The 72089-nt window shown below is 40.6% G+C and overlaps 2 protein-coding genes across 2 annotated transcripts in view; both read left to right on the top strand.

Annotated features, from left to right (window-relative positions):
- LOC118206296 (zinc finger BED domain-containing protein 1-like) overlaps positions 1-179 on the top strand; it is a 9646-nt gene extending 9467 nt beyond the window's left edge. Inside the window, exon 2 of the mRNA XM_035378799.1 lies at positions 1-179. This exon is cut by the window's left edge and continues 7645 nt beyond it. The gene's annotated coding sequence lies outside the window, so the exon portion shown is untranslated.
- Positions 180-30546: 30367 nt separating this feature from the next.
- On the top strand, positions 30547-32355 carry LOC118206534 (protein ZBED8-like). The gene has a single exon (XM_035379335.1). It carries the CDS (start codon positions 30547-30549, stop codon positions 32353-32355), a length of 1809 nt encoding a protein of 602 aa, XP_035235226.1.
- The last annotated feature ends 39734 nt before the right edge of the window (positions 32356-72089 follow it).

The following is a 72089-nucleotide window of genomic DNA, read 5'->3' as shown; positions in this document are numbered from 1 at the left end:
GTTACGATAATGGTGCCAACATGAAGGGAGTCCATCATGGGGTTCAATCGAGAATCCGTGAGATCAACAAGCGAGCGTTATACAGTGAGCACCATAATTCATTGGACAGTGAAACATTTTTAGTTATTTTGGTTCTGTACTCTAGCACTTTGCGTTTGAAATGATACAATGACCATGAAGTGCAGACTGCCAGCTTTAATTTGTAGGTATTTTCATACATATCGGATGAACCATTTAGAAATTATAGAACCTTTTGTACATAGTCCCCCCCATTTTCGGGCATCAAAAATATTGGACAGTTTAACATAATGTAGAATAAAGTAATCATTTTTAATATTTGGTCGCATATCCTTTGCATGCAATGACTGCTTGAAGTCTGCGATGCCTAGACATCACCAGACGCTGGGTATCTTCCCTGGTGATGCTCTGCCAGGCCTATACTGCAGCCATCTTCAGTTCCTGCTTGTTTCAGGGACTTTTTGCCTTCAGTCTCCTCTTCAGCATGTAAAATGCATGTTCAGTTGGATTCAAATCCGGTGATTGACTCGGCCAGTCAAGGATTTTCCACTTATTGGTCATCAAAAACCCCTTTGTTGCTCTAGCAGTATGTTTCGGGTCATTGTCTTGTTGCATGATGAAGTGCCGTCCAATGAGTTTGGAGGCATTTGGTTTTATCTGAGCAGATAAAATATTTCTGTAGACTTCAGAATTCATTGTTCTACTTCTGTCTGCAGTCACATCATCGATGAAGACAAGTGAGTCCGTTCCACTGGCAGCCATACAGGACCAAGCCACAACACCCCCTCCACCATGTCTCACGGATGAGGTGGTATGCTTTGGATCATGGGAATTTCCTTTTTTTCTCCACACTTTCCTCTTTCCATCACTCTGGTACATGTTAATCTTTGTTTCATCTGTCCACAAGACTTTGTTCCAGAACTCTTGGGGCTCTTATAGGTGCTTTTTAGCAAACTGTAATCTCGCCTTTCTGTTCTTCAGGCTTATCAGTGGTTTGCATCTTGTAGTGTAGTCCTGCTGGTGTAGTCTTGTATGCATGGTAGACTTTGACACATCTACACCTGCATCCAGGAGAGTGTTTTTGATCTGTTGGGCTGTTGTCAGGGGGGTTTTCTTCACCATAGAGAGTATTCTCCGGTCATCCACTACAGTGGTCTTCTTCGGTCTACCGGGTCTTTTGAAATAATTGAGTTCACCAGTTGTTTTTTTCTTGTTAATGATGAACCAAACTAGTGACTTGGGCATGCCCAGGGTTTTTGCAATGTTCCTGATCGATTGATTTTCATTTCTGAGCCTTATGACGGTCAGCTTAATTTGCATCGACACTGCTGTCTTCCTCATGTTGTCACACCCCAACAACAATCTCCAAAGGCAATTTCAAAGTCTAGAATCAAGACTAGACATGAACAGCTCTCTTATGCATTCACTAACGACACAAATGAATACACCTGCCTAATGAAACACATCTGTGAAGCCAATTCAACAAATACTTGTAGTACCTTAAAATGGGGGGACCATGTACAAAAAGTGCTGTCATTTCTAAACGGTTCATCCGATATGGATGAAAATACCCTCAAATTAAAGCTGAAAGTCTGCACTTCAACCTCATCGTCATTGTATCCTTTAAAACTCAAAGTGCTAGAGTACAGAACCAAAATAACAAAAAATGTGTCACTGTCCAATTTATTATGGTGCTCACTGTATATATATATATATATATATATATATATATAGTGTGGCTATTAAATAATGAGACTAATGCTGTAATTCAATTTTAATGAAAAAAACTTCATTAAGTTTCAGTTCCTTTTCCTTTCAATATATTCCCCTTCTGCAACTACACACCTCTGCATTCTGGTCTTCCACTGATCAAAGCAGTGCAGTAGGTCTTCTTCTGTTCGTTGTCTCAGAAGCTCCGTCGTTTTCTTCTTCACTTCTGGAGCAGACTTCAAACAGGTTCCCTTGAGTGCAGACTTGATTTTAAGGAAAAGTACTTGACCACCCTCCCTATTCACCTGATCTAGCACCATGCAACTTTTTTGTTTTCCCTAAAATCAAGTCTGCACTCAAGGGAACCCGTTTCGAGTCTGTTCCAGAAGTGAAGAAGAAAACGACGGAGCTTCTGAGACAACTAAAAGAAGACCTACTGCACTGCTTTGATCAGTGGATGACCAGAATGCAGCGGTGTTCAATTAAAATTGAATTACAGCATTAGTCTCATTATTTAATAGCCACACCTCGTATATATATAATACTATATATATATATATATATATATATGCTGTATAGGCATATCTTAAGGCTATTGTCGGGTTTATCTTGTTGCTATGATGGAATACGATTTTTTAGTGGTGAAAGAATATTTTTATGAATGACAAGATAGACAATATTGTCCATTATGTCAAGGGTGGGGGGTGTTTTGTAGATGAGACTGCAGGGAGGGGGTGCGTGTTAAATGAACGACCAGAGCGAATATGGTGGCACTGCGAAACGCTGTATTCGGCATAGTTGTCGTGTATCGTTTACTAATGAAACTAAAACAATGTGTTTCTGTTTTTAACTCACACTTTGGTTGCAGTAGCACCGAATGAGTTTAGTAATCTCGGCACGCCACTAGGGGCTTTGCGCTAAGAGGTTAATATGGAGTTGAACCCCCCTTTGCTGCTGTAACAGCCTCCACTCTTCATGTTAAAACAGGAAAGGGCCTTCCCCAAACTGTTGCCACAAAGTTGGAAGTGCACTATTCTCTAGAATTTTATGCTGTAGCATTAATATTTCCATTCACTAGAACTAAGGGGCCTAGCCCAAACCATGAAAAACAACCCCAGACCATTATTACTCCTCCACCAACCTTCATAGTTGGCAACCGATTTTTTATGTGCTACGTGCTTCAACAATTGCCGATCTTGTTCTGTGAGCTTGTGTGGCCTACTTTTTTTGCAGCCAAGCTGTTGTCGCTCCTTGACATTTCCACTTCACAATAACAGCACTTACAGCTGATTGGGGCAGCTGTAGCAGGGCAGAAATTTGATGAACTGACTTGTTGGAAAGGTGGCATTCTATGACAATGCCACGTTGAAAGTCGCTGAGCTCTTCACTATGACCTGTTCTACTGCCAATGTTTGTCAATGGAGATTGCATGGCTGTGTGCTTGATTTTATGCACCTGTTAACAATGGGTGTGGCTGAAGTAGCCAAACCCATTCATTAGAAGGGGTGTCCACGTACTATTGAGTATGTAGAGTATGTATATGTGTAGTAAAATTGAAAATCATTTATAGTAATGGTGGGATTATAATTTATAAATGTTCTCAACTAATTGATGTTTTACAGATTATCAGTGGTGCGACTAATTCTGCAGATTTCTCTCTTCTTCTGGTGCATAGATGTACTCCTGTTTCCCTGACTGCGGATCAGGAAGCCAGCCAACCTAAAGCAAGAGGATGGTGCGTTTGGGTTACTTTCGCTTGTTTTTCTAATTGTTTTGTGGAAAATTGGAGAGATGAAGGAATGGAAAATAGAGCTGAGGAATTTGAGAGAGGGCGGAAGGTGGACGGTGCCTCGTGGGGTTTCTGTGAAAGGACAACCACAATTCCAATCCCAGAATTTTAACAAGCTGTTGATTTAATTCCTTTAAACACAAAAATCAGCTAATTGTTTACCCTCTTAAAACAAATTAAGTCAGAAATAGCTGTGTATGCCGTGAAGAATTAAATTCTCTTGTGCTTATTGTGCTATATTGGGCAAACGGTTACATACAGTTTAGACCAAAAGTTTAAATACACCAAGGCTAAAGATATTCAAACACAGTTTTTCACAACTCCGCACATTTCATGTTACCATACATTTCTTTTGGCAAGTCAATTTGGGCATCTACTTTGTTTCCATCAGAGGTAATTTTAAAACAATCAATTAGAGACAGATTTATTTCAGCTTTAATTCACTATCAGAATTCCGGTGGGTCAAAAGCTTACATATACCAAGTTGACTGTCTCTTTAAATAGTCTGGAAGATATCAGAAATTGATGCAATGACTTTTTAGAAGCTTCTGATTGGTCAACTGTCATAAATAGGAGTTAATTGGCACCTGTGGCTGTATTCAAGGCCATACCTTTAGAGCCACTGCCTTTTTGCTCTTGATACTATGGGAATATCCAAGCAACTCAGCTAAGACCTTAGAAAAAAAAAAACAGTGGACCTTCACAAGCCTTCACAGTTCCTCCTTAGGAGGAATTTCCAAACAACTGAAGTTACCACGAGGATCAGTACAAACAATTGTATGCAAATATAAAAATATTGGGACCACACAGGCACTGCATCATTCAGCAAGGAGGCAAAAATTAACTCCCAGGGCTGAACAAACTTTGGTCCGAAAGGTTCAACTGAACCCCAAGACAACAACAAAGGAACTGGTGAAGGAGTTGGAGGCATCAGTTATTAAAGTATCTACATCTCCCATTAAGAGAATCCTACATTGCCATGGCGGAAAGGCTGTCACGCAAGGAAGAAGCCCCTACTCCAAGACTGACATAAAAACCCACAATGAAGTTTGCAGATGATCACCAGGACGAAGACCTAGCCTTTTGGAGGAGTGTTCTCTTGTCAGATGAAACAAAAACTGTTTGGCCATCATGTATGTATGGAGGAAAAAGGGTGAGGCTTTTAATCCGAAGAGCTCCATGCCAGCCGTGAAACATGGGGGTGGCAGCATCATGTTGTGGGGGTATTTTGCTGGAAAAGGTACTGGTTTTTTAAAACTTTGTTGCAACTGGGTCTTCCAGCAGGACAGTGATCCCTAAGCATACCTCCAGTTGTAACAAAATGGCTTAAAGACAACAAAGTGAAAGTATTGGAGTAGCCATCACAAAGCCCTGACCTGAATCCCACAGAAAATTTGTGGACTGAACTGAAAAAGCGTGTCCGAGCAAGGAGGCCCACAAACCTGACTGACTTACACCAGTTTCTGTCAGGACCACTGTCATCAAAGTAGAACTTTATTGACAATAAAGGCAATACAGTTATGTTTGGCGGTATGGCTCTGTTCTGGAGCTCTCCCGCCAACCACGCAGCCCGCGTGGATAAGGCCGGGAGGCCAGCAGCCAAACCCCCCTAGAGGGGTACACACAGAACAGATCCAGCAGCAAAGCAAGTTCTTAACACATAGGGATGGAGCAATACAAATTCTTAACACATAGGAATGGAGAAATGCAAATTCTTGACGCATGGGGATGGAGCTGGGGTGGTGGAGGGGATTTACGAAGCAATGTGCAGCGCTTGCATGCAGGAGGAGCAGCCGAATGAGTAGAGGGAGGCTGTTTAAGTAGACCGCCCTGTTAGTGAATGTACTGTGATAGGCGAACATCACTCAGCTGAGCCATCAGCTGATTCAGCCGGAGCGTTTGACTCTCGTGGCCTGCCAGAACTACGCGATGCTCCATTTCTGTCAGGACCATTGTCATCAAAGTAGAACTTTATTGACAATAAAGGCAATACAGTTATGTTTGGCGGTATGGCTCTGTTCTGGAGCTTTCCCGCCAACCACGCAGCCTGCGTGGATAAGGCCGGGAGGCCAGCAGCCAAACCCCAAAACAACCATATGCCAACATGCTATTAATAAGTGTCTCCGGCTGATGTGATTACTATGTGTACGACCACCTGGAGGAAGCCCTTCGTCCAGTCGAGCCTTTCGGCTTGAGGCCGTCTATTTTTTATGTGGATCAGTGGTTATGTGTACCAATAGCATGGTGGACGTTTCCCTGAGGCCAATACTTAGATGTATTATTAATTAATAAACCAGAGGAACATACTATGTGTGGTATGATGTTAGGCTATGTGTACCGACAGCTTGTCGGTATTTCCCCTCAAGCACCGAGATTTGAACTAACCGGGGGAATTATGCTACCGACTACGTCAGTGTAAATGAATCCTCACTCATTGCATAGGCCTACCGGAGGAGCCAGTAGTAGCAGCAGCAGGAGCGCAGTGGCAGTACGCAGCAGCGCAGGAGCCGTAGCGCAGCAGCAGTAAGAGCAGTGATGTGAAGCACGTGTTCAACGATGACGTGATGACTATGTGTACGACAACCTGGAGGAAGCCCTTCGTCCAGTCAAGCCCTTCGGCTTGAGGCCGTCTATTTTTTACGTGGATCAGTGGTTATGTGTACCAACAGCATGTTGGATGTTCCCCTGAGGCCATAGTTAGATGAATTATTAATTAATAAACCAGAGGAACATACAATGTGAGATGTTATATTAGGCTATGTGTACCGACAGCTTGTCGGTATTTCCCCTCGAATGCCGAGATTTAAACTAAACCGGGGGAAATATACTACTACCTGCGTCAGTGTAAATGAATCCTCACTCATTGCCATCCATACAAGCATGCATGGACAAGAACGGGAGGGGGCAGCAGCAAAAACCCCCAAAACAACCATACGCCAACATGTTGTTAGTACTTAGTCTCCTGGCTGAAGTGATGACTATGTGAAATGCCATTCGGCTACCGGAAGGGCCCTTCATCCGGTCAGCTCGAGACCGTTGTGGGTCAGTGGCTATGTGTACCAGCTTTTTTGGCCTTTCCCCTGAAGCAAGAGTAAAATTAAACCAACATTACAAATAGTATTTTCCCCTGAAGGCTATGCCTACGTGTATGGCCTTGGCTTCTATCAATCAAATTTATTTGTATAGTGTATTTTACGGCAGTTGTCACAATGCACTTTACAGAAAACCCTGGCCTGAACCCCCACAGGAGCAAGCCTAAGGCGACAGTGGCAAGGAAAAACTCCCTGTGGCAGATAGGAAGAAACCTGGGAAGGAACCAGGCTCAAGGGGGAAACCCATCCTCCTCTGGTCGGCTCAGGTTGTTGATTGTGACAAGCATGTCAGTCAGTGGCTTAGCTACCTCGTAAGCCCAAGGCCATTCAAACTAGTCGCCAGATATTATTAGGCTATGTGTACCAACAGCTGTTGGTATTTCCCCCCAGCACAGAGATTTAAACCAATTAGAGGGAAATATACTACTCATATTAGTGTAATGATCCTCGTTTGGTAGTAGTAGCAGCAGCAGCAGCAATAAACAGCAGGAGCAGTCGGAGCAGTAGCATCAGCACCAGCAACAGCAGTTAGCAGTAACATGAGCAGTAGTGGCAGCAGTAACGCAGCAGTAGCACCCAGCAGCAGTAACAGCAGCAACAGCAGAAACAGATTATAGAGGAAACATTGGCGGCTGCGACACCGGTACTTGCCAGTAGACAGTAGCAGCCGTGCTCCTATACTGCAAAGCTCATAGCTTTTGAACGGAAATTATTTCAATGCCAACGGATGAAAGAAGCACATGTCCAAAGCCCCGTAGCTTCACTGAGAATGCCGGGAACCATCACTGCTGTCGTTGCCGCACTGGAGCAGGAGTGGTGGTGTAGAACTCCGGAATGGGGACCACATTGCCAATGAGACGGAGGCGGACGGCAACCAGATTTCATCATGGCATTTCCCAATAAAGGCTCCTCAGGGCTCGCATGGGGGTGCCACCACAGGTACCGGGTCATGGAGGAGAGGATGGAAAACAGCGCTAGTATGCAATAATGACACGAGTTCCTTCATTTTCTCAGATTAAAAGCTTGAGGTGTATACAAAATATAGCTAATTTAAGCATATTTGCCGCAATGGATGACGCGCAACGCCATTCGCGTGAGCATGCAATTGTAGAGACAGCGAGGCCAATACCTAGGCTATGCGGAGCATGTCCATAGCAGGGGGTATACTTTTTTTTTTTTTTCTTCTTCTTCTCGACATATGTGCTCAGTCGTGTGGTCACATACCTGATCACATGCACGGTGAAGAGGTCAGAGCAGTGCCTTGGAGAAGGCTACATAAAATCCCTTCTCCGCTGTGATAAGCCTAAACGCCCGTTTAAGTGTCATGGAATACAACGATACATTTGCGAACGTACGCACTCGCGTCTTGCAACAGCATGATATTGAGAGAACCAGTTGGGCGAGACAACGTTAAGCCTAATTTGTCTCATTAAAATGGACATTAGCATTCCCTAAACATTCAGCATTGTGATATGACAGCTAAATTAGATAGCCAACCATTTGTATTCTCGCAGATTTAACACCAATATGATTTTAATGTTTTCATTTTTCTGTCGCGATGATTGGGTCCCGATAAGGAACCGGCTTTTTAAGCGCAAATTGTGAATCAGTGGAGAAAGACCCCGCTCTGATCAACTAGGGGATGTAGCGTACGACCCGATTCTGCTGCGTTCCGGAAGGTAGCCGAAAGCATTCACGCCAGGGATTCTTTAGCAGTGACAGCATCTAGCGTTGACTCTGGTGGTGAGAACTCGACAATAAGCATGCTGTTAACTTGTGCCCGCATATGTTGAAACATTTCCGCTTTTAGCGAAATACTTGCGGTATTCGTGAAGCCAGCCCCTCTGTGAGACGTCCCCGTAATCGAATGTATTTATTCGGTGTTGTCAATTTAGCGACTTTTAGAGGAGGCCATAGCTACTTTCCATAGAAATAGTTGGCAACACTGTGTAGCCTATATTATGAGTTTACCGCTAGACTCAGAGCTCAGCAGAATTTAAATAAGGTTGATGACATTACCCGGCAAGCATCTGCAGCTAGCAGATATGGACGTGGCAGCAGCTCCCAGGCTTGAACATGGAGTCCTCCATGGAGGGGCCGCCGCAAGCAGCGCTACTTGAATGAAGCTCCCTGGCCAGTTAGCAGTGAAGACAGTGCACCGGTATCCTCAATGTCTGGAATATGCCGCTTAAACAACGCTTTGCGTGGCTGGCCCCAAATGGATCGCCTGCCTGCTGCAGCTATAGAGCTTAGAGGTAAGGAGCAATGCAAATAAATAGCAAGACTTCCTCATATTGCATAGGCTGTGATCTTAGACTAGCAGCTAACGTGTAGCAAGCAGACATGGTTTAGACTGGCAGCATGCCGTAGCTAGATTGCAGGAAGAAACGCCGATTTACGAAGGAACGTGCAGCGCTTGCATGCAGGAGGAGCAGCCGAATTAGTAGAGGGAGGCTGTTTAAGTAGACCTCCCTGTTAGTGAATGTACTGTGATAGGCGAACATCACTTAGCTGAGCCATCAGCTGATTCAGCCGGAGCGTTTGACTCTCGTGGCCTGCCAGAACTACGCGATGCTCCATTTTGTCAGGAGAAATAGGCAAAAATTCCGGCAAAGTATTGTGAGAAGCTTGTGGAAGGCTACCCCAAGCATTTGATTCAAGTTAAGCAATTAAAAGGCAATACCACCAAATACTAACAAAGTGTATGTAAGCTTTTAACCCACTGAAAATCTGATATAGTGCATAAAAGCTTAAATAAATCTGTCTCTTAGCTATTATTTTGAAATGACCTCTTATGGAAATAAAGTAGATACCCTAATTGACTTAACACAGGAAATGTATGGTAACATGAAATGTGTGGAGTTTAGTTTTTTAGCCTAGGTGTATGTAAAAAGTAACTGTAAAAAGAGCTCATTTTTATTTGGATCAAATCAAAAACTGAGGTTAATAAATAGGCTCCTAATTAGGTCGTTGAACACACGTGTTAGTCCTTTCATAATTTTCTCTTTAAACTTAACACAATCCATGTTTGACTCGTTATTGTTTTGTTTTGTCTTTGAATTCTTTATTATCTTCCAGATGGTTATTTTTTAGTTGCCAGGTGTCTACACATTCACCCCAGTATTTAATTTGATCAGTTAAAAATAATTTACCTCTTTTTTATGCAATTTTTTGCAATGTAGCACAACATGAACATGGAAATTTCATTCTTCGTTGCATGCATCACTATATCTGATATAATGTGGTTTAAATAGATAAATAATCCCTCTAAATATGGAAAGCACCTAATTAAGAAAAATTAACTGCTTGGTAACATTGTGGGATTGCAACTCTGAAACTAAAACCTGCATACACAGGGGGGGCCCACGACCGAGTTTGGGAATCAGTCCTTTTGAAAGTGTCCTTTTATTGAGACGGATTGAGAGGAATTCACTGTGTCACATGTCCAGGCCACGTGGAGCCCGCCCCTGTCCCTGTCCCTGCCACTGTTCCCATCAGAGTCAAGGATGACACCAGCGATGACGAGTCCAGTGATAGCCATTCCAGCAACACTGAAACGGAGGCAAGCGATTCATGGGATACTGAGGACAAAGTGGGTGATGATGGTGATGAAGGTGACCTTTTGAGTGCGCTCTCGTATTTTCACACTGTTCCAACTTTTCTCCGCTCCACCAAATTTCTGTTAAGCGGTGATAAAAAGTGATAAAAAGACTAACTTTTCTATTGGCTACACATTTTAGTGACTTGTGTTATGCATAGTATTTTATTGTGTTTTTTTGCCCTTTTCCTCTGTAGGTCTGTTCACATGCTTCTCTGGGAAGCCGTACAAGTACAAATCCTTGTATGACAGACATCAGAGGAAAAGGTGTGGAAAACACGTGGGCGGAGTCTCAAGCAGTAGGCCAGTTCCCACGTGTTTTCATCTTGGCATGGAAGCGAAGGGCACGGCGAGGCAGCCCTCTCTGGACAAATATCGCGACGGTGAATATTTTCCCTCCATCCTTGGTCGCCATTTGGACACACTCCCGGAGCCCGGTGTCGGTGAGACGACAAAGACGACCATCAGATACATAAGGAGACAGCTTTAGGGCCTAATTTTCTCCCCCTTTCTTTAGCCTTCGCAGGTCCCTGCCTGGTTGGTATGGATCCTGTCCTGCAGGTCCAACAGTGGGTGGTTGACAGCGTCCCAACAGGTGGGAGAATGAAGCTGCTTTGCTGGGCTTTCGGCAGCGCCTCGAGGAAGGGGCCATGTCAGTGCTCATAGCTTTGATTAAAAGCCTTGTGCTGCATTGCCGCTTAACTGACTGACTTCATTCTCCTTTGGTTTTGGTAACAGATCAGCTGGTGTACTGCTGTAGAGTCCCCTACTGCGGTCAGTTACAATCACTTGGCAGACACTCTTATCCGGAGCGACATACAGTAGTTGAGAACATCAGTGTTCTTCTCAGGAATACAGAAATGTGACATCACCACGAAGACACAGAGGCCCATTTTAACCAATAAGTGTAATGCTTACATAAAAAGCAACAGTTTGTACAGTAACAAATGAAAGCAACACTTGTACTGGAGTTTGTAACCAGTCTAATGTGTAAAAGAGTTTTGAGCAGCATAAACACTGCACTTGTATTTTCTTTCCTCAGAGGAAGCGGCTACATCCGTAGGGAAGGGGAGGGAACCAGAGGGTGGTGAGCTGTCTGCAGGCAAGGATTCGGCTGGTAAATATGTTGTTCTGCTCCAGTATTCAGTGTTATGTCATACACAGCGCCCTCTTCTGGGGGCCTGACAATTGACTGAATTTTGGTTTCCACTTCTTTTTCACTCCACAGACAAACTAAGCTGGTGGTCTTGGGTCCAGAGATGCATACGAAACCGCATGTGTGCAACACAGAAACGGCTAATCTCAAGTAATCCTTGTGTGGCTGTTCATGAAGGCAGAGGCAGTTGCAGATCTTGGAGGGATTTGGACGGAATCTGACAAAAAATCCTGCTTTCATTCTTAAAGTCTGTTTATTAGGCTTGGCATCGTTGCCTTTCAGGCATCAATAATTGTGAAAATTTTTACTGTATGTATAAGACATTGATGCCTCAGATTTCTTGATACAGCAATGTGGCGATCAATATTCAATATATAGATATTTTATGATTTCCCTACTGTTTGTATAATGATCTTCAACACAGGGATCACAACATTGACGAGTCAGAGCAGACTCTTAGCCCAGCCATGGTTTTGTCTGGTAGGCATTGCCATTTCGGCATGGAATGCTATAATCTGACTGAATGTACCCAATTCAGCTGACTTACTTAGAGATCAACAATGTGGATTTTTTAAGGCTGAGATCAATGATGTGGATTTTCGCAAGCAGGAAGCCCAATCAACAGATAACTGAGGATTGTATATATATTTGTCCCTCATGAAAATAAAAAAAATGCCATGTGTAAATTTCAGGTGAGAAATGAGAATTCATACCTAATATCATGTTTAAATGGATCCTGAAAAATGTTATCCTCAGATTGAATGCTGTCTTCTCGTAGACAGACTGGTCTATTATGTTAATTACGCTAATTAATAGTGAAACAAAATTACTGCTGCAAAGCAGTGATTCCAGGGTCTAAGCAGCTAGTGCAAAATTATGCTGGTATCAGCCATGTCCATACTCATTGAACAAAGAGTTCATCTTCAAAAAATGTTGTGGTCAGACTTATGGTTCATGAGAGGAAGTATTAAGTATTACTTTTTCAATTGCGAAAATAGCCAATAATGCTGAATATTTAATTTAGTAAAGAACCCAGGTGTGTCAGGCAATCAACACCATTCAATTTTTGACTTACTGCATGTCAGCCATGTCCATCTAACAACACCATGCATTTACCATGCATACATTTATACTTTAAAGCCCAGCAAACCACAAAGCTGAATACCCCAGAGCACCAGTGAATTTGAAAACCCTATCGGCAGCCACATTATTTGTGCTATTGACATCATTCAAGTTTTGCCTTCAGTAGAATGAGCCCTTAAATTTAGAACATTTTTCTAGGATGAAGACCAAGTCTGGAATTAATCAGATCAAAAATTGGTGTTGTCACATAGCAACATATGCTAATTTTCAGATACTGAAATATGATTGCCTCACCTTCCGCCGTCTTTGAACATAGAAACTTTTTGGCCATACACCGTTCAAGTTTTGTCTTTTTCCGAACAACGTGCCATTTGATTCTGAACATGTTTCAAAGCTGATGACAATGTCTAGAATTAATTACAGTGATTTTAATGGACACACCCAAAAGAGTCAATTTGATTGGCTCGCCAGCAGCTATTACTTGGCAATTTAGTCAGGGAGTAGTTCAAAAGCGAGTCACACCAAATCTGTTCATGGCAAGAAGATTTTGTTGTTTTTCAAAAAAATTGAAAATAGTGAAGAAAATCTTTTGGGCACATATTATTGGCCCAATATAATATTTCTTACTGAAAGAGGTAGTCTAATAGTTGCATGTCTCTTAAGTCTTACGGTTCAAAAGTTATGACTTTTCAAATTCAAATGTTTGAACATGTTCTATGTTCAACTAGGTCACTTGCCTCCATATTCTAATAGATCGTAATTTCACATGTCCCTAACATGCCATAACAATAGGGTTCAAGAGTTTTCACCATACTGTCTGGGAGATTTTTTACCTGGAGAAAGATAATTAATTAATTAATTAATAAGAATAATAATAATAAACAGCACAAAAACAATAGTGTTCCAGCATCTTTGCTGCTTGGACCCCTAAATATCACTGCAAGTAACGATACATGGGCTCCATGCGCACACAGCCAATTATATGGCACTTCACAGATGGCCAATCTGTGCCGAACTCACACTATGGCAATACAGTCTCACTTGTGGTTAGGGCAAAACTGGGGACAGAGGGAAATGGCTAATAGGATTTCCAAAATTGCAGCAATCCAAGATGTTGATGACAAATAAGGTGCAGATATGCGTTCCAGATGAGGAAGTTGATCACTACAGCAAATTCTTAATCTCTAAAAGACAGCAGCAATTTTTTGTAAATATCTGATTAAAATTAAATGAAGTGCTCTATAGCATCACCATGTGTTTCAATTGGCCCAATACTTTAGGCTGGTGTTCCTGATGGGAGTGCCAATATAGCTACCAAGTTTCATCATCATTTTATGGCAAATTGCTTGGGAGTTATTAGCATTTTTGTGATAAGCCCACATGGATTTTTATTGGCTTACTGTGGTCATGTTTTTTAGAGTGCTGGCTTTCTTTGCACGCCTGCTTTAGAGCACCAAAATTACTTGGTTGCCATTGGGAGGTATGTTTCATAGGTCTCAGCCATGTGGTTAAGCTAAAGTACAGAGAGCAATGGCTAATTGCATTTTCATCATCTGTCAGGGGGAAGACGGGCAGTTTGTCTGTTGTGGGAGGCGCTTCAGTCAGAACACGGCACTGGATCAGCATATGGCGTCAGCGCACTACAAGAGGTTCTGGTATCGATGCAGCAGCTGCAACATGAGCTTCAAGGCTCAGACTTGCCTCTGCAGACATGTACTTCAAGCACACTGCGGTGAGGGATGCTGCCTGGTGGGTTTTCAAGCTGGTCAGAGCTACCATTAGCCAGCAAAGAATTTACAGAAAGTATTGAAATAACTTAAGGAAATTACTAAATAGAACACTGTACAACTGTACAAAAAAAGTCATTTACTACACTACCAGTTAACAGCTAACGGCTTGCATGTGTCAATGATAGCTGGAAATATAGCCGTGTGTGTGATGTAATTGTGTGTTTGGTTGCTAATCACTTAGCAATTAGCAATTGTTTTTTTAATTAAACAGAATTTTTTAATTATATACAATTAGTGAAAGCATTATTTTTTCATATGCAAACAAACATTCTAATGTCATTAATTATTTTGAAGGAAATAGGAAAACGCCATTCATTTATCCTATAGGTCATCTGTTTGTTTGATCCAGAAGTCTCAAAAATGCTAACAAACCTGAATGGAATGCTATTATATTCAAATAAAATTCTGTGTAATCTCTTCTGGCTGACTGGAAGCAAATCCCTGCAGCAATGCTCCAACATCTAGTATAAAGCCTTCCCAAAAGAGTGGAGGTTGTTATAGCAGCAAAGGGTGGACCAACTTCATGTTAATGCCCATAATTTTGGATGAGATGATGGATTTCAGGTGTCCACATACTTTTGGCCATGTAGTGTAGTTTTGGTACATTAAGTAAATGTACCACCCACTACATTATTTTTTTTTTTTTAACAAAGTGTTTTATGATATGGTAAAATCCATATCGTGGTACGTATCATACCGGTATTCATGTTAATAATGGTATAGCATCCACTCCAACTGTGCATATATACATATGCTTGTGTGTATGCCTACATGTGTATTTTTCATGCGTGTGTGTTTTTGCATGTTTGCATCTGTCTGTATATGTACACTACCGTTCAAAAGTTTTAGAACACTCCCATTTTTCCAGCTTTATTGAAAATTTTAAGCAGTTCAAGTCCAATGAATGACTTGAAATGCTACAGGTAAGCGGTAAACTGCCAGAGGTTAAAACAAAAGTTTAGGTTACCAAAAACTGAAGAATAATGTACATTTCAGAGTTATAAAAAGGGCCTTTTTTCAGGGAACAAGTAATGGGTTAAAAACTTACAGCTTTTCTGCAGCAATGGAAGTAAATTAAGCCTTGAAAGTTGATGCAAGCAATTCCTACAGGTGTCCCAACTTTTGTTGATTACTTACAAACCCTCTGTCTGTATAAAATCAGTGTGTTACTACAACATGTGAAACATATTTGGACAATATTGCATAATGGCAAGAAAAAGGAAATTAACAAAGGAAGAAAGACAGACCATTATAAGCCTGAAAAGTGTAGGTCTTTCCTTTAGAGAAATTGCACAGAAAATCAACGTGTCAGTGAGTACAGTTTCCTACACCATCAAAAGGCACTTGTAAACTGGAGGAAACTCTGACAGGAAGAGGTCCGGCAGACCCAAAGCCACAACAGAATCAGAAGACAAGTTTCTGAGAGTCAACAGCTTTTGTGATAGGCGGCTCACAGGACAACAGCTTCAAGCACAGCTTAACAGTGGTCGAAGTAAGCAAGTCTCAGTTTCAACTGTAAAGTAAAGACTTCAAGCTGCAGGTTTGACAGGTCGAGGGGAAGTACATAAGCCATTGCTAAAATGGCAAAATAAGAAAAAGAGGCTTGCCTGGGCCATGAAGCACCGGCAGTGAACTACTGAAGACTGGAAGAAGGTCTTATGGACTGATGAATCAAAATTTGAAATCTTTGGTTCATCACGCAGGGTTTTTGTATGCCGTCGAGTAGGCGAAAGGATGGTTTCTCAGTGTGTGACACCAACTGTCACACATGGAAGAGGAAGCATGATGGTCTGGGGCTCTTTTGCTAGATCCAGAGTCGGCCACTTGCACAGAGTGACTGGCACCCTGAACCAAAAGGGCTACCACAGCATTTTGCAGCAAGTGTGTGCATACTTCTTTATGTTTGCGTATATGTGAATGTTTTTGTTTGTGTGTGAATGTGTTTGCATGCATGTGTGCTTGTTTTTGGGGTCTTCTGCCATGACTACACTTTGGTTCTGCAGATTTGAAGAAGCTGAAATAGTGCGTGTGTAAACAGAGGTACCGGGCAGCGCATCAGCTTCAACGTCATGTCCTAAAACAGCACTCTGGCCGTAAGCTGCTTTCAGATCCCCTTTACACACAGACTCGCTCATTTTACATAGTATGTTTTACCCTAAACTTATACATTTAAATACTTTTCATGCTTATGTGGTGCTGTTAAAACCACTTTTTATGTGTTGAAGTTAACAGTTTGTGTATTTCCGTGTAGATATTCAGTCTGAAACATGCGTGTTCGCCTTTCCCACAGGGCATCAACAACCATGACCCGGCCCCACGTGCCACACCTTCCAGTACCTCACCCGCAACACCTGATGATAAGAGTACTTCCATCCTGTTCCTCTTTCTTTCACCGATAATATGCAGGGTCCTTCAGGGTAGTTGCGTTGCCCCTTCAGTTGAATACAAGACAGACTCTGAATGCCTATTCCTTTTCCTAAATTGATAACAGAATACATCACATCATTGGTATTGGCCCTCAAATTTCCAGATTTTTTAATGTTTGGATTTTCAAAGGTGTGAGTGAATACAAAACTTTCAAATCGCAGGATTCCTTAAACAGGAAGACTGCCAGCAGCGAATATACATAGTTTGAAGTAACTATTGAATAAAGATATCCAAGAGTGTAAAATATCCAGTTCTTGTTAATTCTGAAGTTGTTTAAGAGCAGAGTTCCTCTGGAAGAATAAATTTGTAGTGCATGTTGTTTTTCTCGTTGCCGTTTTTGAATTCAAAAGATTGCAGGTGATTAAGTGCTCCAGCTTCCCACTAGAGGGCACAAATGTTTGTAGAATTGCATTGTTTCTGATTTGCTTCAGAAAGCCTAAGTGTGTGTTGGGTGTTTTCTGGAAAAGTATTTCCTTTCAGAAGGGTTGGCATATAGGTTTTTATTCATTTCATTCTTGTACAGTTGATGGAACACTTACTACACATAATACGGCAATACACTTTCAGTGTGAAGATGCATTTTTCTTTTGTAGAGAACTACTCGAATATAGCCTACTGAACCACTTTTGAAGATAAATTTTGCTGAAATGTGACTGTGATCACTATGCACAATAGTAATATTGTGTAATATTTGTATTTGCTTTGTGGATGACATACACTTGTGCGTGCATATCATTTATAATACACCCCCCACCTTAGTTAAATAGGGCACCAATCACTAAGTCCCAACTGTTTTAATCGCTCCAAAGAACTGGATAGTAAAAATAAGGATGTCAGAAAATTAAATTTCCTTATTTTATGAATAAACTAAATGTGTGCCAAAACATGAACAGTGAGCATGTAATTCAGGAACATTTTTAGTCTAGTGGGTTAGTCCAGTTGGCTATCTTTAGAGTGTATATTTGTTTCAATGTTTATGTAGCCGTTATAACTGCTTCTGGGTGGAAGGCATACAACATCTACAGCTTTGAGTTAAGTATGATTGATAGGATCAACATCTGTTCAATTTGACCTTCTGGCTTGACTTCCGTCTACTCCATGGTGTGACACTTGCTACTTCATCAAGATGTTTTAAATGCAGGCAAAATTAGTGATGAAACTGCCATCAGCAGTTTTAATTTGCACTTTTTGAAGCAGAAATTAGCCATTTATTGAGGTAAAAGATATGAATATGCATTTCATGCGTCAAATGGGTTTGAAGATTACTTTGTGAATAATTTTTATATTGAGGCTTAAAGTCATCACAGGATGTTTATCATCAGAAACATACATTTTTTTTCTTACAGTTTCTTCACGAGGGATAGAGTAGGAGAGAGCACCAACTCCTTGGTGCTTTAAAAGGTAAAGAACATATTTAGCAGTTTCCTTTTGATTTCAGCAGGTGTAGTCTCTCTGGATGGTTTCGGGGTGGAAGGGGCCTCCTGACATTGGGGTGTGGGAGCTGGCTTTGAAATGGAGCTTAATGTCCTGAAAAAACAAATTTGTTGAAATTAGACGCAGCAATTGATCTGGGTGTTTTAACAACTAATATTTGTTTAAAGCAGGCCAGTGTTTTTCATGTTACCCACTTTCTGCTCAACGAAAAGCTTTGGTGGGCCAGTACAGACAAGCTGGCACCTGGGTGTTAGAGCCCAGACTTGATCCTTCAAAAAAGGCAGAGCGGAAAACTAGCTGAAAGCAAACGCTCTAAGAGGACGAAGTTTGTTATCCCGCTGTGGGAAAAGCTTTGATGGTGGCTGCTATTCATGACCCCCTTGGGTCATGAATAGCAGGACCTTACATCATAGACTGCGGTTTGAAGATGCAACTAAGGCTTTTGGATAAACACTGCGTAAATGTTGCATTTGTCCCATAGTGTGAAATAGGAGAGATGTGGGTGATAACCTTGGGCTTCAGGCATGCATTCAAACAATGATTTTGGGTGGAGTATTGGTCCTGTGCTAAACACGCTAAGCTGAACAAAAATTCAGCCATGTGAACAACCCAACAAGTAAACACCCAGAAGTATAAATAACTATAAAAACCCAGCTGTAATTATACAAAATAAACTGTACATACCCATCTGTATAAGTAACTGTGAATACCCACCTGTTTAAATGTTTGGAAATACCCAGCTGTGTAAATAACCAGAAATACCCGGCTGTATAAATAACTATACAGCGGGGTATTTATAGTTATTTATACAGCTGGGCATTTACAAGCATTTATACAGATGGGCATGTACAAATAACTGTACATACCCATCTGTACAAATAACTGAATACCAATCTGTATAAATACTTCTAGATACCCAGCTGTGTAAATAACTACATATCCAAAAATATAAGTAACTGTAAATACCCTGCTGCAGTAAGTATTTGGACCGCGTCGCAATTTATGTTGCTTTGGGTCTGTACTCTAGTTCATTGGATTTGAAAAAATGATTATGAGGGTAAAGTGCGGACTGTCAGCTTTAATTTGATATATTTGATATCATATCCATATCGATGATCAGTGTGGGAATTATAGCCATTTTTTACAAATAGTCCCCCCATTTTAAGGGAGCAAAGTGAATTGGACAATTGGCTGCTCAGCTGTTTCTTCGCCAGTTGTGCGTCTTCGCAGAATGCAAAGTTCATGCACATGAAAGCTAGCAAAAGGTCTAGTGTTGACTCTAAGTAGGGAATTTGCATTTGGAGTCTACTGTTGTCTCTCAACATGAGGAGCGAATATGTTAATACCAGTAAAGCTGGCAATATGGAGGCTTAAAATCTGAATAAATCAATCAGAAACAGCCAAAACATTGAGTGTGTCACAATCAACTGTTTGATACATTATCAGGAAGCAAGAATGCACTGGTGAGCTCAGCAATAGCACACAACCTGATAGACTAGAGAAGACCACTGTAGAAAATGACTGAAAAATACCTTAATTTATGAAGAGAAAAACCCCTTTTCTGTCATTTCTGTCGTACTGATCAAGAACACTCCAGGATGTAGGCATAGATGTGTCAACGACTCCCATAAAGAGAAGACTACATCAGCATAACCTCAAGAACGAAATGGACAGATTAGAGTTTGCTTAAAAAGCACATCATAAACAGTTCTGAAACAGAATCTTATGGACAGATGAGAGTCCATAAGTATTAATCTGTAACAATTGTAGGGTGTTTTACAGTAGTGTGCCCCTTATCAGACCCCCAAAGGAAAACAGACTCTGTTTACTGGGCTGACCAGGAGTCAGCTTACAGATTGCACAAGCAGGATCAAATGCTGTTATGATTGTGTTTTTATTTAATGACTTTAGGTTTCCTTTGATCCTTGGGTATATACAGTAAGGTGAAAAGTGGAATGGTTCAAGGAAGCCATCGGCGTGGCATTCATGTATAGCCATTCCTCAACGCACATTGTGCACCATTGTATAACAAATTGCAATCACTTTAACCTGGCATTCCTCTTTAACTCGTACCACTCCACACCTGAAAGTTTTAAGGTCCTAACAAACACATAGAACTCAGGATATCTGCACCTCGTAGTAACTCACCTGTACACTAGTGCCGTAGCAGGATACAAAATTGTTTCTGTGCAGGTTACACACAACAGAGGCACATCCACGTCTGCCAAGATAGATAGTAATCCGTATAGAGCCAAACTGTTAACACAGAAGAAAGTTTAAAACATTATTTTGCAGTCAGATAACAGATATCATTAAATTAATCTTGCTCCAGAAGTCTACATGCGTCACTACACTTCGACTACACTTTGCCGCTTAGATACTTCCGTTGTTTGGTGTATCTAAGGGGATTCTTACACAGTGATGGAAAGAGGAAAGTATGCTGAAACAGCACCTGGTGGTGGAGGTAGTGTTATGGCTTGGGAATGTATGACTGCTCACTTCTTCATGTCTTCATTAATATAACTACTGATGGCAGCAGCAGGATCAATTCTGATGTGTACTGAAGCATCTTATCTGCTTATATCCCACCAAATTCCTCAAAACTCACTGGACAGCACTTCTCCTTACAGCAGGACAATGACCACAAACATACTGCTCAAGAAACCAAGAAGTGGGCCAAAAAGTGTAATGTTTTGACTGGCCAAGTCAATCACATATCCGGAATCCAACTGAACAAGTATTTCACTTGTGGAAGACAAGACTAAATTGTTTTATTTCAAATGCAATGTGCTGGTGTACAGATCCAAAACAAAAAAATGTCACTGTCCAAATACTTATGTACTGCACTGTATATAAACTGAATATACCACTGTTTAAATAACATTGCATTCCCATCTGTATAAATAACTGTCATGAAAAAAATATTTCTCCCTTCCTAATTTCTTCTATTATTGCATATTTGTAACACTAAATTGTTTCAAATCTTTAAACAAAATGCAATATCAGACAAAGGGAAACAAAACATTTTTAAATTATTTTATTTAATAGAAAAAATTATGAGAAAAAGTTATTTCCTCCTTAGTTACTCAATCAACCAATTAACACATTTTAATTGATAAATTCAGTTGATTGAACATAGCCAGGCTTGATTGCCTCCAGCCCGGATGAGCCTCACTCATATTGAACCTTACCATCAGAATGAAGTAGTCAGCACAAAGTTTCTACAAGCACACTATGCCAGATCAAAGGAAATTCTAGAATAGATGAGAAAAAATCTGTTGAAATGTATCAGTCTGGAAAGGGTTACAAAGCCATTTTGAAGGTTCTGTGACTCTACTGGACCACATGGAATCTTCTCAGGAATGGCTGGCTTGCCAAAATTTCTCCAAGTGCACAGTGTGATCTCATCTTGTAGTCACAAAAGATCCCAAAAGAATATGCAGCAAACTGCCGTCCTTTCAGTCTTTAGCTGTGGTCAGTGTTCATGACTCCACGATAAGGAAGAAACTGGACAAATTGGAATTCATGGGAGAGTAGCAAGGTGGAAACCACTGTTAACTAAGAGAAACATCAATGTCCATCTCACATTTGCAATAAAAGTACCTGCATGATCTCCAAGCTTTTTGGGATAATGTTCTGTGGACGGGTGAGTTTTTGACTACTCTGGTCACATTACATTATGTCTAGAGAAAATATAGCATTTCATGGTAAAAACATAGTACTGTACCAACAGTCAAACATGGTGGTGGTCGTGTGATGGTATGGGGATGCTTTGCTGCCTTGTGACCTGGTCGACTTGCCATTATTGAAGGAACCATGAATTCTTGTATGTACCACAAAATTATTAAGTAGAATGTCCGGTCATCTGTCATCTGTCCATGAGCTGAAGTTGAAGCATAATTAGATTATGCAGCAAGACAATGATCCAAAATACAAGTCCAAGTCCACATTTGAATGGCTGAAAAGAAACTAAATTAAAGCTTTCAAGTGGCCTAGTCAAAGTCCTGACTTGAACCTAATTGAGATGCTGTCTCAGGACCTGAAATGAGCAGTTCATTTAGTTTGTCTGAATTATAGCAGTTCTGCAAAGTGGGCTAAAATTCCTCCTTGCAACAGTTGTTGCTGCTAAAGGTGATGCAACCAGTATGTGTTTCTGCACGTAAGTGCTTAATTTATGTCATTTATTGATGAAGTGTCAAGTTCGCTTGTACGGAGCGGACATGCTGGTTAGTAGCTTAGCCTCAAGTGTCAAGCTGGCCTTACGAAGTTGACACACTAGATAGCTGAGCATCAAGTGTCAGGCTGGCCTTAAACTGTCTTCTCTGTTTCTATTTCTATGGGGCTCTCGTCCCTTAACTTGCCCTCAAAGACCGCTCCAGTCTGTTTCCTCGGCCTGAGTCCATGGGATTGCTCCAACTCTGTCCCTCACCACCCAGGTCCTCTAAGCTGCACATCACTGAACTATACCATTTGGTCTTCAATTATTCCTGTTTGCTTTCACCTTTCATTAAATGAAATAATTTAAATACTGTGTTCTGCTTATTCAAAGGTACCCTTTGTCTAATATTACATTTTTCCTAAAGATCTGAAACCATTCAGTGTGACAAATATGCAGTAATAGAGATAGAGGAAATCCAGAAGGGGGCAAATACTTTTCCATGGAACTCTATATTCCCAGGTGTATAAATAACTATCAATACCCAGTTGCATGGATAACTATACATACTGTTTCGTAAAAACAGTAAATACCCAGAAGTTTAAATAACCAAGAGGGAAGCTGTGTAAACGAACCTAAATTTCAAGCTGTATAAATAAGTTAACAATCAGTTGTATTATACAATACAGTATGTTACGGTATGTACCGAATATATAAACTACTAAATGGACATATATAGCAGATGTAGTCGGTCACTTACCTGGATTAAGATGACTACCAAGCAAAGACACAGTTTTCTTTGTTACTCAAGGGCAGGGATCTCAAGCTCAAGTCCTGGAGGGCCACAATTTCTGCTAGTTTTCAATATATTTCTGCACTTAAGTGCTTAATTTAAGTCATGGATTGGTTAAAGTGTCTGCTCACCATGTTTCCAAGGGCTAAATTAGCTGCAGATTCAAAGGAAATCACAGAACACAGCAGACTGCATCCCTGTGGGACTGGAGTTTGAGCCCCTTGGTCTAGAGGCCTGGACAGGTTTCTGGGCTTTGAACCATTGTTGGGGCGAATCATTGTTCCTCTCCCCTGTCCAAGTGTGCTTACCAGACAAATTGTTTAAGGATGACCTGTATTGCTTATATTTAGCACAATGTTCATATATACTGCATATCTAGAGATTGACTGTAGCAATTGGTAAGGTCCACAAAAGGCTAACTCAAACCTATTCTCTTTTCACTCTGCCTCACTGCTCTCACCTGCTCCTGCTCAGAGCCCCTAATCATGTGTTCTGTGTAGACAGGCCCTCTTGCATCACTATCATTTTCTGCCTTGTGGGATTTGAATTCACATCAGTCAAATCACCTATGATTTTTAAAAAATTTTTGTAGAAGGAAAATGAATGCAATAAAACGTGATTGTATCACAGTGGAAATTTAATGGTGTCTGAAATTTAAAGTGGCTGTAGAAATACTGGTGATGGACAGCTGATATGGAGTATATTTCTGTGTATGGGTGTTGTGTGTGATGGTGGGGAGGATCATTCAGATAATTTTCTGTGGAATTTCCTGAATGATACCCGAGTCCAGAGGCGATTCTAGGATCAGACCTTTAGGGGGGCTTAGTCCCTAATGAGAATGTGACATGCATACAGTGCCTTGCAGAAGTGTTTAACCGCCCTGCTAAATCACTCATTTCATTGGATAACAATTAATACAATAATATTTTTCTATATATGATATTTTAATTTACAACAATACTTTTAATGAATTACTAGTAAGTAACATGAGTTTTACACCACAAAATATTTTTTAAGAAAATGAAAAATGGAATATGCTGTTTGCAAAAATATTCAACCCTTTTCACTTTGGCAAACCTCAATTCAATTAGAGTACACAATGTTACCTTTAGAAGCAACCTAATTAGTTGGGTGGTCTATTTATTGTAGTGTATAATAATAATGGTTCCGAATGAACAATCACAGATTTCAATACAATACATCTGTTTTAGAGAGGACCTGTGGGTCATTAATTAACTGACTGTGGTCAGTTAATGAAACCTGAGGCAAAGACTCAAACATAATGACCATAACTTTCCAAAGTAAATAACTATTAATAATAAACTAACTTTAACAGTACCCACACAAATGAAATTCACGCACTGCCATGTTTAAAATCTGAAATTAGAAAATTTACAAGCAGACTAGCGCAGAGATGATCTAATGTTAGCCGTTAGCTAGCTAGCTAGCTTGTGAGCTCGCTAAAATTACGTTAATACATCGCCAATGACATTGAATCAACTGCACAGTAGTATTGATTTGACCCAACGTTCTCTGTCAGAACATTCAGCAATTTTATTTGCTAACGTTTCAACTTACTTGTATTTTTCTGCGTCATGAAATCCTAAATTATTTCAGAAAATAATAATGATAATAATAATAATAATAATAATAATAATAATAATAATAATTTTATGTTTTTTAGGGGTGCTGAGATGAAATTTAGGTGTGCTTGAGCACCTCTAAAAAGAGTCTAAAATTGCCAATGCCTAAGTCATCTCCAGATTCAAGTGTTTGCTCAAAAAAAGAAAAGAAAAAAATCTGTGTCTCTGTCCTCCATGTAAACCCATCTGGAAAAGTTTGCTCAATTCAACAGGATCAATGTCAATTTGTGGTTCCTCTTATGGGCCCAGCCCCAATATTGGACTACAAAATGTGTGAGATGCAAGCAATGTTGATATGTACTCTCCAGTCACACGAATCAAGGGCGTTTAAGGAAAATGTCTTTCCTCCACAGCACGGTGGTTCTTAATCCCAATTCTGTGCATTTTAGCAGAGGAGGATCATGGGACCCCCTCACCAACTGCGGTGGCCCCATTTCCAGTGATGCAAGCTTCAAAACGTCAGTGGTAACCCCCCCCCCCCCCCATCCTCCTGAATTGATTTTAAGGAAATCTGATGATGATACACTGACATCTGTTTAAAATCTCTTCAGTGTTAATCTGTTGCACAGTAATTATCTCCGCCAGGCAGGGAGCCTGGAGGGGATCATTTGTTTGGTTGCGTGTGTGTTTGTGTCTCTGTCCAGAGCTAATCTTGCATACTACTGGGCCGATCAGCCTAATATTTGTTGTGCATGATGACAGCAGGCCAAAGACCTGAATTCTTGAATATTTTGCAAATCGGTCAATGACAAGTATTTTATTTGAATTAATTTCCGTAATTGTTGTCCATTGAAATACATTGAGTGATAACTCCTAACCAGCCGCTAGGGGCCGCAAGTGATCAACAACTGCTTCCGTTTGGAATGCCTGGCAGAGATCTGCACTCTACTGAGTGGACTCTTCTAGTTCCTTTTTCTGAAAGGAAACTGGTTGTCAGAGTGGTGTTTCTGTTAATACGGTGACAAAATTGAAGCGACTTCTTAAGTATGTAAGGCACAATTTTGAGTATTCCTGGACTTTCACCAATGCTGAGGACTGGTAAAGCCACAGATGCCACAAGTTATATTTGGCAACCAGCAACTGGAAGACCAGGCCATGGGCCTACCAGGCAGAGGGGTCAAACATACAGGCAGATAACCCCCCTGGAATACTAGGCTATGGATAATACCAGCCAGAGGGGTCAACAGGGCAGAACAAGACTGGACACCGACAGAAATAATACAACGTTGTAATGTATCGACAGTGCCACAGCACAAGAAATGTGCATGAATGTAGAACAGAATGTGAAAGAGAGGAAATAGTTAAGGAAATATATGAATGTGGAACTGTAAGTGAAAGAGGCAGTGATGTATAGGAATAAATGTGGGAATGTGGTCAGAAGTAGGGTGTATCAAAAATGGGGTTTACCTACATGAGTGTCTGGATAACAGAGGGACCATGACCTTAGAACTCCATAGAAAATTATCTTGGACGATAGTTACAATCATAAGATCGCATGCAGTTGCACAAAGAATCTTATTTCTATCAATAGATCACAAAGGAATATACTCTGCGGTTTCTCTGTTCTTGGAGGAGAAGGGGTTTTGGTGCCTATTCCTGTCCAGACTTTATGTGGGCAAACAAAGGGAACTGTGGGTATGGAATGCTTGCTCAGGATTGTACTTAAGGGAAGCTCAAAGAAGCATTCAGGGAGACACTGCTTAACAGTTCTCCTGGTACCATAATCATTGCTGTACAGAGTCATTTAGTTATGTAATTTGTCAGTGAACATGTTCATGTTTATTTGCCATAGCAAGCATGTGATTCTGTATTCAGCTATAGGTAATGAATGTTTTCCTATTTTATGTCATTGACATAACTGGTGATTATGTATTTTTTTAATTAAATCCTCATATTTCCATCCCATCTGCATCTTCCTTCCTAATCCTTTTGCAGCCTCATGAATACCACTAAGGGCTGGTGCATACAATGCTGAGTAAGGTAACAAGTCTCGAGATTGATTTTCTAATAAATTCCTGGTCTTAAGGAACCTCTGAGTACCATGATAGATAACAAGTTTCAGGATATGAGTTTCTAAAAGAGATTCCTAGTCCTAAAGGAACCTCTGAGTATTTAGTTGTGAGTAACAAGTTTCAAGATATTAATTTCTAAAATTAGATTCCTAGTCTTAAAGCAACCTCTGAGTATTGTGTTATGAGTATCAAGTTTCAAGATATGAGTTTCTACAAAAATTAAATATGTAGTCTTAAAGGAACCTCTGAGTACCAGGATAGATAACAAGTTTCAGGATATGAGTTCCTAAAACAGATTCCTAGTCCTAAAGGAACCTCTGAGTAATAAGTCAGACATAAAAATATAAAAATAAAATCCCTTGCGAGGAAAACAAAGCCTAAAAGGGGAGGTAGCAAAAGGGGACCAGGTTTTGAGTATTTGATCCGTGCCCTTGTCTAACCGATAACTAAAATTAAGAATAAAATTTTTTCCCTTACAAGTACATGACTGTTCATCCCCTTTTTCATCCACTTAAACACGTATGGGGTAGCCTCTTCAATGAAGGTCATTTAGCTGTTAACTGGTTTCAACCCTAAATCATTCACCTATTTAATTACTTGCAATACAATTATGTATTTCCACTGTGTGGCACAGAAACAATCTTTAAAAATTGTAATTATGGCAGAGGTATAAGAAGCTTTCCTCGATTCCCACGAGAGTCAAATATTATTGAAGACAGTTCCTTATTTAGATTCAAAGTTGGGATGGAGGGCATTCTCTGCTGTGGCCTTTCATCTTCTTTATACCATGTTTGCTTCCTCAGAACACATCCAGAGTCCAGTCACAACGTAATTTCAGTGGCAGGTTCCCCTTTAATAAGCTTTATAAGTTACAGCTGTGTGTTCTGTGCAGCAGAATCCCTGAGCATTGTACACTTTTAAGCAGATGGCCACGGTTTTGGAGTTGTGCGGTCTAAAAGGCGGTTTGGGTGGTAAAGTTTTTGCTTTTGAAGCATTGTTGTCATGGAAGCTGCTTTTATGAGTGCAGGGTGTTTTGGACCGTATATCAGAATTAATCAAATCTTGGTAAATGACAGTAAAGCTGATAATTATAGGAACTGCATAAAAATGAATCTGCAAATCCATTGCAGATCTTTATAGTTTTAATTTGTCAGCTTATTATTCTTTTTTAATTCCTTAAGATAAAAACAAACTTACACAAGATTTCATTCATAAGTAAATATGATTATATACAGTGAGCTCCATAATGTTCGTGACAAACACAGATTTTCTTTCTTGATTTGGCTCTGTACTCAATTTTAGATTTGTAATGAAACAACTCATATGAGGTTAATATGCATATTCTCAGATTTAATTTAAGGGTTACATTCACTTTGATTTCACCATGTAGAAATTACTGCACTTTTTATACATAGTGCCCCTCTTACATAGCATCATTACATTTGGGACACATTAATATTATGTAAATGAAAGTAGTCATGTTTAATACTTTGTCACGTAACCTTTGCATATAATGACTGCTTGAAGTCCCATAGACATTACCAGGTGGTGAGTACTTCTCTGGTGGTGCTCTCTCAGGTCTGTTCTGCTGCCATCTGCAGCTCCTGCTTGTTTTGAGGGCTAGTTGGCTTATGCATTTCTTATGCTGAAGAGAAAACTTGTTTAGTTGGATTCAGTTCGGGTGAATAAATTGGCCAGTTAAGAATTTTCCAGTTTTTGGCTTTGAGAAACATCTTGGTTGCTTTAACAGTATGTTTGGGATCATTGACTTGCTGTAGGTTAAAGTGCTGTACGATGAGTTTGGAGGCATTTGCTGGAACTTGAGCAGATAAGATGCTTCTGTACACTTCAGAATTCATGCTGCTGCAGCCATCAGCAGTTACATCATCAATGAAAACAAATGAGCCAGTACCTGTGGCAGCCATACATGCTCAAACCATGTTATAGATTGAGCATGTATGGCTACCTCAGGTACCACACCATGTTTTACAGATATGGGGGGGGGGGGGGGGGGGGGGGGTATTTTTGGATGTCAGGCAGTTCCTTTTGAACTCCACATTTTGCTCTTGCCACCACTCTGAAACAGGTGAATCTTGGTCTCATCTGTCCACCTTCCAGAACTAACTAACTAGTGGTTTGCATCTTGCAGTGTAGCCTCCGTAGTTTCGTTTGTGAAATCTTCTGCAGACAGTAGTCACTGATCTGTGGGATAGGTGTTTGGGTTTTTTTTTTCTTCATTATGGTGAGAATTCTTCGGTCATCATATGTAAAGCTCTTCCTTGGTCTACCAGGCCATTTGCAGTTCCTGAGCTCACAACTGCTCTCTTTCTTAATGATGTGCCAAACAGTTGATTTTGGTAAGCCTAAGGTTCGGCCTATGTCTATGGATGTTCTTATCATTGCTCAGGTTCATAATGGCTTCCTTGACTTTCTTTGGCACAACTCTGGTGGACAAATGCCAATTACAAAGTCCAATGTCAATCAAAAGCCTAGAGTATCTGCATTAGAGTATCTGCATTAAGCAAGCAATTAAACACACTTGACTAATCAGAAGCACCTGTGAAGCCATTTGTCCAAAATATTATGGTGCCCTGAAATGGGCGGATTATACATAAAAAGTGCACTAATTTCTACATATTGAAACTAAAATGTATGGAAAAATACCCCTAAAAGCTGAGAATGTGCATGTTAACTACATGAGAAATGTTTGATTGCATATTCAAAATTGTGGTGTATGGAGCAAAATCAAGAAAAAAAAAATCTTTGTCTTTGTCCCAAGCATTATGGAGCTCACTATACACACACACACACACACACACACACATTTTTAACCACAGCCATGTGTGTTTGCTGTATGTTCTTTGACCTTATAGGCAGTCACTTAAAAAAGTCATTTCACAAAATTGCTGCCCTTGCCAGAATGTTATATATTATTTCCACTTTTGGCTTTATTTTATGCATGCTCCCTGCCTACTTAATATGTTTTTCCCCCTCATTTTTTGAGGCTTTTGAAGTTGGGGTGTTAACGTTGCAAATGTGAAGAATTCACTACACCTGTGTTTTGAGGACCCCTAGCATGGATTATTTAATTATATTATTTTACTTTCAAGTAAGGGATCCCCTTACTAGCCTCACAGACCAACTCACACAACCCACTGTAACTCCATTAGATCAGTGGTTCTTAACCTGGGTTCGGTCGAACCCTAGGGGTTCGGTGAGTCGGTCTCAGGGGTTCGGTGGAGCCTCCGCCGCAGAGGTCCACCCCTCAGTCTAGTCTGCAGTTAGTGGGCACAGTCATTGAAAGCGTCCTGCTCTGAGATTTCCTACCGGTCCGCTTTGAGGTCGCTGGTTTATGCAGCAGAGTGAGACCTCCCTATCAGACCGCTTAGAGAGGGCTGTATATGTGTCTGAGTGAGACTCCCTACCGGTCCGCTTTGAGAGCGCTGGATAAACAGCAGAGTGAGACCTCCTTCTCAGTCGGGACCACACACCGGAATTAGCCCGTTATCTCCCGAGCGCCGATCCAGGCAAATAAGCTCCTGCGGCCGGCGATCTAAAGGGTCAATCGCCGTACGGACTCACGACGTGGCGGCGGGGAACTGGTACTTTTACCCACGGTGATGACACGTTGTAAAACGGCTGTAAAGGAGTGGACGCGCTGCCAGCGTATCACTTCCTGTTTAACAACACCTTCTTTAATAACCCTCCGTCTGACCAGCGGTGTGCGTCAGTGACGTTGGGTTAGCGTTAGTGACGCCGACCCCACGTCCACCTCCAACCGCCACAACGTGTGACTGTCGGTGTGTCGTGTGATTTCTTACGGAATATTTTAATCCATGCTAACTATGTCGGGCAAAAAAAGAAAGTGGTCGGACGAATATGTAAAACATGGATTTACATGTATCACGGAACGTGACGGGAGTCAGCGTCCCATCTGCATGATTTGCAATGCCAAGTTGAGCAACTCTAGTCTCGCACCTGCAAAACTGAAGGAACACTTCTTGAAGCTGCATGGAGATGGGGAATACAAGAACACAACGCTTGCTGAATTCAAGGTGAAGAGAGCCAGATTCGACGAAAAGGCCACTCTGCCCGCTCTTGGATTTGTACCCATCAACAAACCGATCCTCACAGCATCGTACGAAGTTGCTTATCTGATCGCAAAGCAGGGCAAACCGCACACCATTGGCGGAACACTCGTAAAACCAGCTGCGTTAAAGATGGCGAATCTGATACTCGGAACAGCGGCTGAAGGTAAATTATCCCAAATTCCTCTTTCAAATGACACCATCAGTGACAGAATAGAGTGCATGAGTAAAGACATCTTGGCTCAAGTAGTCGCGGATCTGATTTCAAGCCCGGCAAAATTCAGCCTTCAACTCGACGAGACCACCGACGTTTCCAATCTAAGCCAGCTTGCCGTTTTTGTGCACTATGTGAAAGACGACATGATAAAAGAAGAGTTTTTATTTTGTAAGCCTCTTACAACAACAACTAAGGCAGCCGATGTGAAGAAGCTTGTGGATGACTTCTTCAGAGACAACAACCTTTCATGGGATATGGTTTCTGCAGTTTGTACGGACGGAGCTCCAGTGATGCTGGGAAGAAAGTCTGGTTTTGGTGCGCTAGTAAAAGCCGATGCACCGCACATCATTGTTACGCATTGCATTCTGCACAGGCATGCGTTGGCAACAAAAACCTTGCCGCCCAAAATGGCAGAAGTATTAAAAATTGTAGTGGAATGTGTGAACTATGTGCGAAATAGTGCTCTGAGGCACCGCATCTTCAGTGAGCTGTGTAAAGAAATGGGCTCTGAATTCGAGGTACTTCTTTACCATTCGAATGTTCGGTGGTTATCCCGGGGACAGGTGCTGAATCGTGTTTTTGCCATGCGTGTGGAATTAGCCCAGTTTTTGCAAGAGCACCAACATTTTCATGCAGATTGCTTCAAAGATTCTGAGTTCATTCTCATTTTAGCATACATGGCTGATATATCCGCAGCTCTCAATCATCTAAATCAGCAGATGCAGGGTGGTGGAGTTAACATAATGGAAGCAGAAGAAAACCTGAAGGCTTTTCAAAAAAAGTTACCGTTATGGAAACGACGAGCAGAGAACAACAACTTCGCAAACTTCCCACTTCTGGACGACTGTGTAAGTAAGATCGAAGATGTGTGTGGACTTGGAGACATATCTGTACCCATGGAACTGAAGCAAACAATTGCCACGCACTTAGATGAGCTTGCGAAGTCTCTCGATGGATACTTCCCTACAAGAGCATCATATCCAGCATGGGTGAGACAGCCGTTCACGTTTGCTATTGAGACAGCAGATGTCAATGATGAATACCTCGACGAAATCATTGAACTTCAGCAGAGCCAGGTTCAACAGCAACTCTTCAGAACAACAACGCTCTCAACGTTTTGGTGTCAACAAATGGAAAAGTATCCAGTTATTGCTAAGAAAGCCCTGGATTTTTTTGTACCATTTTTGACAACATATCTTTGTGAGCAATCGTTTTCGAGGATGCTGGACATAAAAACTAAGAAAAGGAACAGACTTTGCTGTGAAAATGACATGAGACTGGCACTTTCCAAGGTGAAGCCACGCATATCTGAACTGGTCTCTCAAAGGCAACAGCAGAAGTCACACTGAGGTAAGTTGTTATGAGTTCATGCACTGTGTTGGTTTTGTTATTTGAACAAGGTGATATTAATGCACAATTCATTTCGTGCACCAGTAAAAAAAATCATATTTTATTTTTTACTAAAGAAGGGTTCGGTGAATGAGCATATGAAACTGGTGGGGTTCGGTGCCTCCAACAAGGTTAAGAACCACTGCATTAGATGCTTCATGAAGCTACCTTAAGGAAGCATCATGTATTCACCCTTGGGAGACACTTGTGGATCTATTACTTATTATTTATGAATTATCCATCCATTATCTATACCCGCTTATCCTGGGCAGGGTCGCAGAGGGGTGCTGCAGCCTATCCTAGCGTGCATTGAGTGAGAGGCGGGAATACACCCTGGACTGGCCGCCATTCTATCGCAGGGCACACACACCATTCACTCACACACTCATACCTATGGGCAATTTAGAGTCTCCAATCGGCCTACCTTCCTTCGCCGTGGGAGGAAACCGGAGTACTCGGAGGAAACTCACAAGGACACGGGGAGAACATGCAAACTCCACACAGAAAGGCCCAAGCCGGATTCCAACCCAGGACCTTCTTGCTGTGAGGTGACAGTGCTACCCACTGCACCACCGTGCCGCCCTTATTAATTATCTAATTTGAAAAAAATTATATTTATTTGAAGGATTGTATTGAATGAAATTTCCCCCCCTTCCACTTTTAATTTACAAGCATCTGAAACTTCCCTCTTCTCTCTTCCGAAGCTTTTTTTAAATGGATTATACATAAATTGAGAAATAATTTAGTATTTAGTATCAATGGATAATGGGAAATACTGAAGCTGAATAATTTGAACACACGTGTGTGCGTATGTGTGCACGTGTGTTGAGGACCGGTATATTTCACAAAAAAAGCCATTGTTTTCTAGAAATCCCTGCCAGCAATATCCCCAGTTTCATTTTACAGTAATCAGGCTCAGTAATTCACCGGCATCGTGCTGCCTGCCATTGCCCTGGTCTGCTCATAGCTGATAATACTGCAAACCTGTGAACACCTGTTGTGGCTTAGCTTCATGTCTAGTTACCTCGAAACTACAATCTGCCGAAATAGGCAAAGCAGATATGATTTATCTGTGCCTACCATCAGAGGACCATTGGGATATTTTTCTAATTTGCACCAAGAAGTTTTCCCCCTTTAAAGTTATGTGCACTGCTGATTAAGAAAAATAATAATATATTAATAATATAATAATATACACTCACCGGCCACTTTATTAGGTACACCTTGCTAGTTCCCGGTGTGGTTTTCTGCTGCTGTAGCCCATCTGCTTAAAGGTTCGACGTGTTGTGTGTTCAGAGATGCTCTTCGGCATACTTCGGTTGTAAGGAGTGGTTATTTGAGTTACTGCTGCCGTTCTATCAGCTCGAACCAGTCTGGCCATTGTCCTCTGACCTCAACAAGGCATTTTCGCCCAGAGAACTGCCGCTCACTGGATATTTTCTCTTTTTCGGACCATTCTCTGTTAACCCTAGAGATGGTTGTGCGTGTAAATCCCAGTAGATCAGCAGTTTCTGAAATACTCAAACCAGCCCATCTGGCACCAACAACCGTGCCACGTTCAAAGTCACTTAAATCACCTTTCTTCCTCATTCTGATGCTTGGTTTGAACTTCAGCAGATTGTCCTGACCATGTCTACATGCCTAAATGCACTGAGTTGCTGCCACATGATTGGCTGAGTAGATATCTGCGTTAACGAACAGTTGAACAGGTGTACCTAATAAAGTGGCCGGTGAGTGTGTATGCCCTACATAATGGACTTGTGTCATTTCCTTTCTCAAGGGCTCAAATAATTCAAATTATTGATTGATTGATTTATTGATTGATTGATTAATAATCCTAGCCACCACTCACCAGAATAAAGTCTGCTTGTGGTCGAGCTGCACTGTGTGACCTTTTAATCCCTAATTTGACAAAGCTGCAGAATCAATCACTCAGTTGCTGTGAAGTCGCCGTGGCAATGGGCCAGGTGCTGCTAATAGCTGTTTTTATGCCGGCGGTGGACCGCCTTGCTCCCCGTGATTGTTATGTCTGAATCTGGAGAGCTTTTACAACCCCTCAAGGGAAAACAGCATGTAACCAGCGTGCACCCGTTTAACTTTCAGCGGAATGTTCTGTACAGTAAGAAACTCTTTGTCCCCGATTGCCTGGTCATGATCTCCTGCGTTTTGGCTGTGAGAAATCCAACATGCGGCGTGAAAACGACAGCACAAGGTTAGCAGGGCCTGAAAATAGTTCAGAACATGAATGACAGTGGGGCCAGGTGACCCAGGAGGGGCAAAGTGACAGCGGAGCAGAGTTGACTTAGGCTCTGTGCTTATGCTGTGCCGTGTTTCAGCAACATGTTTTTCAGCTTGTTTTTTCCGGACTTAAGTCAGACGATGGTTGGGAAGAGTGTCTCAGCTTTGGTGAAACAATGACAGTTGGGCAGAGGAGGATCATGGGACTCTGATATCGTTCCAACCCTCTCACCAACTGTGGTGGCCCCATTTCCAGTGATGCTGTTCCATGATTTGAAGGAGGTGAGCTTGAAAAAAGCTTATCATATCTTACCATATCTATCATCAGGCCTGATACTTGACGACAGTGACTGTGGAAAGTAGGTGGAGTCAGTGGTCACCTGCCCCCTCCTTCCATCCTCTCAACCTCCGTTGATCCACATGACTTCACAGTATATGGCCCATCATGTATATACTGCAAATCACTATACCCACACCCCAAGCTGGCCAGAAATAAAATGAGGAGCACAAGCAGTAAAAAGTGACCCTGCATTAATCCAGTTTCCTGACACTGTGGTTGGTTAAATTCTGATTTTCATACTGCAAATGACATCCCAGCAGAGCACATCTTCTTGTTAAAATTATTTTAATTAATTAACCGCTTTCAGTGTGATATCAGAATCTTACATGACCCGGGTGAATTAACACACTAATTGTTTGGGGCAGGGCAGGTGTTTTTTTTTTTTTCTTTTTACACGGTTTTGGGTATTAGTACGAGGATAAAAATCCGTTGCATGTCGTCCTCGCCTCTCACGGCCACAGAGAGAAGACAAGAGGAAGGAAGGATGAGCTCAACCTTAATCAGCTGTATTAATTTTTCTATTTTTGTAGAAGACAAGGCTTGTGTAAATGTGGGATTCCTTAATTCTGTGCTTTCTAGGCTTATAACACGGTCACAGTGGATTTGCACTTAAACATTAAAGATCACAGTTTTGCTCACTTATTTTGACATTATTTCAGTTTTAGTGTATGTTTTCAATTGAGAATTTATTTTCACTTGTGAAAGTTTCTGAATTTATGGTGGTGCACATCAGGGGCAATACATATATTTATTTTATAATGGTTATTCACAGTTAATTACTAAAAATTTGTGAATTTATATTGTGTCAATATTTCATTCCGTCTCACTTATGAAGCTGCACAAGCTCTTCACTCCCAAGGACCTAATGCTGCTGAGGGAAGCAAAGAATAATTATTGTAAAGAATAATTTGGTAGTATTCACGAATAAAATGTCTGGAGGCTTAGTGTTTCTGTAAAAGCTGCTTTGGAGTTACTTAAAAAAAAACAAAAAAAAACAAGTCACTGGGTAATGTGGAGTTTGAGATTTTGAACTAAATTATAAGGTACTTTTTTTTTCTTCTTACATTTATAAGTACATTATGCACCATGAATAATTCCGCACATATTTCATAGGTTTTGATACTTTAGTCTTGATACAATTGTGCCCTTCAAATTGCTGCCCTCATTCATGTCTCTGGTGAGTGTTGTTACAAAGTTACACTATATGACCAAAAGTGTCAGGACATCCCTTGATCTGGGGCTGTTTTTCATGGTTTGGGCTTGGCCCCTTAGTTCCAGTGAAGGCAGATTTTAATGCTACAGCATACAATCACATTCTAGAGGATTCTTTGCTTCCTCAACAGTTTGGGGGAAGGCCCTTTCCTGTTTCAGCAGGACAATGCCCCCAGGGACACAGCGAGGCCCATATAGAAATGGTTTTGTCGAGAATGGTGTGGAAGAACTTGACTGGCCTGCAGAAAGCCCTGACCTCAACCCCATCCAACACCTTTGGGATTAACTGAAAAGCCAACTGCGAGTCAGACCTAATCGCCCAATCAGTACCTGACCTCACTAATGCTTTCTGGCTGGATGGAAACAAATCCTTTCAGCAATGCTCCAACATCCAATATAAAGCCTTCCCAGAAGAGTGGAGGTTGTTATACCAGCAAATCAACTCCATATTAATCCCCATAATTTTAGATCAGATGTTGGATGTCGGGTGTCCAAGTACTTTAGGCCAAATAGTGTATAATGATTTATTTAAGAGCAGTGCAAACTGGGAAAAAATACCTTTTAAATTTAAATTGGATAGAAAAGGAAGTTTATTTTATTGCTTTAGACCACAAATCTCCAAATGGCAAATGTAAATTTGGCAGGTGGACAGAAACGCCCTGGAGTATTGTGGGAGGATGCAAGGCAGAATTGTGAGCCAAAGTCAGGGGCTATGGGGCTGAATTGGGGTACTCCAGATTACTGTGGGAAGCAGGGCTGGAATGCAGGTAAAGCCAACAGGGTTCTGCTGTTCTGTGTCAGTGCAGTTGTGGTGCGATTGGACATGAAGGACCCGTTCATATGCATGACAGCCTGGTGGCAGTAAGTCTCCCATCCCGATCCCCCCCCCGCCCTACCCCACCCCATCCAACAATACAGAGCAAGGCCAATTCAGAGTTTGTTGGGGGGGGTGGGGGGGGAATTTTCTCCACTCCACCATAAACTCTGTAAAACAAATGTTTAGAAAAATAAATTAGATCTGGCAAACTTGGCATGCCCATCTAGCACTTCTGCACTGGTGATTGTGGGTAAGCAACGCTATGCAACTTGTGGGTGGTAAATGCGAATTATTATAGGAAAACAAAACAAAACTCACAAATCCAATGAGTCTCCCCCCTCAGGCTAATTGGTTGTTAAAGTTTTAGGGTGATGGTCGTAAAAGTGTATTTGTACAGCTAAGGGTGAGGGAGTACACACCTTGTACATCACACTGACTTAATGAACTTGCCTTGGTCTGTCCTTATCCACACTGACAAACTCAAACCAAATGTTCAGCTTAAATACTTAAACTTTAGCAACAAGATAAACCCGACAATAGACCTAAGATGTGCTAATACTGTGAGGGTGGGGAGGTGGTAACGACCGCAGGCAACTACAGTGAATGCAAAAGGGGTTTCTTAAAGTTTACCCACCGAAGTGGAATAACCACTAGGTCTCAGAAAGAGACTTAAGGAGGGGGATAACGAAAAGAAGACTCGACTCCTAAGGGAGAATATCCCAACACAAATTAAATGTCTCGGCAGGAGAACGAAACTAAGGCGTAAGGAGTGAGTGAACTTTAGGAAGACTGCGGTGCAGTCTGAAGAAAAGCAAAAGAAAAGGGTGCCTCGTAAATGAGGAAGGCAAAAGGCGTTTAAGGAAAATAAAGAATTAAAGCTAGGTGACTAGTAGGACAGGTGTCTTACTGCTAGTAAAAACAAAAGCTAACTTCAAAAATCCTATACTTTTTTCTTACCACAGTTTCTCTAAGAGAGCTTTTCTCTTTACTGGCTTATGTGTACGTAAGTAGACACTAAAGCGAAGAACAGATCTCACATGACCGTATATAATCTCTCTCAATCAGGTGCAAACAATCGGTCGTAATCAAAAGCAATCATGGAGTGCCCTCAGGCGGTCCTGAAGATTACCACACTCAGTTACCTGAAACAGCACTCAGTTTTCTCAACAGGGATACCGAGTAGCCGATTAGCACAAACTGGTACATGCAATGCATTGAGATATTTTGGGGTAGCACCAGTAGTAATAGCATGCCATCTAGTGGACTCACTCTTGTATGCACTAATGTTACATAATGCAGCAAACAGCACTGAATAAGTGAGGACCGACTAAATTGGACTACTCGAGTTGAGACAGCCTGGTATGGGGCTATTATTGTAGCAGAATTGTGTGCAAATGCGTAATCAGATTTGCAAATGTGTAATCAGATTTGCACGCAGATCTGTAAATGTGTACATAAATCTGTAAATGAGATTTGTAAATGTCTACATCATCAGTTACAACTCAGGCGGACCTCTCAATTGGCTATCTTTTTACATGTGATTTTTTCTACACTTCTGCTATGGCAGAGATTTGCAAATGCATGTGGCGATTTGCAAATGTGTGTGGAGATTTGCAAATGCGTGTGGAGATTTCTAGGTTAACTACGACTCCCATGGTGCACTTCGACATGAAACATCCAATCGCCGAGTTTAAAATTCTGTAACATGAGCCGGTAACTGCGGGCAAGAGAGTTTACGATGTTGCGAAAACTGAAAACAGTGGTCAACTGCACGCAAGGTTGAATAATTAATTTCTTCTACTTAAGGGTAACGGATACTCATAATTTGGCAGTCAAGTCTAAAAATAAGGGTAGGCTATGTAACATACCTGGGTTATGATGGCTGCTGTCAAGGCCAGCCGTTCGGATCTTCGAACAACCCATGGGTAAGTAACGTTTGTTGTTTTGTTTTTTTTTTGTTTTGTTTTTTTTTAATAAACGCAAGGTAACAAATTGATAATAGTATAAAAATGTGAAGTTAACAGGCATAATATTATATAATTACTGAAGCGGCCGAAACAACTAAAGGAGCTTCTCAAAATTCCACATTTTAATGGTAATTCAAGCGAATGCACAGGGCTATTTGCTACTAGCTGTTAGCTTGCTTCCCTCGGTCTTTTAAGAGGAGGCGCGATGTGAAGTCCATAGGCACATGTGACCACACCATAGGCTGTATGAATGTGACAACCTTTGTCAATCTAGTGTAATTTTTAAGTGGCATAACGTTAGTCATCACTCATGACACACATTTAACGTTACCTATGCTGTCACTGGTGCAGGTGACGTATCAAAGAATGTTTCCTTGACGATATGTGTTTCTACCAGATTGTTTCCCTTTGCCAGCCATTGTCTTTGTTAGTTAGTTTTCGGACATTGTTTGATATAATCTCTTAAGCCTTGGTTTTGGGATTTCGCGTTAACTTCACATTTTTATACTATTATCAATTTGTTACCTTGCGTTTATTTAAAAATAAAAAAAAACAAAACAAATGTTACTTACCCATGGGTTGTTCGAAGGTCCAAATGGCTGGCCTGTCTCATTGACAGCAGCCATCATAACCCAGGTGAAACTATAGGTTCAGCTTTATGTTACATACCCTTACTTTTAGACTTGATTGCCAAATTATGAGTATCCGTTACCCTTAAGTAGAAGAAATTAATTTTTCAACCTCGCGTGCAGTTGACTGTTTGGCGACTGGTGAGCTGAAAATTGGTGGGGCGCAAAAATTGTCCTTTAAACTAATCACTGATCTCAAACTTTTAATAAATTTTTTTTTTAATTTTCAGTGATTAACAAGCATGCAAATGATCTGACTAATCAATTGGAAAATGACAGACAGCTTCTTTGCATTGTGTTAGGGAGATTAAATGATAAATGCGATTTAGAAAAATCTGTTTTAATCACTAAGCAATGGCGGAAACTTCCCCTAATTTTCCTTGAGCATCAATACAGTTAATCCACAAAATAGGCTACTCAATACTATCATATATAGCCATCTCTCCTCAAATAGGCAGTTTTAGTGAGTAGCCTAGGCCTTATAGCCTACATTTACTTTCATTTGCAGTACGAAATTGTGCAAATTTTTAATCAACATTATTTGCGTATACATGCACTTCTTTATCCGCACTTGTATCCATGGCAAATATCTGCAATGCGTAGATTGTAAACAATCTTGAAGTGCAGATTTTGTTTTTGCTGGTTATTTTGAAAGCTAACACGGTAGATAACAGACTGGTTTATCTTGTTTAAGTGTAGACTACTTGGTGATTAAAACGGATTTTTAACGGATAAATTGAATGTATGATTTAATCCTCCTAACACGATATGAAGACGCTGTGTATTAGGCTACTTGCCATTTGATTAGTCCGATCATTGGCACGCTTGATAATAAAGAAAAATGAATGAAAACAGGTTGAGATCAATGATTAGTTTAAAGGAAAGTTTTGCGCCCCACCAATTTTCAGCTCATCAGTCGCCGCTCTCTTGCCAGCATGCCCCGCAGTTACCGGCTCATGTTACAGAATTTTAAACTCGGAGATTAAATGTTTCATGTCGAAGTGCACCATGGGAGTAATAGTTAACCTAGAAATCTCCACACACATTTGCAAATCTCCACACACGTTTGCAAATTGCCACACGCATTTGCAGATCTCTGCCATGGTAGAAGTGTAGCAAAAATCACATATAAAAAGACAGCCAATTGAGAGGCCTGCCTGAGTTGTAACTGATGATATAGACATTTACAGATCTCTGTATGCATTTGCAGATCTGTGTACGCATTTACAGATTTATGTAGACATTTACATATCTGTGTACATATCTGATTACGCATTTGCAAATCTGATTACGCATTTGCAAATAATTCTGCTACAATAATAGCCCCATAGCTTGGGGTTACACTGAAGGAGATCGAATGAACCGTTCTCTCGAACTAGGACGTCTGTTACTTGCCCCTCAAAAAGAACGACAAATCGTTGGTCTGTGACATTTCTGTAACATCGTATTGAGCTTACATAGCCTACCTACATACAAGTAGGATGCAGAATCAATGTATTAAAATGAATATTGTATCTTTATTAATGTAAAAGTATACATAATGAATGGTAATGCATTGAAGAGAAGTTTGGTGGGGTGTGCAGCACTAGTTGTCGAACGTGCACGTACTATAACAGAGTGTCACAGAGAAACTGACGCCATTTTTTAGAAAAAGTATCAAAACTCGAGAGGTTCGAAAGGTTCGATACATTTCCATGTATCAACTCGAAGGAACCGATACTGTGAAAAGAATCGGTCCACCCACCACTGCCATCTACTGAACACACATAAAATTTCATCATTGCTATGTAAGTATTACTGCTCAAAATATTTCGGTTATACATGTTATTTTTGAAATTGAGTGTCTTTAAATAGGTTAGTGGTATTACATAATGTGGATATTTTACATAATGTAAGCGTTAGTTAGTAATGTAATAGTTTTTGTGATGCATGCAACAGTGATGTCGAGAGTGTTGGAACATTGCCAAAACGTGGTGGATGGTCAAAAAATGTTTTCATATCGTCCCATCCCCATACGAGAGTACAGAGTATAGAAATACATTCAAGAGTTAATTATTACACATTTAGGTACTGTACAGCATTGTGTGACAATATTTTTGCATTATTTTTAAATCTGACATCAATGTTTCATCTTAAACCTTCATAAGGGGCTCATTTATATGCTTTACAGTGGACAAAAAGCATTATATTCCTTTTTGGAGAGATTGTGGATATGTTTCTGGACCCCTAGCTATTTTAGACCACTGTACTGACAGAAAGCTTGTAATTACCACTTGAAAATGATGCAACCGTGAGTTTCTTGAGTAAAAACAGTTGATTTGTTGTGAAATGCCTGAATTTGTTGTAATTTACAGCAATGCATAATTTAGACATTTTGGGTATATTTGGAGACGCTGGGTACACTGCTTAGTTTTTGCTTCATAGATCTTTAGTAGTTCTACATATCCACCCTTAGATTTTATGAACTTATGGTCAAGAGGTTTTTGATCCAGGACATGAATACTTTAACCTGCTGTATATATACAATCTCCCAGTATTTCATTGTGAACTAAAAAAGAGTTCACAATGATTTTAGATGTTTTTCCTAAACAATTGCATTTGTGGCACTTTATTTCTTCCAAAATTATTAATATAAAGTAATTTAAGCTAGTATTGCAAATGGTACAAATGTCCTGCTTCATTTAAGCCTGGGAGATAGGTTGGTACTTTCTCCTGTTTTTCGTCAGTTTGACTCTGTATGTGGAGATAATTGAGGGTGTTTAGGGAAAAGGGTAAAGCTGAAGACCTTGGAACCATACACCCCTTGCCCTTGGCCATATTGCTGTATTTCACAGCCTTTTCAAATCGTCAAATGTCCTGAAATGCCAATGTTCCCCCATAGCTGGGTCAACTGTTATCACAAGATTATTTCTTTACATTTTTTTGTGAGGTGAGTATTCTTTTACTGTAGTTAACTCAATGCAATATAAATAATTGTAAAGTACTATTATTATTATTATTCTCAGGACTCCTGTCTGACTCTGGCTAAATAATAATTACTTACTGCACTTTGGTAAATGGTTCTACTGTCTGCACACTGTCCTGATATCTTTGGATGAGTTCTCAGATATTCAGAACAATCTTCTTGTTTCTGTTATGTTTTTTGCAGGATTTTTTTGTCCTTGGTGGTTTATGAATGTTATGATGTAATATTTGAATTCCTGTGCAGTCAGGCAATATCATTTTTCATTTTCTACGTCAAACTACTTAACTGGGAATGGATAAATGGAAACACGTGTGCATCTTTTTTCTTTCCTTCTTTCTTTTTTCTTTCGCAAGCATGAATGTGTAGAATGTGTAGAATGTAGTAATATTTTGAGCCCTCTATCTGTTGCCTAGAAGGAAAAAAACTCTGGACAGGAATTTGAGAAATTATCATGATATGATTCCCTTCATTTTCACACCAGAACTGTGATGCACAAAGCCCTGTCCACCTGAACCTAATGACAAATCAGCACTTTAGTCATGTCCACACCAGTCACCAGCATCATGATAATGAGGAATGGCATGTGACAGACAGTACTTTGAGGTTAATTTTAAAAGGAAGTACAATTCAGACAGCAGTAAGTGGCCTTAAGGACAAATGTGATGTGTTGGTTTCAAAGGCTTTCAAATGCTTTCTCTGGAATCTGTCTAAAATATGTTTCTGTATCAGAGACACTGTCATGATGCCGTAAGAGTAATGTGACATCTTGTTTGAATTTTTCAGCTTTTTTGTCATTGACAACTCACTTTATATGTAAGATTTGTCTGGAAGTTCCATTGTTTTATACTCATAGCCTGTCATAACTCAAGACTTGTATTAGGTACAAATCAGTGCTCCTACAAAATTATTGTTTATCAGCAGGGATGCACAACTAGGGCCAGTCCATTTCAGTTTGTGCAAACTTCTGCTCGCAATTGTTTAGTTAGCTCAATCATATCTTGAACTAACATTTCTATAAACACCAGCTCCAGCCACAAACTGGAAGTGTATCCTAAAGATTTTACTATGCTCAAGTACAGCAGTCCAGTGCAGTTTACAGAGCTATCAGAAAACTAAAACTAAGGTAATTGGTTGGAACAAAAACCAACATGCAGATTCACACTCCAGGACCGGAATTGTGCACCGCTGGTTTATAGGGAAGTCTGAGGTAAGCTGTTACTGCCTTCATATAGGGATTCGGAGATGGATGCCAAGTGACACTGACATATTTTTTTTAAAAATTCCACACACTGAAAGCGAGAGGCAGTGAAGGATCATACAGTTATTTACAGGCTGTGATATGACATAGTTTTGTGGTGAAGGCAAGGGGGGGTTCAGCTTAGACAGCATGGAAATAATTTCCAGATGTGGCGCAAGCATTTGTTTCCATGGGAGCACATCCATTTCAACTCCCTGATCTGAATGCATGCTGTTTTGAGATACTGTTAATACACTTGCATTCTGTGTACCTATATACTGTAGGCATGCCTACCAAGGCTTGTAGGGAACTTCTGGGGGGTAGTTCAAGCATATAAATGTTGAAGTTGTGTCCATCTGCCTCCTGTTCATGGTGAGAGGATGAGAAAACTGAATAATACAAATAATTATTCACAAATACAGCAAGATAGCATTAGAATTGTGTACTAAATACCCTACTATATACCTAACTACAATTTTGTATTAACGTTATACTCTGTGAAACATCTGAAAGGCTCTTAGTGTTATAGACATATATGAAATCTGTTATTATTATTATTATTATTATTATTGTTGTTGTTGTTGTTGTTGTTATTGGGCTAGAAAAACTGGCAAGTTTCTGGGAAGATATCTGACAATTAACTATATTGTTAGCAAGATGGCAGCCTGTTCAGCTGGCTTTTAGTACATAGCTGACTGTGCTATGGTGCAGTTACCTGACTGTAGTATTGCACTGGCTAGGCTAAGTGTTAGATAGTTAGCAAGATCTCCTGATCAGATTGTTGGCTCTCTGGATAGCCTGCTCAGTTGGTAAGCTAATTTGGTAACACTTTTCCACAAGCTGGTTGTTTTTGTTTTTAAAATTTTTGCTGCAACATTCACTATTGATTCAGGAGAGCACTGACAAGCATGTGCTGTCCTCCAAAACTGGTGTTGTGAGTCACCTACCTTTTCAGCACAACCTACCCAGTAACTTTAATCTAACTCTATCTACCTGGTCAGATTGCGCTACTATGGCTGAAGTGTTGATATATTTGACATGAATACGAAAACGATACATGCATGTCCATTTTTATAAATAAGCACAAAGCTTCTGAAGCTTTAATGCAATTTAAATGTAAAAGTGATTAATTTTAAGAAACAGACTCACCTTCTCCCAATCTTACCTTTTCAAAATAAAGGAGTGCTTAGTAGCTCAAATAGAAATATAGTTGCAGTTGTGCTTTTAAAAAAATAAAATAAAATAAAACAAACCTATTTAGGAATGTAGGGGAATGTGGTATGACAAAGGGAATGCCTTTGAGGTTAGTTGGCGAGCTATTGATCAGCCAACTAACTAGTTGTTAGCTAGTTAGATTACCATTATAATGCATGCCCAATATGACATAGTTTTTGTAATAGTAACACAGAATTACGGGTGGGATTACCTGTAGTTGAAAGCTATGTACAAAAATTTAAAGAGGATTGAAGCACATACAGTTTGTGTAGGTAGGTCATCCTGAGGGATGGGTCTATTTCTTATCACACCGCAGTTTGCATGTGGTAAGGCTAAACAATGGCATTCAAGTTATACCCTTCAGCAAGAAGAATAAATGGAACTAGTTCAGTAAATATCCAGCTGTGTAAATGGTTGATTCTCATATTTGTAAGTTGTGTAACTTGCCTTGGAACAGGGTACCTGCTGAAGGAATCAATAATATCCTGCTGATTTTTTAGCATTCGGGCAGATCTTATTGAAAGCATCCTGACTGCAATTTCTGTTAAGAATGCTTGGAAATATATTTTTTAACAGGCGCCCCGCACTGAGAGCTGATGAATCATGATGATTTAGAGTGATAGATGAGTTTGCTGAGAAATAACTCATTGTTGTGTTTGATAATAACACCCTTCTGCCAACCAACTGTGAAAAGATTCAGTGCTTTGCCAGATACAAAAAGAAACTGTTGGCTTCACTTTAACAGAAAAGTGCTAAATTTTTACTGTTTTGTGACAGATGAGTAGCAGAAGTTAAATATTTTGCTTCTATATTAAGTCAGGGTTTTGGTCAATCTTCAAAGGAATGAGTCATGTAAGCAACAGTTCAAATAAAAAATTTTCCATGACTGTATGGACATATTGGGATATTTTTTCAAGAACATCTATTGGAATCTGTGTTACATATTATGATGAAGTTTAAGCCTTAAAGTGACAATCTCGAAGATTTCAGTTTCGTTCTCTATGGCGGTGCCAATGGCGAGAAGCGGTAATTGCAGGTGTGTTTTTGGACCTCACTTCCCATAGATCCAACCGGATCAAACCAGTGTCGCCTGTATGACGTCAGTCAGTTGGCACGCCAACTATAACACTTACTATTTACTGAATAAAAAACGGTTGTTATAAAAGTAACGTTATGTACATACTCATTCGTTGTCTAACATTAGTCTAACTCAAGATGTCTTTACACTGCCGAGCCGGGTTAAAATGCCGTAGCAAACCTGGGGTAGAATTAGTGATGATCAATTTCTGCAAACATTCTTTATCCACTTTTTGCCCAGTATGAACATCTTTACACTGCAGAGAAGAATTTGCGGGATTCGCTGTGGCTCGTGCAATTATGTATCTCGTGCACAATAAGCAGTCTTTTTCGTGAATGATTGTTGTGTGGTATTTTTGAAACAACTGCCTTGCAAAATGTTACCCCTGGTGTTTATGGTTTTGCTAGCTAAACTGTTCGAGAATAAAGCTGAGCTGGGTGTTAAATTAGCAATCAGAACAAGAAGAAAAAAACAAAAACAAAGGAGATTTCATCAAAAAGGGCATAAAGGCAGAAGGAACATATGAGGAAGCGTAATAAAATAATAACAATGCTAATCCATACTGCTGTATTCTTTATTTAGTTTTCTCCTGCATGACGTCTTCAGAAATCAGACCCGGCTCTGCTCCACATACCTCGGCTTTATTCCGATCATTATAATATATTGATGAACTCAATGGCAATGTAAATAACGGTAACGTTAAGGCCAGTTCAGATCAATGATTTGCAATGAGGCGAAACGGTTTTAGAATGTTGCAGAGAAAATTGCAGCGATGTGAACTGGCTAGTAGCAGAGCCGTTGCCTGCCCTGAGGTTTTAAAAGACCGTCCTTGTCAAACCGCCAAATGCAGTTTTAGAACGTTTACAATCACACGTCTTGGAATTTTGCAAGTTGCGCCCAGTCTCGTTGAGAATAATTGATCTGAACTAGCCTTAAGTTAGCTTCACTGCAACCTTACAACAAGGTAGCATTGCATTCGAGAGACGGTTTGCAACGTCGGTACCGGTCGGTAGCGTTAGCTAGCATTTTTTTCTAATTGTTAGCCGACATTAGATCGTGTTAATTACATTAGCTAGCTAGCTAACGCAACGTTACCTGATATGAAAGATGGATACTGTGAGCAACGTTGTCTAAACTAATGTTGTCTTTCTTGACATGGTCCGGTAGCTAGCGTTAGCTGTGCAAATAGCTATGTAATTCAGTAAAGTTGCATTGTCATTAAATGTAATACGAAATCTACATCAACAAATAATATGATCTCTCATGTTACACAAAAACTTTTTAGGGTTCCATAACTCCCCCAACCCCCCCTTTCTCTGTTATTGTAACGCATGCAGACACCGGAAAAAACAGTACGCCACTCACACACAAGTGAGTTGAAGAGCGAGCCTGTTGCGTTCGTTCCGCCTACCCTCTCTGGCGGACCAACCACTGATGGGTGATGAAAAACGAGTCACTAACTGTGCGCCGCTTGTGATTTTTTCCCGGGAATGTCGCCACAGACACCAAGTTTTTTAATCATGAATTATGATAATAATAATAGTATTAATTAATATAAAAATAGGCTCAATCACCATTGTGTTACCCAATGCAGCGATAGATAGTTACTTAAAAGACATTTATTGTAATGAAAATCTTCGAGATTATTACTTTAAAGGATGTGTAAATGTATGTGGTCATAATAGTGGAGACTGGTTTTCCTAAGCCCAAGCTACCAAACAAATACAGCCCGTGTCCTTATTAGTCTGTCTATTGCTGCATACATTTTTCAATTTATTAAGTATTAATTAATATTATAGGTTAGAGATACAAGTTGAGATGTGAAAGTGCTCCAAACTACTTTACTAAAAACTGCTCTTGCATTTTGATGCAACAGAGGTAAAGAGAAGGTGACTTACATAACTGTTTCAAAGTAAAATGTTTTTCTAGGACAACATTAATGTAATTGTTCTTTTATATTTTATGTTTATATAAGGAAAATAAACCAAAACAAGGGCATGGCTAATGTCCACAATCCAGTGAAAGGGGAATAAGTTTTACCCACCCCAGCTGTAGGAGTAGGAGCTTGAGCTCACACCAGCCCAGTCTAAAGATTGATTCCTGGTATGAAAGATAAAAGCTATGAGGAAAGACTTAAGATGCTTAATCTCTTGATTGAGGCTTCTAAATTCATAAAGGGGATCAACAAAATGAACTATAAGAGATTCTTCAAGTTGAGTTCTGTTAGTAGAACGAGGGGACATAAATGGAAATTAGCGAAAGGTAAATTCTGTACAGACAATAAGAAGAATTTTTTTACGCAGAGAGTAGTTAATGTGTGGCATAGCCTGTCAGGTCACGTAGTAGAGGCAGAAACTCTGGGGATTTTCAAGACTAGGTTTGATACGGTAGTAGATTGGGATGGCAGGTATGCCATCCCGCCAAGTTACGCCTACGCATGCCCCACACCTATACAGCACCAAGAATTTGGCACTTTTCAGGGTTCCCGACAGAAATAACCACAATCACCACACAATCTCAGCCCTTAAAAACATTCATTTCAGTACCTTCTGACCCCATTTCAACAAACAGAATTCAGAAACACATTCACACGTCCACACAATAAAGCTCCAAACTTTTTTTTTTTTGCGTTTTCTTTTCTTTTTCTTCTTCTTATTTTTCCTGCCTGATTACATCATCAGTGCTCCGGGCTCACACGTAATGGCCCTCATTTATCAATCTAACGTAGAATCCAGCGCAGATCCGAGCACAGAAATCATCTTACAACAGGGTTCACGTGTGATTCATGAAACGTTCGTATCTCGCCAATCACAGTGAATGATCGGGCGTTGATAAATATGGCAGCTTAAAACAATCATTTAAATATCACGCCCCTATATATTCTCGGTTTAGAGGCCTCGCCCCTAGAGTTTACGACATGGAGAAGTGTAATACGGCCAAGAAGAGAAATTTCTCCGACCTAGAAATAGAATATGCAGTCATAAAAATGCAGTGTGGAAGGAAATCACTGCTGCGGTCAACAGCGTTGCAGTGGACAATCGAACTCCAGCTGAGGTTGGAATATTTCATTTATACATCCGTGATATGTATAGCCTATATATATACATAATAGTAATTCGCTTATATCGTAATTCTTTACATTTAGGTGAAGAAAAAATGGTCAGACCTCAGACTCGCCACCAAAAAGCGTGTTGCAGCCCGTAGGCGCAGCACCCAGCTGACTGGAGGAGGCCAGCTAGATTCCAGGCTTGCATTAACGCAGACTAAGGAGCAAGTGTCCGCGCTTATCGGGTCTGCTTCCATTTCGGGCATAACAGGTGGCGGAGGAGACACAGACACACACCTGTGTCCGAGCCGGATAATGGTAAAAATGTAATAGCCTAGGCTACTAGTATTTAAATAATTACACGGTTGCAGGGTTAATTTATTTCTTCATTTTAATGATGTTATAAACATGCTTTCGTTTCGTTCATTTCGTTTTTGTCTTACGGGCACGTAGAGATCTTCTAACAGAGCCAGATCTGCCATTGCCGAGATTTGATGACTGTCAAAGCTCTTGTTTAAATAGGTGACTGAATAAGCATCTAACCTGATTGCTTGTAATTATGTCACCAGTAGCATAGCCTAACAAGTAGGCTATCTCTAAATGAAAGAGAAATTAATCTCATAGCCTACACCAAAAAACTGTTAACCCCGTTAATTGCAAACAATTTGAAAATAACTATTTATGTTAGGGATATGACACAGTCGATGTAGGCCTTTACAAAATAGAATATTTTGCCATAGGCTACATATTTTTAAGTGATGAATATGTGGCTGCATATGCTTAGATGGCAGTCAGAATATGGTCTAATAACAATTCTCCGACTCAGCCAAATTTACTATGCTGCACCGCAAGTCCACTCTGACATGAAAACTTGCGTACACGAGTTGAGACTTGACGTGAGATTTGATCGTAGCCTCCGCTCATGTCCAAATTGATAAATGCCGAGATTTGCGTGGAAATGACCGTACGCCCAGTTTTCTGTCGTACGTTCGTTTCGTAAATGAGGGCCAATATGTCTCCCCATTGGACATTTAAGGTACATCAGCCAATAAATACTTCCGATGCACATGCAAAATTACATATATAGAAGTGCACTCGTTTAAAACATTTTGGTGTTCCTATTTCTCCTTAACAGTTTATTCACTAGGCAGTGCGTCTGCCTGTGACATTTTCCCATGACTGACAAGCGAGGTTGAAGCTCTGCTTGGACTCATGAAAACTTTTCTTTCACTTATTACATTGCCTTACTGCCTTGCTAAAACATTAATAACACTTCTGCATTAACACTTTTGCCTGTTTATAATCTCTGCTTTCGCCATTTTACCCGAGGTTCACATCAGCTACCTTGCTAACGACATGACAGGCCGACTGTGAAATTCATTACCACTAAAACGATAAAATACGAATAATAAAAAAGTTTTGTAAGTCGCTCTGGATAAGAGCATCTGCTAAATGCCTGTAATGTAATGTAAAGTGTGAAAAGATGGATACTGGGTATAGCAAGGAGCCCTTGTACCACACATAGATATTTCAATAGCTCCATCAATTCATCACTCTATCAAGAGCAGTGTCAAAAAGAAGACTTATTTGTTTCTACTTATAACTGTCAGCATAAGGTTTGTTTAGTCTCATGCATGGTCATGTATAAAAATGAGGCCTCGTTCAAAAAGGTGTGAATTTATGGTTTTTGTAAACTACAAATTCTAGCTACAAGATTAATATTGTCTTTATTTGACTTATAGACCAGGGGTCTCAAACACCAGTCCTGGAGGCCCACATTCTTTGCTGGTTCTTGTAATTTCCTCACAATTAACGGCCTATTTGAGGCTTGGAAACAAGGTGTGTAGACTCTTTAACCAATAAATGACTTCAATTAAGCCCTTATGCACAGGGACACATCAAAAACTAGCAGTCACAGCAGCTCTCCAGCATTTGAATATGCAACCCCTGCTGTAAACGCAGTAGGAAGGTTCCATAACATCATACATTTTCTCTGGAATTGGGCCCTCTATTAGGCTGGTGGACATACATGGGATTTCTCTTTAAACATGGCCATTGTGCAACAAAACCTCTTGGGTTTGTCCAAGATTCCCATCGTTGGAGGAATAAGAATAATTCCCAGCTTGTTATGGTGACGAATATGTGGAAAATTCAAAGTACACCACTTTTGAAGTACTATAACAAAAAAAGAAAAGTCATTTGACAATATCATCAAGATGACAACATTTGGATAAGAAATGTGCACCTGGTTCCTTTCAAACTCAGACAATTGTAATCAATTTTTTGCTTCACATTTTCACTGTTTACTCAAGTTAACTCCCACTTATGTTTATTTTAAAAGTGTAAAACTAATATCTTTATACACAACAGAAATGAACCCTGTCTCCATTAGACTCCACACACACTAAATATAACTAGGGATCTCCTCAATCTTTGTTTGTGGCTCTTAATATGTGATTAAAACCTGTTTCAGGTAATAAGAACAAATATAATATTATAATAATATTAATTATTATATTCAGATTTATGGTGAGGGTATGCCTCCTCTGCTGCCAGTAAGTATATCATTTAGAGGGAAACAGAACCAAAAGTCTGCAGACAGATAAATAGCACTCTGAGAGACGTGGTAGTGCATGGGATGCTAGTGCCACTGAACTAACTTGAATTGTATTCTAGCGCTGGCTGGATATATGGCAAGGATCAGGGCTACTTGCAGCTATATATTCAATATTGTGTTTCTTTTTTCTTATTAAGGTTCACAGATAATATTTTCACAAATTCCACCAAGAGGTGTGTGGGCCCGTATGGCTTCCATATGTGAGCAACCACATGGAGCTACTCTTATACTCTTATGGCTGTTAGAGGCCATGTGCGGTTCATCTCTGGAAAACGAGCACCACCTGACTTTACTGGTCGCATTCAACATGCATGCTAAGAAAACAGCTTTCACCTCTGTTTCAAGCCGACTGTGAAAATACCATAACGACTTTGCCCATTAAACCCGGGGACCGAGTTTAGCTGAGGATTTCTCAGACCATTAAACACGTCTGTATGTCAGTCTGTTACAGTGCGGCAAAACCTCAGTGACTTCAATCGCAGCTTGTCACCGCTCCACAGTGACCCCCACTGGTCGGCGACCACTCTACCTGGCACCAAACTAGGGATGGGGGTTTCCCCCTAAAAAAAGCAGTATGTTCCTCCTGCCTGCATTGTATTATAATTATATGGGGCAGCATAACTCAGGAGGTAAGAGCGGTTGTCTGGCAGTCGTAGGGTTGCTGGTTCGATCCCCCGCCCTGGGAGTGCTGAAGTGTCCCTGAGTAAGACACCTAACCCCTAATTGTTAACAACGAGCTGATTGGTACCTTGCATGACAGCCTTTCCCCGTTGGTGTGTGAATGGGTGAATGAGAGGCATCAATTGTTAAGCGCTTTGGATAAAAGCGCTATATAAATACAGTCCATTTATATGATTTTTTATTGGTTTGGCAAAAATTCTGGTCCAAGTTGTCCAACATAACTTAAATTTAGCATATTATCCATTTATACGACAGGGATTTTACTGAGGCAATTCAGGTTAAGTGCTTTGCTCGAGGGTACAATGGCAACACTTTACCTAGGAGTTCCAAACCTTAACCACTTAACTGCACTGTTTGCTGTTTTGTACTCAGCTAAGTGGTGAAGGATTAATTCACACATGCCTCCATTCAGTGAAGGCAGCCTGTGCTTGTAAAGACACGTGTGTCATAGAGATCAAATAATTTGTTTTTCACCATACAGGTAATATTAGGCAGAATGGAGAGCTTGATGTATGTGAAAATAAAAACAAAGCAAAAGCAAGTCAGATGAAAGTACTTATTGTGGGTTCTTTGTGAGAAATCAAAATATTAATTTGTGGGCCTACAGCACGCTTGTGTAACATTTCATATAACTTCATAGGACCAACTGCACTACTCTACACCCAAAGGCACCCTGAGCTTAAATCAGGAGTAGGTGATGGATAAACAATAGCTCATTGGAAGTATTCCTGCCTCAACTGATGTATGAATACTTCCCTGTTACTGTGATTAGAGTAACCAAAATGAAAAAGTAAGATACATATCAAGTGTCTGTGGGATCATAAAATACAAAGTACACAGAATAATTCTCAACAGGTATTTGTAATTGCAGTGTGATGGGTCATTATGATGTCATAACAAAGTGTACCCCCTCTCCACCCATCCACACATTCATACACACACATTCCTTCTTTCACTAGCAGTTCATTTGTGTTCATGTCTCTTTTTGGCAGTTACTGAGCACAGCAGATGGGTCTAGTGGCATGATAACATAAACAGGGGTCATGACCCAATGTAATACTGATTCGAAAACTGCTGTAAGACCATAGCTCCTGTTTTCACAGCCATTCAATGTTACAATGTATTAAAAAGAAAGATTTTAGCATTGCTAAACTGATACTGTACTTTGGGGTATAATTTGGAACCTGTGTTCACGATGAAGTGGTTCATTCAGTTTTTCTGGAAGCAGTTGTACAGATTCCCGATCCAACCACACAACTGAAAATATCCTACACTGCAGCTTTTTAGTCTGCATTGATTACTGCAAGATATGCATTGTGCAATGCATGTGTACCAACATTAACATCTTTGTTTTGTGCCCTCAACGATGGGGAGAACAGTTTGAAAAAAATATGTCAAACGCATAAAGTTTGATAGCACGTGCAATTGCTGGTGCTTCTTTACAGATGTGGGGGGGCTCAAAGATAGTAGTTTTTTTTGTTTGCACCTTCCCTGTGCTTGAAAACAGACTATTCAGCAGCTTCCCTGTGCGACACCCGCAAACTCCCCACTCCATTCCCACCCCAGAATGCCCAACCATCTCTTCCCCAGTATGTATTTCTTTAATTTTGAGGCCCAGCTCCCCTGGGCTCAGAACAGGACAAACAGCCTCTCTGGCATGCTTGCTGACAGCGCTCTGATTAAGGACTATGCTTCTTTCAATGCGAGTGGGGCGCAGAGGGGTTCAGAGGGGTGGGAGCTTCCTCTTCTTCCCCCCCTTCTGTCTCAACCGGTGCCTCTCGCTCTGAGGCCCGCAGTGGAGGTTCAGCCGGGGACACGATGTCTGGCAAGCACTCCCCCCCAAAATGTGCCGAGCTCCAACCCTAGAGCCGAAGCGAGAGGACGTTGAGGTTCCCAGTACTCACATTTATTATTTCTGCCTTTTTGGGGGGATTTGTTTGGCAAAAAAGTGGGATATAAATGTACTGAGAGGTGAACAAGCACATGCGTAAAACCTTAAAAAAAATAGTTTATAGTTAATGCTGGCAATGCTGCCAGCTGCTGCTTTCTTTCTTTCATTCTTTCGTTATTTATATTTTCTCTATTATGCATTTTCCACTTTCTATCTCTCTCTCTCTCTTTCTTTCTTTCTCCTCCGCTCAAACTTTTCTTGCTGCATTTGATGTTAATGCTATTACCTGAATGAAGAAGTTATTGCCTATAATTGCTCTCTTATGTATTAATAGCTGTGAATTTCTTTTGAATAAAAGAGATTCTGGTTATCTGCGCATTCGGGATGAGTTTGTTGGTGTTGTGTTTCAAGTGTTCCAAAAACCTGAAGCAAACCAAGAGACTGAATCACATGGTTTTTATCATCAAAAGCAAGCTTACCCAGAAACAGTCGAACATTGCTCGGAGCGAGAACACTAGAGAGGGGCACAACTGAATCAATATCCCCTCACTGATCCTGCTTATTGGATCTGAACAGAGAAATTTCCGTTCTTGAAAAAAGAGCTCCTTTTTTGATCAAATTATTTTTGTATTTGAAATTCAGTTATGTTGAAAGCATACTCACATTCTACCAAATGTGTTCTTACAAGCATAGTGTTCTCATGAGCACATCATTATACTGATGTGGGTCATTCTTATGTACTACTTATGAATATGTTATGTGGCTGTTATTCTCATGCAGTTCTTACGAATATGTCACGTATGCATTATGAAGATGCAGTTATGTAATGAATGATCATTTACTCAATTTTACTTTGTCTTTTCAAATGGATCTAGGCTGCATCGCTTGCATTATCCACAACACTTTATGAGTTCATATTTACTATTAAGTAAATATTAAAAGTGCTTGTGATCTACCCATTCCCTAACTTTTTTCATCTGTATTCATCACAACATCTTTAGCAGAAACATTTCTACCAGAACAGAAGTTAGGTTCTTTATTTTGCATGACCTCTTTTATTATCTCATTTATAAATGAATGACAATACAATGTGAACAGAGGTTCAGGTCCAATCATCGTTGTACATTGGGATAGCCAAAGTAAAACTGAGAGACTGTTTAAAAATAGAGAGCTGTATAATAAAAACAAGCTTAAAATAAGCTATAGTTCTGAATAAAAGATTGTTCAGTCACTTATAAATGTTCTTTAACATGGAAAATTCCTGGTTATGATCTGAATTACATTACCTTATATAACTTTATATTCAGCAGTCAGTCTTATCCAGAGTATCTTATAATGTGAAAGTTGTTTTAAACTGCTTTTATGTTTAAGGTCAGGGCCAGAAAGCAATTAAACATAGAATTGCTGTGAGCAATTGTATTAAATATGAACATGATTTACTCTTTATTTCACTTTAAGTGAGGTAATCTGATTCTGTCTTGGTTTGGGAGAAAGATAAGTCTATTGTGCTTGAAAAACATTGTGTCTTCTTGGATGATTTGGGAGCAGCTATAGTGTTTATTAATTAATATATTTAAAGATGCCCCCCTTGATTTACACATGCATTTTTTCCCCTTTGTATTGAATAAATAAATCCTGGCTGTGCTGTGCGTTGCCAAAACTTACTGTTTGGAAACTCGACACCTCCGATTAAAAACTGCTCAAAAAAAGTATTTAGTTGTAAATCATACAGAATACGTTCTGCTGTGAGTTGTAAAATGCAGGCAGTACATCCTAGCACATGCAATTAATTAAATACATGTGTATTTAATAGGCCAACAACGGAAAACACTGGGCTGGACATTTTGAGACAATGTACATTTACTTTAATAACAATTGGCGGGACAGTGCAAACTATTGAAATGCTTCAACTTATTACTACAGCACTGCTAGCATGAATCAGAGGATTGCCAAACATTGTTGATAACCACTGGCTGCTCAATAAAGGACCCTCTTTTTTGGGAACAAACATGTGATGCCCCAAGAAACCTTCCAATGGACTTTCAATGGTGTAGCTAATGGTGCGGCTGAGCCCAGGCTCAAACTTCCATAATGTCGGCTAAAGGGCCCAGTCAATACAATTGAGAACACTTATGTTTAATGCACTGGGAGTCATTTTCAAACACTAATAAATGAATCATCCAATCAATCAATAAATCATTCAATAACTACACTTTCTCTGTCTCCCTCGATCTGTTTCATTTGCAGTTTGATTACATTTCTATGGTAACATAATCATCATAGTTGGTACTGGCACGTTTTTCATTATCATACTGGCTTACAATGGGCAAGTGGTCAAAATCATTAGCTTTAAAGGAGGGAGAAGATTGTTTTATTTGCTTCTAAAACCACTGCACAGGTGAATGTTTTCTCTCTTTGAGATGATTGCATTGAACAAAAAACTGTTTAGAATATGAGCTGAGGCTAAAATAAAGTATCTGGAATGAATACAGATTCATTTAAACTAGTTTAATAAAAAATCCATTGGAAGCTAATGCTAAACAAGTCCTCATGACAACTGTTTCTGGAAACACCTTTAAAAGAGAAAGAAGCAGGCTCAATGTCACATCAATAGCTGTGTTTTCAAAGGACTCCCCTTATATGATGATTACCGCTGACTGCTGAGAGAACAAAAAGTCCATTGTTAAATAGACTAATGGGGCCTCCCTCTTTTTTTTTTTTAAATCCACACTTCTTGGTATATTGTACCTGTGTTTGCAGAGCATGAACAGAATGCTATGTATTAACTATATGTCTTGGTGGCACCCATAGGTGGCACCAGAGATCAGCTTGCAGGGCCTAGTGCTACCTCCATTCTCTGTGGCTACACTGAGTTCCACCCAAGCCCTTGTGTAGCAAGTGTTACGTTTTCATTGGTTTAAAGGAGATCTCTTTATTTTCATTGGTCTTCAGAGGGAGAGCTCTGTTTTCACTGGACAAGTCCCAAGAAAGCAGTGTTTAGGAATATTCATTGTAACTGAAAAGGTGATTTGAGTGAAAGGGTATGATATGACACATGCTGTGGTGTAGTTAAATATGGTATAGCATTGCATGTCATGGTGTGTTATTGTCTTTTATTGTTTGGTTTTTTTATTGCAAGTTTACTAATGCAAATTTAACAGTTCAGGTGTAACAAGTTTAGTCAACACAGCACAGCATATTTGGTGTATCCTACTTTATTTTATGATGTACAAGGTCTTCCGTGTAATAGTATGGCATGGTTTATCAAGTAGGAGATCTGGAAATAGCTTTAATCTTGAACTATTCCAGAGTTTTCACAAATGCATGTTTTACAACTGTAAACCATAGCCATTCAAGGTCCGTATCTGTAACGAGCTGTGACAGTAAAGCATGTTTTACCACTATTACCTTTGCAGTGACGTGAGAGTAAAACATTTTACCACTGTAATCTTTAACTTTGGCAGTTTTGTAACAGTAAATTGTGTTTTACCACTGTAATTTTTATTTTTCACGGTGCTGCAATGGCAAAGTATGTTTTTACCACTGAAATCTTTAACTTTAGCAGTCCTGTGACAGTAAAGCATGCTTTACCACTGTAATCTGTAACTTTTGCAGTGCTGTGACAATAAGGTATGTTTTACCACTGTAATGTCACCTTTGCAGAGCAGTGACAGTAAAATGTGTTTTTCCACTGTAATCTGTAACTTTTGCAGATAAAATTTAGCAGAGGATTGTTAATCATAATTAACTGCTGTAATCTATAAAATTTTCAGGGCTGTAACAAAGTGTGCATTAGTGCTGTAATCTGACTAAAATTATTGGCTCTTTCTTGTTACCTTCTCCATCATAAATAAAACACTAGTAAACATCTTAAAACATCATCTGTACTGTCTAGAAATATATTATCACATCTTGCTATATTTTGTCATAACATTAAAAATAAAAAAGAAATATAATAGATTTTTGTTTAAATTACTGGAGTAAAATGAATAATAATAATAATAATAATAATCTCTATCTCAATTGCGCAAATATAATCTTTCTCAGGTTTCATAAGAAATACACAAATATCACTAAATTGTAAACCATGTTTAACTGATAATATTAAGGCCTGCTCATTGGCTGTCCATTCATCACATGTCCATTAGATGCTCGTTCCTTCCTGCGTGTGACAGGGTGTTTGGGAAATTTCCCCTCGTTTTGATCATCTGTTCAGTGTTACTGCTTCTACCAGGCTTCCTCTCTCACAAAATTAAGAAGGTTTCCTGATTTCCACTGCTTCTAGATCCTAATAAGACTTTTTAAATTTACTGCAATGCACTTTTTAACTGTGATTAAAGAGAGATTTATAAGGGCTCTTGGTGGTGGGAATTTCAGGTATTTTTATAGGAATTTCGTATGTGTAGAAGACGACCTCGCTCTGAAATGTAAAGCGTGCAGGGTCGTGCTGTGCTCCCATTTTCACTTCAGGGAGGCATCACCATATAAGAGGCATTAATCTGAAAAGCAGACAATGCAAAAAAAAAAAAAAAAGACGAAGAAAAAGCATAAAGGAAAGGGAGAAAAAGAGAGGTGAAGGGGATAAATGTGCTATTTAATAAAGGCAGCTCCGGATCTTGACTGGCTGTTCTCTCTGGGCACCATGGACAGAAAGGGAGAAGGAGGGGCGTGTCTGCTGGTGGGGCCCAGAACGGGCAAATCGGAGAAGGAAGGTCAATGTAGTGTCTGACTTTAGGAGAGGGTTACGTCAGGCAAACTGGATGTGCAGATCGCCGACCACCCCTGGTTATGTCGGTGCGAGTCTTTCAACAGAGCTGGTGTTGTTGCTTTTCTGTTCTGTTTGCAAGGTTCCCACACCATAGACTCTGCTCAGTATAACATACAGCCATGTTTGCCAAATTGAAATGGTTTTAACTTGTTTTCCTGTGTATTTGACCATGACAGAGGAGGAAACATAAGCCATTAAATATTAAATGTGACATTGATCAGACGTGCTCACCAAGGTCCTTAAATTCATATCTACTCATATCTACAGCAGAAGCTGTTCCCCTTCAGGGGAGGGAGGGTTATTTTTTGTATAATAGTTATGCAGGTATTTCTTTGTTGCGAGTATAGTAGCTATGGTGGTATTTTTTGGATGGTACAGTTATTGAAGTATTTATGGATGGTGTAATAGGTGTGGAGACATTTTTCTGTGGTATAGTGGTTATGAAGCTCTTTATTTGGGGGGAGGGGGAATACAGAAATGGCGGGAAGAATGGCGGGATCCCAGTAAAACACTTCGGCGCAGCTGTGAGCCGATGTTCTCATTGATACCCGTGCTCTCCCTGCTTAACCTGTGGGAGGTCCGCTGGAATCTCGCTTTCATTTCCCTCCAGCTCTGAATCAAACCAGCATAAATACATCTGGTAACAAATAGGCAGGGGCTGGAGATGATTTAAGAACGCAGTCTATGTAATTCCCTCAAATTAGGCTTCATGCTATATTGTGTAAGTAATGGTATTTCATAATGTTGATTCTAAATACAATAGTGGTATCTGCTGGGTGTGCACTCATGGGTTGCAGGCATCTATTTTTCTTCTAACTCCCTGTGAGTGCTCGGCACTGCATGCAGGCGTTTGACCTAAAATTCCACTTAGGCCCAATTACCATTTGCGCCCTCGTGCTGCTAAACACATGTCCTTCATTTGCCCTGAACAACTGAAGCTAATGAATAAATAGGGGACATTATTCATTGAACCCTGTTTGCTTTGAGGCTTTCCAGTCATGGGCATTCTTTTTAGAGAAAGGGGAGTATGGGTGAGAAGAAAGTGTATGTGTGTGTACGGGCTACTTCAAACAGCTTCAAACATTTGTATTGTTTTGTCTTTAAGACAACACAAGTGTTAGCACTGCTTGCCGATAGTTCTCATCCGTAGAAAATTATTGCCATTTTATTTAAGTGCTGCTTCTTGGACAAGCTGTTTTAATGAATTACTGGTAATATTAATTAGAAAAAGACCAGCAATTTGGTCATTTGCAACAGATGTTAGTGTGATTATGCATGTATATTTTATCACATGAAAAAGAAGAGAACTTTTAAGGACAACCATTCAGGTGCACACACAAACACAGAACACAGTTATGTTGACATACATTTGATCTCACACCAGCCCTCATACTCACATACACACTGTATATATATATATATATATATCTGTAAGTCTGTAAGTATACGGTCTGTAAGTATTAGGACAGTGATGCAAGTTTTGTTATTTTGGATCTGTACTCCAGCACATTGGATTTGTAATGAAACAATAATTATGAGGTTAAAGTGCGGACTATTAGCTCTGATTTGAGGGTATTTACATGCATATTGGGTAATCATTTAAGGAATTACAGCCTTTTTTATACATATAAGTAATTGGAAAGTTGGCTGCTCAGCTCTTTCTTCTTCTATGTGTTGTTGGAAATCTATTGCACTGATGTGGTTTTCTCATGTTCAGTACTAGTAGTTATAATTATGATTGAGTCATGATTTTAAATGTAATGTTTGAATGAATGAATGAATGAATATAGTTTATTTTCGGTCATGCATTATAAGGAACAAAATTTTACAAGTTGTGTGGATATGCAACAGACAAAACATTGTCATACATGTTTACACTAATCCATTTCACACAATAAAATTCACACAATCAATGACCGAAAAAGGAATAGGCTGAAGCCCAAAGCTTGCCTATCCTATACAACCATAATATAACCCAGAATATCAGTAGTACAAAAATACTCTAAAGTTGCAATCCTTAATTATTTTTAATATATTATATATATATATAATTATATATTTAAAAGATTTTTTTTTTTTAAGGCTTTTTTGAAACTCACCAGAGATCTACACAATTTCAACTCATCTCTAAGACCATTCCATAGTTTGACTCTCTGTCAGGGTTTTGAGGGTTGGAACCAGGCGCAGAGTGAAACATACGAAACTCAAGAGATAACTCAAGGAAAACAAAGACTTTACTACAAAAAAAAGCAAACACAAACAGGGAACAGAAAAGGCCACGATGGGCAAAACAACAACTCAAAAATTCTTAAGAACTAAAAAAACACAGAACAGAACACAGGCAGGCAGGATACAGGTGGGTGGAACACACAGGCATATTCACAAAAAGTAATGCAGGCAGAAACAAAGTCAGAAACACAAGCAGGTCAAAACACAAGCAGGCAGAAACACACATGAAACAAATGAAATGCATTCAGAAACACAAGGAACCAGCACCCGAGTCAGGGAGACAAAGGACTTAAATAGACTCAAAACCAACAAGACACAGGAGGGCACAATTAACAATCAAACCAGGGCAGGGTGGGAACAATGAGACACAATCAGAAACAATAATAAAATAATTGAAAGCAATAATACAATTAACAGGGGAACGAGCGGGACACAAAACAGAAGTGCAAAACAGACGGCTCCTGATGTCCCAGAAGGCCGACCTGGGGAGGGAGTGAAACAGAGGGTGGGAGCTGGAGACAGGACAGAACTCAGATGGGGTAGGACTCAGGAACAGGGCAGGACAGGGCTCGGGACTGGACAGGACAGGAACAGCACGAGGAACAGAACAAGGAACTGGACAGGAACAGGACTCGGGACAGGGCTCGGGACTGGACAGGACAGAGACTGGACTCGGGGGCTGGAACAGGACAGAAACAGAAGCAGACTCGCGACAGGAACAGGACAGACAGGGCTCGGGACTGGACAAGACAGGACAGGAACGGGACTCGGGACGAGAAGACAGGAACAAGGATGGAACCCGGGCACAGGAACAGGGGTGAAACCCGGACAGGACTGGGCACAGGGACGGAAGCCGGACGGGGTCCAGGCACAGGGATGGAAGCCGGACAGGGTCTGGGCACACGGACGGAAGCCAGACGGGGTCTGGGCACAGGAACCGAAGCCGAAAGGGAGCTGGGTGCAACGGAACAGGACTGGACTAGACAGGAATCGGACTGGACTAGACAAGACAGGAGCGGACGCTGGACTGAACTCACAGACACTGAATGGACGAACACACTACACTGAAATGGATTAAGATACTACACTGGAACAGACTAAGACTCCGACACAGGAACGGACTGACACAGACAAGGAACAGTCTGAAACAGGCAGGGAACAGACTGACACAGGCATGGAACAGAGTGACAGAGACAGGACACAGAACTGAACATGGACAGAACACTAAACTGAACAAAAACAGACACCAGAGTCACAGAGACTAGACTGGACTGGACAAAAAACACGGAACGGACAGACACGGACCTATGAACAAGACGAGGAGACTTAACAATGGGACAGACAGAGTGACAAGCAGGTGGGGAGGCTCACAGCTAGACCAACAGACACACAAAGGGACAGACAGACAGGGAAAGAGGGGGGGAACACAAAAACTGGCACATGGACTGACAGATGGGCAGACAAGACAATAGACAGGCAGACTGACATACAGACAGACAGGTAGACAGGCAGGTAAACACACTGGCCGACAAACACGTGGACAGACATGCAGACAGGCAGGCAGGCAGACAAACAGATAAGGAGGCAGGTGAACAGTTACGGGAATGGACAGGCCCCATCCCCAGGGGGAAACGCCCTCCAAGGCGTTGCTCCGGGAAAGCTCCAGGGCTGTTAGATGGATGAGGTCTCTGGGCCCTGGGCTGGGGCAGCGACGGCTCGGGAGCAATAGGGGACGTGGGCACGCTGGAGGACGTGGGCACACTGGGCTGAGCAGGAGGCCACTCCGGGACAACAGGCGGAGCAGGCTTCTCCTGCGGGACAGCGGGAAGGGCAGGCGACTTCTCCTGCGGGACAGCGGGCTGGGCAGGCAGCTTCTCCTGCGGGACAGTGGGCTAGACAGGCGGATTCTCCTGCGGGACAACGGGCAGAGCAGGTTGCAACGACCCCTGCTGGAGACTGGGCAGAGCAGGCAGCGATGGCCCCTGCTGGAGACTGGGCAGAGCAGGCTGCGGCGGCCCATGCTGGAGACTGGGCAAAGCAGGTGGCGGAGGCGGCCCCTGCTGGAGACTGGGCAGAGCAGGCTGTGGAGGCTCCTGCGGGACAACGGGCAGAGCATGCGGCCCCTGCGGGACAACGGGCAGAGCAGATGGGCCCTGCGGGACAACGGGCAGAGCAGGCGACGGAAGCCCCTGCGGGAGACTGGGCAGAGCAGGCGAGGTGGCCCCTGCGGTAGACTGGGCAGAGCAGGCGGAGGAGGCCCCTGCGGAACAGTGGGCCGAGTAGGCCACTCCTGCGGGCCAACGGGCAGAGCAGGTGGCCCCTGCGGGACAACGGGCAGAGCAGGCGGCCCTTGCGGGACAACGGGCAGAGTAGGCGACCCCTGCGGGACAACGGGCAGAGCAGGCGGCGGTGGCCCCTGTGGGATACTGGGCAGAGCATGCGACGGTGGCCCCTGCGGGAGACTGGGCGGAGCAGGCACTCCTGCGGAACGGCGGACCGAGCAGGCAGCTCCTGCGGAACGGCGGACCGAGCAGGCAGCTCCTGCGGAATGGCGGACCGAGCAGGCAGCTCCTGCGGAACGGCGGGCTGAGCGGGCAGTTCCTGCTGGACGCGGGGCAAAGCAGGCAGCTCCCCCTGCAGTCTAGGCTGGGCAGGGGACAGGAACACGGACCCCAGCCGTAGGGAACCCGGCAGGGCAGCTGGATGGGACCAGCAGATCCCCCACGGGCCAGACCCTTGAAAAATGACCAGCCGAGACCCCTCCAAGGAAGCAGGCAAGGGGTCTACTGACTGAGGGGCTGGAGGTCTGGCGGACCGGGAGGCAGCCCGACCACCTCGCCTCCATGACCGCCCGCCTCGGGCTCTGGGAGGCTCAAGGGCGAACACCGGCTCGAGCTCTCAATTGCAGGCATATTCACAAAAAGTAATGCAGACAGAAACAAAGTCAGCAACACAAGCAGGTCAAAACACAAGCAGGCAGAAACACACATGAAACACAAATGAAATCCATTCAGAAACACAAGGAACCAGCACCCGAGTCAGGGAGACAAACGACTTTAATAGACTCAAAACCAACAAGACACAGGAGGGCACAGTTAACAATCAAACCAGGACAGGGTGGGAACAATGAGACACAATCAGAAACAATAATAAAATAATTGAAAGCAATAATACAATAAAAGCAGGACACAAAACAGAAGTGCCGCCATCTGGCGGCCCAACAAGGAAAAACAGAGACAGAAACACAGAACCATGACACTCTCAAAACTGAGACACATCTATATTTTACATTGGTTCTCACTTTACATGTTTCAAAGATACACAACCCTCTGAAATTATAATTTCCTTTTCTTGATTAAAAAATCGTAGAATACAAACTGGAAGGTTTTTACTCCAAACTCGAAAAAGTATTTCCAATTTTTTTAAATACACAATATCTAAAAATTTTAAGGTGTAGGACTAATGGATTAGTAGATTCACAGCAACCAGCTTTATTTATTATTCTAATAGCTCTTTTCTGGAGTTTAAATATAGGGTCTATATGTGTTTTATAAGCATTTCCCCAGACCTCAACACAGTATGACATTATGGCATTATTAGTGAACAACACAATATATGCATACATTTCTTATTCAACAGATCCCTGGTTTTGTAAAGAACAGCAATAGATTTAGATAATTTCAGTTTGATATGTTCTATATGTGGTTTCCAACAGAGTTTATGATCTATAATCACTCCCAACAATTTTGTTTCATATACTCTTTCAATTTCAACCCCATTTAAATACATTTTTATTTCACAATTATCCCTAAAACCACCGAACACCATACATTTTGTTTTATTTTCATTTAGTGATAACCATTATTAGTAGTATTAGTATCAAACCATTTTTTTTTTACATTAACAATTCCCTTTCTACTGTTTTCAATAACTCTCATGTCCTTCCCTGAACAAAATAAGTTTGTATCATCAGCAAAGGTACCAAATTTCAATTAGATACTGTACAAATGTCATTTAAATAAAGTATAAATAACTTAGGTCCCAATACTGAACCTTGTGGAACACCACAGGTTACTCTTCTAGAATATGATTCAGTATTATTAATTGTTACATATTGAAACCTATTATTTAAATAACTTCTTAACCAGTGCTGTGTGACACCTCTTATGCCATAGCGTTCCAATTTCTGCAGAAGTAAGGAATGATCGATTGTGTCAAACGCTTTACGTAAATCAATAAATACACCTACAGTGTTTTGTTTCTTTTCTACTGCAGTTGCAATATTTTCTATAAGATCCATCACCGCTACAGATGTCGATCGATTACTCCTAAACCCATATTGATGGTCACTCAATAACTCATATTTCTCAATAAAGTCATCAAGTCTATTTACAAATAATTTTTCAAGTATTTTAGAAAATGGAGGTAGCAAAGACACAGGTCTATAATTTGATGCAATATGTATGTCACCATTTTTGTAGATTGGAACCACTTAAGTCATTTTCATTTTATTAGGAAAAAATACCTGTTTGAAAGGATTTATTACATATATAAGTATATGGCTTAAGTCGTTATAAATGTAATGCTTGATAAATTAAACACGGTCAATGACTTAATGTATAAAGTAGCTACTATTGCCATTTCAGGGTTGTTCTTGTGAAATTCAGTCCTCTACCACCTCCAAAAGGAAATATTACTAAAAAATAAAATAAAAATATTAGCAAGCTACCTAAGGCTTTCTTTTTATTCACAAAAAAACAAACCATACATCATTTTTTAAATAATTATCTGTTGGTATGGTTTTCAGAGCGTATTATACCTGTAACAGCTGTTACACTCATGCTGCCTCTCAGTTGCTATGACAGACAACATGCTTTTTTGCTGCTACATATTTACAGAATGCCATTAAGAGAAAACAAGAGGGTTGGTACCCAGGGAGGTCATGGGTCATCAAATCACATTTTGAGATTAGGGACAGATGGTGTTGAAAACCTAGATGTATTGTCCATTTGGGGAGACCTTATGCATTTCAAATGGTGTTTAATATTTATTAAAGAAATTAAGTTTACTTATCAACATGTTTGACTTTTAAATTAGTTCAGTTTGATGATAAATGTGTTCAGCTAATTTGCTTGCAGTGTTGACATAGCCCCATCTCCTAGATGCTCCAAAGTGATTCATGGAAAAGAAACAGTCACCTTCCCACAGGCATTCATAACAAGCACACACCAGATTGGTCAGCGTGGTAGGCTATTTGCTCTGTAAAAGCTTATCTGGTGTTAAAGACAAACAAAAGCAGCTTTCCTCACTGATTTGGATGCTACCACAACTCACTTTGTGGTAAGTTACTTGTCTTTTTTAATGAATAAAGCTTCATGCATCATTATCTGAGGATGTGGCTGGTCTCATGTTACCACTGGAAATGTGTTTCCTTGATAAACATTAGTATGTGCAGAAAAAAAACATGCGTATGCACATTATAGGGTGTTTTCATTTACTGTTACAGTTATTCCACACCTCTGTCACAATCATACTGATTAGGAGGTATGAATATAACATCAAACAATGTGTAGTTTGGTTTTAATTGCATCCGATTCAATTAAGTTATGAATGTAATTGAAATGGCTAATGGCTGCTATCAAAGCCGTTTTAAGTAAAATTTCATAGTGCTAGGCTAAATATAAAAAAAAAAACAGTTACATTTACGGCGACTCTCTCCTACATTGCTAAGTTCACTGATCATAGAACATTGTGAGTCTATGTTATCTAAAAGTGGGCGGGGCATGGCCCCCCAGTCTCCCTCCGGTTCCTCCGGCAATGCTCCCCAGTAGACCTAATAGGTTATAGCCTACACTTTATACTAATGTTAGGCGTTTTGCTATTTGTAATATTCAAATTAAACCTACCCGCTGTCACGTATAAGCCAACCATCAGTAATGTCACCTCTAATGAAGCAGTGACATAAATATAGCCATTGTTTCTGGTCCCAGGGTATTTAATCATGGAGTCTAATAGCCTACTTTGTAACTGGTATCACATACCACTATGCTTACTGAGTGATAGCCTACCCTTTACTTCACACGAAAGTGGCATTTTCAAAGTATAAAGGCTGATTCAGCTGGGTTGGGATAATCATAGATGAATCAACTCACAATTCCTCTCATGTATGTTAATTTAAAACTTTAATAAGCTTCCATTTTTGTAGTGGTGTCGTTCATGAACAATTTGTTTCTTTTGAACAATTAGTTCTTTTTGAATGAATCTTTTTGTTGAAAGAAAGGAACTGACTCACCTACAACAACAAAAGTGATCCACTTGAGCGGTGTGTGTTTTGCTCTGAGCCCCTCCCTTTGGTCACAGCTCTACGTTTCTTCCTCTTCCTAATACCTTCATATTGCAATGATGAACTTGCCTGAGTAATGAGTAGACCTATAGGTTTAAAAGCAATTTGCTTACACTAGCTGGTTAGCCCATTTACATCTGAGAAACTCTATAGGTTATGAGTAGCCTAATGTCTTATTTGCGTGATGTAAATAAATGTGAACAAAAGGCCATTAATGTATGATGCAGGAAATGCCATACAACGTAGTCATCCAACACCAGTACAAATAGCCAAGGCACATAAAATCATATCCGATAATTCCACTGCAGTAATGCACGGCATGGAAATTCAGTAAAATCTGTGAATTACGGGTCATAAGTTTGGGACAGCCACCAACTATGAAGATAAAGAGTGTAAAACTGAAATTTAAAATCACAATTTTGGCTTGCTATTTTACAGCCAGTTTGATCCGCTCTAAAACATCTGCAACATAAAGCTACAAATTCATAGGAAATTGTCCCACATTGCGGATTCATGTGCTCTTTATGATAAAATATCCCATGGGCTACATTATGTTGTAATCATCAACCCTTTTGCTAATTATTTAGTAGGCTAACTCGTGTCTGAAGTCGGAATCATGACTCTCATTCTCGTTCACTAGGAACTGGAGTCAGTGAAGAGTCAGAAGTTGAAGTCGGGAATGAAGGACCCGGTGAACAAATCTGGGAACGAATCCTTTTAGGGAACAAAGTCAAAGGATTTGTGTCCCTGAAAGGAACTGGAACGCCCATCACTACATCAGTATCATTAGCTGATATTGAAAATGAAAGGAAACCTAGAGTATATCTCTTCCTCAGCCAACCACCAAACAATGTTTAAAAATCAAAAGATTTTCCCTCTTCCTGCTGCATCAACTGATTACTTGACCCTCACCCCTTCCTTTCTCCCTTCCCCCTCTCACTTCTCTCGCATCCTACAGGTTCCCACAGGACCTTGTCCAAGCTGATAACTGACATTCTTGATCATGCTTGATACCGTTTATTTCAAAGGACACCAGGGGGTCAGGACCAACCCCTTTTGTTCCACTTTCATAGTGGTTCGTTTTGGCTGCAGGCCGGCTGGCTGTTCTGACTGAATTATGGCCACACCAACCGACCTGTAGCTATAAGAACTTGGACTCCAAGTCAATCCAAATGCCTCTAGAAGATTGGATTGCCATAAATTTTAACTGCATACATTTGTACTACTTTACTTGTACTATTACTACTACTGGACCTCCTTAAACCCATTTCATTATAGCAGAAATGTCTATCCTCTTGAAAACATTAATCCCTCTAAAACATCTCTTGAAACAGAGATATCTTGAAAGTACTAACATCTTTCTATCCGGGTAAAAAAGAATGAGAAAACAGAAGGTTTGAGGTGGGCTTCATGACAGTCTTAGCAATGTGGATGCTGGTGCAGCAGTAATCTACAAGCAACTGTGGCTTCATTGGCAGGGACTAATGTGGCAGTAACCTAAAGTGTTCAGGCCAACGTAAATCTACTCCACCGATGCTGGCACAAGTCCAACTATGTCCCAATTGTAGCTGGGCAATGGCAATTTACAATTAAAATTTAGTCATCTGGAAAACACGTTTAGCCAAAGGGACTTAGAAAAGTGCATTGCACAAGGCCAGCAAATACCACTAGAGCTAGAATTAGAAAAAGTTACAGTCATATAAGTGACAATCAGACACCTAGACTATAGGACCCTCTCTCTTTCTCTCTCTCTCTCTCTCTCTCTCTCTCTCTCTCTCTCTCTCTCTCTCTCAGCCATAGTGCCACAGTGTTATTGCTGGAATGGCAGAATTCGCAATATGAGCTGTGGTGGCTGTGGTAATTATTGTTCTGTAGTTTGGTGTTGAAAGTACAGGCTCTGGTCACCAGTCTCCTGTTTGTGCTGATTGCTGTGGTTATGCTGAGCCAGACGGGGAACAGTTACAGCCAGCAGGATCAGATGTTAAAGACCAAACATGCCTGTAGGTGGGGACAGAGAGGGATCCAGTAGGAGAGAGAAATGGGGCCGAGATTAGGTTTGCATTCATGTCTTACCCTTGACCCCCTTATTTATTTGATTTGACAGGCTAGAGGCTTGTTCTGAGAAAAATATGTATTCTTGTATATAATGAAGAAAATTTGTTCTTATTTTAAATTAGTAGTGGTAGTTATGAAGGCTGTGCTCTAAGGACTGGAGATGGAGAGAGATAGAAGGAAGAAGGTGGAGAGAACAGGGGTAGCATATGGCTAAGCTGTGAAAGCCAAAACAGAAAGTGCGCTTAGACAGATGTGATGCAGTAGGGAGGACAGCGGCCCCTCCTCTTGCCGCCTTAGCCAATCAAAAATTCTCAAACCCTTTTTTGAACCCCAAGTCACCAAACGGAGCCCCTGAGGCACCTCTGGCTCCGGTCTCACACAAAAACCCTGTGCGATTACCCAGGTTACACACAAGTTTGGCTCGGTAATTCAGAGCACATTCATCCAAACTCTCTGTCTTCCAATCTGTCTCTTACTTTCTCCCTGTTTCTGTCTGCTCCTATCAACAAAGTCAGAGGTGTGTTTTATCACCCGAATAATATCTTTGCTTTCAGCAGGAAGTTATTTTATTGTTTAGTAAAACAGGAAGCTTTTTGCTCATGCTTTCCAATCAGTTAATAATCATTGAAAAATAAGATCAATGAAATCACCAGTAAAATTTGCAGTGTTCTCAAGGGAAGGAGGGGGGCAGAGTGTAGGTATGGTGGCAAAGTCTGGGTTCCGTAGTGAGCGCCCAGTCAGCACTTTTTTTTTAATTTGTCCCAACTGTACTTTGTTAGAGTTGAATTAACACAGAGTTGAATGGACATTTTACTGTGTAGATAAGTATCGGCAGATCATTTAACTGTGACCACTTACCTTGTAAGTAAAAAAAGATAACCCCTGCTTAACTGTGTTATTAACTATGGAAGTGACACAGCAGTGAGAGTGAACTATCCTTCTTTCTAACATGCACGTGGCCAGTAAAATTGGTTTGAAAATAAAATTCTGTATGATTAAGAGAACTGAGGGGTCATGCTGTGCTGGGAAAATATTTCCCTTTTGCTGCATTCAACCTGATTCACAACGAACCTGTGTTATGCTATTGAACAGCTTTGATGTGAGAACTTTCATGTGTAATTCCTTGCAAGATTACCGTTTTGGAGAAAACTCCTTCAGTGCAATTTTTTCCCATGTTTTCAGGCTCCAAGGACATGTCTCCATTGATGGAGTTCTTCAGTTGGACATTATTCTTTAACGGAAACCTCCACTGGAAAAATAATGTGAACTCAAAATGCTGACAAATGCTGATAAATAACGTCTCTCACTTTGTTTCTGGTTCAAAATCACTTCTTTATGTTATCTGTTAATTCCAGAGCATTTGTTTACAAACACAATGGAGCAATGCACTTTTTGACTGCTGGCGCCCTCTGGGTCCAATGGCTTCACTTTTAGGGGGCAAGACTGACTGTTCTTTGCATCTAGGGGCGTGGCGTTAAAGGTTTCAGATTTCCATTAATGTGTTCGCATATGCCTTTGGACTGAGAAAGAGGCATGTTTGGATTCTGACAGTTTGGAAGGACTTGGGAAAAAAGCCTGCTTTCCACTAAAAGGAGCCTTCTATTGTAGGAGCTTACACAAACAAAGTGTCCCTATGTGATGTCGTTGGGCAAGCATTTTGAAAACAACTTATAATTCCAGAAAACGTGATTACTGTGCAATGACTCAAGAGCTATGGATATCACGTATTGTAATTTTTGATTAATTAAAAATTTAATGTCAGAGTGGAAGGGTGCATAAGGAAAAATCGAGGTGAGAAAGAGCTCTGTATATAATATTTCAGCACCACTAGGTGGTGGTCATGATCTTGCTCTGGCAAATGTGTGGTGTTCCCCCAGCCCCTTCCCCCATTTTCGTTATTTAGCGATAAGGGTGTGCTTACGTAATTCTGAGTAACTCGCTGAGAATGAGCATTGGATTGGATGGGACAACATTACATTACATTACAGGCATTTGGCAGAAGCTCTTATCCAGAGCGACGTACAACAAAGTGTATAACCATAACCAGGAACAAGTGTGTCGAAAACCCTAGAGAGAAGTACCGTTCCAAGCGCAGGGAACAACTGCGTAGTTTAACTTGGACCCTGTTGGTTAATCTGATTAACACTAACACAAACAAGAACAGCAACAACGCAGTCTATGCAAAAAATTAAAAAAAAATACAAGCAGTAGTTAAGACACGAGTGCATTAACTAAGTCAACTAAGAAACAGCTACCTAGTTACAACCCTAAAGACAAAGGAAAAGGACCAGCATAAATGTGTGCAAGTGTGCAAGGCACATCCGCGCATGTGGTGCTGCGATGCTGCGATGCTGTTGCATCTCTCT

This window comes from Anguilla anguilla, chromosome 10 (assembly GCF_013347855.1).
Source record: "Anguilla anguilla isolate fAngAng1 chromosome 10, fAngAng1.pri, whole genome shotgun sequence".
Classification (NCBI taxonomy): Eukaryota; Metazoa; Chordata; class Actinopteri; order Anguilliformes; family Anguillidae; genus Anguilla; species Anguilla anguilla.
The sequence above is the reverse complement of the archived record's forward strand: the minus strand, read 5'-3'. Positions and strand labels throughout refer to the sequence as shown.

What these genes read in the sequence shown, in the direction of transcription:
- LOC118206534 (XM_035379335.1), top strand. Translation starts at nt 30,547, where the DNA reads ATGTCGGGCAAAAAAAGAAAGTGGTCGGACGAATATGTAAAACATGGA.